This window comes from Acomys minous, assembly GCF_964271855.1.
Source record: "Acomys minous genome assembly, chromosome: 18".
NCBI lineage: Eukaryota > Metazoa > Chordata > Mammalia > Rodentia > Muridae > Acomys > Acomys minous.
This window is the reverse complement of record NC_140501.1, coordinates 63,888,638-63,959,499: the sequence shown is the minus strand read 5'-3', so window position 1 is coordinate 63,959,499 and position 70,862 is coordinate 63,888,638. Positions and strand designations below refer to the sequence as shown.

Below are 70,862 nucleotides of genomic sequence, written 5' to 3'. Positions count from 1 at the left end.
TATTAGAGAAAATGAATTTGTCCTTTGTAAGCAGTTATACTGGAGACAGCTTCTTGGTTGCGGAGGGGATCTGCTAGCTATCTACCCTCTCAGCACTGAGACCACATCTGGATTGAACCTGTGCGGGCTCTGTGCATGCGGCCACAGCTCTGCGAGTTCAGACATTCACCAATGCTTGGAGGACGCTTTTTCCCTGGAGTCACGCGTCTCCTCCGGCTCTTAGAATCCTCTGGTGTCCTCTTCCACACAGTAGCTCTCGAGGGCCGAGTGGGGGAGCGAGGGTGGGATGGGGTTGATGAGGAATTCCTATTTAAAAACGAGTGTTCCTTTGGGGAGGCCCCAGCCTACTTTACTTTGAATCCTTCTCAGTCCCCAAGCCATCTCCTCATGACTTGGCCCCTGTCAGAGGAATAAGTCCTCCAACCAAGTGTGTTACCAGAAAATACCACTCGAGCTTCAAGAGCCCAGCAACCGTCATCCCAGAAGCTTTCTTCTGTGGGAGGCGGGAACTAAGCTAGAGGACCCCCAGCTGGGCAGTGTGTGCAGATTTGGTGACTGCCAGCTGGCCAGCTGGTTTTCAGGCAGTTGCTTCTACAGCCACAGCAGTGACAGAAGCTGACAATCTAACCCCCTCACACTGTGTACAGGGCCCCTGAGGGGAACTCATGCGCATGTCCAAGGCCCTAATAATGCAGTTCTCCTGGACCAGCCCCGTATCTGATTCTGTAAAGCTTCAGCCATCAACCCAGCCAGGCTGTTGTCGGATGATCACCTGACAAAGTACCCCCCCCCATGATTGCCTGGAAGTGACAGATATAGTTCAATCCGCAAGACCCGACCTAACAGATAACCCTGCCATGTATGAGAAGTGGAAGAGGTACTGTCTTCTGACATTAGCAGTTTTCCTCAGGATGGAATCTGCTATGCCGGGGCTGCAATTGTCACGTTGGAAGGACAGCTGGTACCCTGAGAGGCAAGCACATAGGGAAAGAAGCCATGACTAAGTAAATGATGATAACGAAGTTGGTGAGCTTACAAGATGACTGACTTCCTCACTCTCCTGACCCAAGACAAAAGCCTGGCAGTTTAAGCCGGGAGGTGGTGGCGCAGGTCTTTAATCCCAGCACTCGGGAGGCAGAGGCAGGTGGATCTCTGTGAGTTTGAGGCCGGCCTGGTCTCCAATGTGAGTCCAGGACAGCCAGGGCTACACAGAGAAACCCTTTCTCAAATGAAGGCCTTTCAGGGAAACCTTTTCTCCAGCTAGTTAGGCTTCCTGATGATGGACCAGCTCACTGGATCACCAAGTTCAAGGCCTGTAGGACATATTCACACAACAGCTGTGTACCAATTAGCCATCCTGTCTGCTTTTAAATGGAGCAATCATAGAGTAGGGAAGATCCTTAAAGGACATCACCACCACTGTCCCCCACCCCGCCCTGGACCCCAACCTCTGCCAAGAACGGAGTCTTAGGCTTCAGCTTTTCTCCTTCTGCTTTGCAGAGGCTCCCTTCACCCCACTCAGTGTTTCTTTACTCATTACTCTCCTTGTTGTTTTTATTATTGTTGTTGTTGTTATTGTTTTTCTTTTTTGTTGTTGTTATTATTATTGTTGTTATTTTAATTAAAGCCTTCCTTTATTGGCTGATTCTGTCTGCTGTGCTTGAGATCTGGCCACTTCCCCACCACTATCTGTGGCCATAAAGATGTTTTTTACTTTTTAAATTCTTTACCTGGCAGAGAAAATGAACCAGATCCAGGCCCCTGGAGAGCAACCCTCTCACCAGAGGTCTCTCTCCTGTGGCCTCTGCCACAGGCCTGTTTCAAGGACTTGTTCGGTCTTCAGTGTTTCCTATTAAATTAAACATACTGTTTTGTTTTGCTTTTTTTGTTTGCTAAAAGATGTGTCTTAAGCTGGGCATGGTGGTGCATGCTTTTCATCCCAGAACTCGGGAGGCAGAGGCAGGCGCATTGCTGTGAGTTCGAGGCCACCCTGGTCTATGAAGTGAGTCCAGGACAGCCAACGCTACACAGAAAAACCCTGTCTCGAGAACAAAACAAAACAAAACAAAAGGATATGTCTTAGTGAGAAACAAATGCACTCTGCTGATTATAAAATGGTCAAGTATTCATAAAATATTCTTGCTGGTTTCAAGACAGTTCTAAATTGCCATGAGGAAAAGATGAGAAAAAAAAAGAGTGGAAAATCAGGCATGGTGGTATACCTCTCAGCTTTACCACTTGGGAGGCTGATATGGGAAACTCTTGAGTTCAAAACCAACCAATGAATAAAACAATTTAAAATATGCTTTTTTGGGGATTAAGAAAAACTCTTTCAGAATCTAGCTCTCCCAGTTCTGTTTGTCCATGTATGAAGGCATGAAACAATGGCAATGGGTTTCACCAGCTCAGGTTACAACTTCAGGTGTGGTCTCTGCGTGAGCAGGCTGGTACATATTTAATCTGGTACCTTTCTTGTTGTCTCCTTCCCCGCCCCCCCCATCCATTTCAGACATCCTCATCAGCCCTTAGAATGCTTGTTATGCTGGAGACACACATTGTCTTGGAACCTGTCCCTTGTTTGTTCACAACAGGTGCCAGCAACCGAGCGACACCATAGACCTCTCTCATTTTACCATGGTAAAATTAATGGGGAATTTCTTTCTGAGCAGTGCCCGTTCTCCTGAGGTCTACAGCATCACCCTACCAGAGCGTTCATATATATGTAGCCAGAAAACCAACTCCATGTGTTTTTTTTGTTTTTGTTTTTGTTTTGTCATTTGAGACAGGGTTTCTCTGTGTAGCCTTGGCTCTCCTGGACTCGCTTTGTAGGCCAGGCTGGCCTCGAACTCACAGCATTCTGCCTGCCTGTGCTGGGATTAAAGGCGTGTGCCACCACCGCCCAGCCTCTCTCTGGGTTCTTTGAAACAGGATCTTATTATTTATTCCGAAATGTCCCAGGACTCAGCCCAGACTGGCATGGACCTCGTAGCATGAGCTCCTGGCTCTGCCTCTGGAATTCTCAGTTAAGCCTGCAGGCTGTCATGCACAGCTCACTTTAAGTTTTGTAAGTGCTGTCTTCAAGAACTATGTGCACAGCTCAGCAGGTGAGTAGCACAGACTTTGCAAATATATACAGCTAATTACATTTGATTTTTCTCTCTTCCAACCTTCCCAGAGTCTTGCTAGCAATACAAGAATAAGGCAGTATGTATAGCTTAAACTTTTCTTTAAAATACAATAAAAGTCACTAAAATGATCCATATACATAAATGCATATATGCTTTTAAAATTCTAAGATACCAGGTGCTTTCTCCCACTGCAATATTCAGTACAAACATTGTTTATGATGTAGAGCACCAGAGGGAGCCAGTGCATCAGCCCTTTACCTGGAATTAGAAAACACTTGGCTTCTACAGTACCCATGTATCATGATTTCTTAATAAATTTGAATATTTTGGTACTAATCATACTGAAATGCACCAGAAAGAACAATCATTAAATTATAATTCTCTGGGTGATGGAATATGGTTAATTTTTATATATTAATTATTTTTATTCTTTAAAGTTAAAATTATAATTTAAATGACGAAAAATAACATCACGTGCATATAAAACAGTTGAATTCAAGTTCAGTGTTACAGCTGGGCATGGTGGCCCATGCTTTTAATTCCAGCACTCAGGAGGCAGAAGCAGGCGGATCTCTGTGAGTTCAAGGCCAGCCTGGTCTACCAAGTGAGTCCAGGACAGCCAAGGCTACTTAGGGAAATCCAAAAAACCAAATTCAATGTTACAATACATATGCCTTAATATTTGAAGAGGAAAAAAATGTGGACACAGAGGCACAGTGCTGCTATTTTAAGTTATTATTCCAAGCTTACTATTGCAATCAAAATTTCATCACACTGAAGATTAAACATTTTTCTTCTATCTTTCTTCTTAATTTTTAAAGACTGTAACTTAGGCTCTTTGGATTTGTGTGTTTGTTTGTTTTTGTTTTTGTTCTTTCGAGACATGCTTTCTCTGTGTAGCCTTGGCTATGCTGGAAAGAAATGGGCCCATTCTAAAGCCGGATGACCAACTGACCAATATGGTCCCAGTGTGTGGGCAGCACTACATAGGCAGTGTCAGATGCTCAGCACACACTGGGTTCCTTCAAGGATCCACTTCGAGGTGCTGGACCCATCCACTCCTGGGCAGCCCTTGCTGATAACCTGTGCACTGTGTGGCATCTGTGAGCGTGTCCACACAGATTTTGGTTCTCACAGGTTTTCTTGCCCAAAGCTCCAAGTTGATATTTTTGTGGTCCTGACACATTATGCCTGTCAGCTTTCAACATATTGCCCTATGATACTTGGTCTGCGTTTCCTAAGAGTGTGATTCACAGAGGGCATCCTGCTGCCAGGCCACTGCAGTATTGAAATGGTGTCTCGTTTCTGCTCTGTCACTTGTCACAACCCACCAGAGTGCTTTTCTCAGCTTCTATTTCTGTCAACATTGTTGGGCCCACACCTCACTGCAGTGATTTAGAGGGTTTGTGGAGTTTCTGATCACTGGTTCCCCACAAGTTAGCTGGAGACTCTGTCAGACAGCACCTGAGTGTTGATTGTCATCTTTGAACTCTCTGGACTTTAAATTTGTTGATACAAGTCCTTGCTCTGTAGCCCAGGCTTCAGGTGCTGGCCTTCCTTCTTACTCTGCCACGGCCCTGTGACCTTAGCGCTCACAGTGAATTTTAACTCTACTGTCTTTGCCTCCAGGGCACTGATATCATAGGAATGCACCACTTATCCAGTCAAAAGGGCTTCCCCCCAGGGGGTGGCGGCGGGGCACAAGGAATATGTCTTCCTTTTGTGCTTAGGGGGATATTCAAGCCTGATACAAAACTTCTATGGTCTTTGTGCTACTGTTTGAAGTAACTAAACAAGTCCCTGCTCCCTTGGAGAGAATAAGGTCAGTGTGTGACAGACTGTGCCCCGAGAGTGTTCTACAACTCCTACGTTATTTTCCTTAGCCCCATCAACTTCATTATTTGATCCTACTTGTGTTGCGCCCTCAGGGGTATCTCTGGTTCTACCAGTAAGGCACAGAACTTCACATCTTTCTATCACCTTGATTTTTTTTTATACATTAAATATAGAACGATGTCAAAGAGGTGCTGATGTCAACAGGCGATTGCTAAATGCATGCAGGACAATAGTTTGAAGGTTTTTTTTTTCTTTCATTCAAAATCTTTTTTTCCCCAGAAGTTCAGAGGTTTATTTTAATTTTAAATATAAAAAATAGACTGGTTAGAGCAAATTTGTTTTCATTGTTCTTAGCTTTTTACTTTAACACACACACTCTCTCTCTCTCCCTCCCTCTCTCTCTTTTTAATAGCTGGTCTCAGTGTCGCACCCTGACTGGCCTGAAATGCAGAGCTCTGCCTGCCCCTGCTAACCACGTACTGGAATTAAAGGTGTGTGCCACCATGCCTAACAAAGGCTGGTTTTTTAAAGTTGTTGTTTATTTTGTTGACAGGATCTCATTTTGTAGCCCTTAACTCACCTTTTTATTTTTTAGTTTATTAATTTAGTAGATCACTGTCCACTGTAAAAAGAAGCTTGCCCAAGCCTGCATTGGTGGCACATGCCTTTAATGCCAGCCATCAGGAGGCAGAGAGCAGTGGATCTCTGTGAGTTCGAGGCCAGCCTGGTCTACAAAGTGAGTCTAGGACAGCAAGGCTACACAGAGAAACCCTGTCTCAAAAACAACAACAACAAAAACCCCAAACCAAACCAAAACAAAAGCTTCCCTGATGAAGGCTGAGGTCAGTACTCACCTATGGTATACACATAATAATTCAGGGGCAGTTTGATGCCAAGACTATTTAGCAAAGCAGCAGTAAATTCTCCCCTAGAGCCATGACTTCCCCAAGTACGTGCTTTCAACCAAGTTCACAGTACCAGACCTGAGTTCCCTTGTATGTTGCTGGCCTCAACTCCAATGAGAAAGTGGTTGATTTCTCCCCAAATAATCACGCCACTCCATCACCAATGGACAGAGCTTGCCATGCAGGCTGCGATTGTAGATTGTGGGGTCCACAGCAGTAGAGCATCTGATGGCTTTTCATTCCCCGAAGCTCACATAGTACCTTCTAGAATTTTGGAAGTTGGCCAGCGCGGAGGGAACAGTCATTGGTTTCACAGTCTTCAGCATTTAAAAAATGTGGTGTCTTTGTCAATAAGGTCTTATGATCTGGGTCTGATGAGCAGTGCCCTATGATGTGTTGGCTGTTTTGGGACCTCAGTGGTCAGCAGCTCACAGAGAAGCTCCTCACATCTGCTACAGAGCTTCTCATTTAATGATCTCAGGCTTCTCAGAGGAGCGTGATCAACCCGTGCAGGAAACTCTCATCCAGGCTTTCTCATTCATTATTTTTATAATTTTAAATGTTATCTTATGTGTGTGGATGTTTTGCCTGCATGCATGGCTATGACCAGATGCATGCCTGGTGCCCATGGAAACCAGAAGAGGCTACTGGATCCCTTGGAACTGGAGTTACAAATGGCTGTGAGCTATGATGTGGGTGCTGGAAATTGAACTTGGGTCCCCTGGAAGAACAGTCAGTTAGTTCTCTTCATCACGGAGCTATTTTGCCAGTCCCCAAACTTTTTACAATTATGTTAGTGTGTGTGTATGTGTGTGTGTGTGTGTGTGTGAGTGTGTGTGTGTGTGTGTGTGTGTGTATGTGTATGTGTGTCCTGGCTGTCCTGGAACTCTCTCTGTAGACCTGGCTCCCTTCCAACTCATGAGCCACCTGCCTCTGCCTCCAGAGTGCTGGGATCAAATTGTGCACCACCACTGCCTGGCTTAAATTTATGTTTTCTTTTCTTTTTTGTTTGTTTGGTTTTTCAAGACAGAGTTTTTTGGTGTAGCCTTGGCTGTCCTTGAACTCACTCTGTAGAACAGGATGGCCTTAAACTCACAGAGATGATCCTGCCTCTGCCTCCCCAAGTGCTGGGGTTACACACGTGCCACCACGCCCAGAAAAATTGTCTTTTACATCGACTTAATATGTAGTAATTTTCCATGGGATTTCCCCTACGTCTTTAGTTTCGCTAGCTTCTCCTCCTGCCCTTCCACTGTCCTCATACATTGTCACAGCAGCTTTCTCAGCCCTGGTGACCCACTCCACCTCACAGCTCCTGAGTTCTGTCATGACCGTTCTCCGAGGGACTCTCCCTTTCCTTCTAAAGGTTCTTTCCAGCTTTTATGGCCTTTATGGTCACTCCAACTTAAACATACTGATCTGGAAATTCAAAGTTGGGATGTACATATGAGAGGGAGCATGCAGCACTGGTCTGTGTAGGCTTGGGGTCCTTCACCCAGTTTTTGCTCCTATGGATCTGGAGTATAAATTAAAGCCTGGTACCATGGTGCCCCCAGCGTTGCTTCCTGCTCAGGATTGACTTGAGGAGTCAGGGTTGTTCTTTTACTTCCACATGAGCTTTCAGATTCCTTTTCCTAGTTCTGTGAAGAACAGTGGGATTTGGGACAGGATCGCACTGAACCTATACATTGTTTTCAGCAATATGTGCATTTTCATGATGCTAATTCTGCCAATCCCTGGATGCTGTTGTAAGTGGGATTTCTCCCCCTTCTGATTTCTCTCTCAGCATACTTGTTACTAGGACATGTAAAAGCATCACATTTTGTATGATGCTTTTGTGTCCTGTTGCTTTCCTAAAAGTGTTTATTGTTTCTAAGGGTTTTCTAACACAGTCTTTAGAGTCTCTTTATCTCTGCAAATAGGATGCTTTGACTCCTTTATATATTTGAGAGACTTTTTGGCACAGCCTTTGTTGGATCCATTGTATCTATCACAGAAGCTACTTACAGAGTTATCTGTCTAAGGCTTTCACTTGCTTGTTGAATATTTGTTTGTTTTGTTTTGTTTTTCTGGTTGTTTGAGACAGGGTTTCTCTGTGTAGAGGAGGACATGTCAAGAGGATCCTGGGTGATTTTCAGTGTCTGTAAGACCTGGAAGCACAGTGTCATTGATTCTGATGCCAGCGGTGAATACTAGAAATGCACTACACCGCAGAGTGCATCCTGCCTGGGTCATGGAGAAAGGCAGCTCAGGGAACTGTAGCCATTTACAATCAACCTGATGAGAGAACAAAGAGATAGCTCATGGGCTGAGCTGGCTTGTGAGAGCTGAGGAAACACCTGGCTGAACATCTAGCTGTGTGGGCATGAAGGGGTACTGTGCTTGCTCTCCACAGTGACCTCTTAAAGGGCAGGTTAGCCTTTGAAAGGATGATATAAAACTATTGTCTACATGCACAAGTGCCAGGAGAAAAAGCCTGGTTAATCTACACATCTGACAGAATCTAAGAAGCAGCCATAGGCATAGTCAGGCCCAGGCTTTTCCAGCTACTAAAATGAACGGGAAGACACACTCAGTAGCTTAGTAACTTGGGAGTATGGCCTGACCTAGTCTCACCAAGTGACCGTAGTGTCTACACATGCCCTCTCTGTGTTCCTGTGGGCTCAGAAAGAGAAGGCTCCCTCTGGCAGAGAGGAACCAAAGGTTGTTTCCAGGTTCCCTGGCTGCGGAGCTTTTAAAAGGCCTGGGTTGTCAGCAACTGTCTGGGGACCCACAGGAGTACTTCCTCCACACTTTCACTCTCTGACTCACCTCCAGTCTAAAAAGTCAGATTTATTCCATAAATCACAGAAAGTGTCACCTGGAAGAAACCCTTGCTCAATATCCTCTGAGATCTGTCCTGGTAAAAGGGCAGCTTCAATGTCTGTCCCATGTCCCATGTCCTCGCACATGCATCTCCTCCACCAGGAACATGCAGCCTGTGCTGCTGGCTCCAAGCACCATGGCTGCCTTGGAGATTCTTCCCTACACTGCTTAGATGAAGATCTTTTTCTTCTAATAAAAAAACGATTGATTCCCCATCCGCAGTCTACACGGGGAGTATCTCAAGTCTCTATTCTACCACATGTGACTTCTCCACATTCTCATCCTCGGAGAGAGGTGAGAGATCTGTCCCAATCAGAAAATAAGTGATGCTGGGCCAACATGCTGACTCCATGGACAACAATGGAGGCACAAGAGCCCTGTGTGGATGCCTGGCAGCCTAAGACAATACGCCACCCACCTGTCCCTACACAATGCAGAGACACATCCATTTGATGTGTCCCCTCCAGCTACTGCAGCACCTGTGCTGGAAGGACAACAGCCAAGTGCAGGAGCTGGAGTGATGGCTCCTAGATTAAGAAGAGCCTTTGCTGCTCTCTCAGAGAAGCCACATGGTGCCTAGCAATCATCTGTCACGGAGGATCTGTCTCCCTCTTCTGTTGTCTGAGGGAACTGCAAGAATGTGGAGCAAAGACTCACACTAGACAAAACCTCTCTTCACATAAAATAAATACAAGCGACTCCAAAAATCAAACAGTACACTGAATGGTTTGGCAAAGACCAAGAGCTAATAGAAAACTCTACTTCCCAACATGACTTGGAAGGTGACCATCTCTGTTGTGCAGTTGTCAGTAATGCTGTATTGCACGAAAAATGACACACACAGCACAGGGTTTCCTGAGTTCTTTTACACCCCCTCAGTGAAGGTTTTGATTTCCTTAGAAGCTATAGAGCTGTTCAGGTGTATTTCTCAATGATTTGATTCATGGGGCCAATAAGGATTGTTCATTACAGAGTACTATATCTTAGGGGTAGCTAAAGATATGACATCATGGAGACCGGATGGGACCGATTCCATCATTAAATGTGTATCTATGGAACTGGCCACACTCTCAACACAGAAGACACCATGTCCTCTATAGCCATGATGCCTGGAACATACAGAGATCCATCTCTGCCTGTGATTTCTTGGGTTACAAGAGTGAAACAGCACATCTGAACAAAAAAGACGGGCTTAAGTGTGAGGAGTTGAAAATTACACTTTTAATCATCAAAAAGACATTTTTCAAAAAGGGTTTTAAAAGGGCAGTCAACAACAAGAGTAAATAGCCTTAGAAAACTTGAAAAGCAATAACAATAACATATAACATTCTAATAACAAAATCAAAACCAAAATAGCTAAAGGCAAAAACCTCAAACCAAAACACCAACAGAAAACTATGCTCAGCAGCGTCCTCTCACTGTAGGGTTAGCAGCACAGACCCACAGGCTGTGGATGGCCTTGGACTCTTAGTGGCAAGGTGGTCACATCAGTCCTCTGAAGGGATGAGATTCAGAAGGCAAAGGGAACCAGACCCAGAAGCAGCCTGGCTGGCTGAAAGGCTCGAAAAACTTAGGGCCTATTCACCCAAAGGTAAAGCATTTGGAGAAAGACATTCCATCCCAGGCCTTCTGTGGTGGCTGGGGATGGGGCTCAGCAGGTGGCTTCTGATCCAGCTGCCTGTTGCTGCTTCTTTGCTGCCAGCTGGGCTGACTGCAGTTTTATCTCCTGTTGCAGTGTTTCAGACCTGGGAGAGAAAGACAGTTAAGGCCCAGGGCTAGTGGTGATCTGCCCTGTGGGCTGTCAGGCCGCTAACTCCCACCATCTCAATGGTACTGGACAGTTAACATGATGCTTTAACTGAAGTCATTGTAACTCCAATAAGAGTCTAAGAGCTGGACCTAGAAATTTTCTCAACCTTAAATACATGTCAGAACTTGATCTAGGTCCTGTATGATCTCTGTTCTGTTAGAAAGACTGGGGCTTTCAGCTACAGGCCACTGGCATCCCTTTCTAACTCCCATAGTCAACAGCATAGGAAGGATCTACACCTTATCCATGATGATCTACTGTTGGACCACGTCACTTTATAGACATGATAGAGCCTTGCCACCAGGGCGCCTCAACAAGGTCATGAGACCAGCTCACTCCTCCTGCTCAGGAGTCTCCTGGCACCCAACAGATATATAAGGTAGAGCCTGTCCTGCTGGAGCAGCATTTCTTGAGTTGTGTGCCTGAGAACAACAGCCCTGCACAGGCTCAGGCCCCAAACAGACACCCATGTTTTCCTCAGGGCTGGAGCTCGCAAACTATATCCTGGCTCCCTAGGGGAGTGTGTTGCAGAGCCCTCCTGTGAAGGTTCTGATCATCCCTGCAGCAGAGGCATCTGCCGGCTTCATTCTGGAAACACATTAACCTATTGTGTCCAGAGAAGCCTTTTCACAGAAATGGGTAAACACTACAGAGCAGTGTTCAAGGGAGAGACTCTGATCAATAACAGAGGATGTTCCTATAAAAATATACTTTCAGACAAGTGTGGTTGTGTACACCTTGAGATCCCACCCAATGGGAGGCAGATGCCTATAAATCTCTGTGATTTGACGGACATCCTGCTCAGAACATATTAGGGAGAACAGAGGGGAGTCACAAGGCCTCAGACACACGGGGCATCAAACATACTGTCCTGGACAGAAGTTCTTGTTGACTGGCCCAGCACAGGACTTTGAAGTGTTCTTTCCCTGCAATGGCTCTTAGCTTTGCTGGCCAACAGAATCCCATAAAAGACAGAGGTCCCAGGTACAGGGGACCCAGATGGCTTCACCCTCTCCTCCCAGCCTAAGCTCCTACATCATCTGGATTTCCCCCAACTCATTCTTCAGCTTTGAGCCTAAGTCCCTCAGCCGGATGATCCGCTCCTTCTTCTTGCGCAGGCACTGCAGCAGTTCCTCCAGGCCTTCTAGCACCTGTTGGTTACAAGACAGTGTGTAGTGCAGGGCTGCTCACAGGCGTGCGCAGACTTCCATGCAGGGGCAAGCACACAGAGAGGATCGCATGAGTGGGGAGGGAGGGCACAGGCGGGTGGATGAGCAGCCAGGCAGTCCACTGGGCAAACGGACGTGAGCCTGACCCAGCTGACTGTCCCTACCTCCTCCTGCTGGGTCTGGCGGTCACTCTGCTCCTCCTCTTGGTCCTTGCACATCTGCTTCAGCAGGGCCCATTCCCCTTTCACCTTCTTGTTCTCCTGCCTCAGTGCTTCCACTCTCTTCTTCAGCTGATTCTGCTCCATCAGGAGCCTGCTGTGGAGGTTGCTGGAAACACCCTCTGCAGAGTCAGCCCCTGCCGACCTCCTCCCTCCAATCCCTCCTTCCAGCCCCATAACCCCCACCTGACCCCAGGTTCCCATGAAGAACTAGGAAACAGCCCAGTCCAGCCCCGACAGCTGCACTCAGGAGACCAGACAGAGAGAGCAGCCGACTCAGCAGAGAATAAACAAGTTCTAAAGTCCCCAACACCTACAGGGATTCACGACATTTAAAAGGGAAGAGGAGTCTCCACCTGCCCTTTACCTTCCAAGATAATGGGGAAGTATCAAAAAGAAGGGGAGGTGGCAGGCACATAGAGGAAGGGGCCACAAGCTGTCTGGATGAGACCTGACAGGCTGTGGCCACATGGTGGGGCAGGAGGTCCCCTTCTGTCAGAACTCTAGAGGAGGGGAGTAGGGCAGAGGAGGGAGGGAGGGTGGGAACAGGAAGATACAAGGAAGGGACAACATTCAGGATGTAATCTGGATAAATTATAATAAAGTAAAATGTAAAAAGAAGGAGGGAACAGATACCCTCAAAGAGGGACAGGAGACTCAAAGGGAGAACATTCTAACTACCTGTCCCATAACAATCAGCTCTGTCAACCCTGCCTGAGGCCCTGAGGCCCAGGGCTGCCTGACACCCCTCTCAGGCTGTGAGTTCTTTTCTATTTAGAGGCTCCTGAAGCTGGAAGCACAAGGCTGGGAGGAGCTAACAGCCTCTTTCACACTTAGCCAAACTGAGTCCAAGAGGCACAGGCAGGCTGACGGCCTAGAGGCAGAAGGGATAGATCCCAAGCTGGGGACTCTCCTGTCCATAACCCAAGCAAGGCTGTGATGGCCATTGCAGAAAGGTTGGGGTCCCTGACAGGCACTTACCGAAAAAAGCCAGTCTCCTGTTTCAGCTCCCTGAGCTGCTGTGAGGTTTCCATTTTCTCTGTCTCCATGTCCTGGAGGGCCATCATGGCCTGTTTGTGCTCCTTCTTCAGTTCCTCCACGAAAGGATTCGGCCTGTTGTAGGGCCTGGCCCCAGGAGCAAAGAACCACATGACTACAGGCCTCAAGGAGCTGGTGAAATCGGGCTGTGCCCTGGACTACCCAAGCCCAGAAGCTTCCCCATTCTGGGCCTCAGGTGCTGGGAGGTCTGGCTACTCAGGAAACTTGCTTATGAAACACCAGCAGATGCTTGATGCGCAGCTGAAGGGTGCCCTGGCTGACGAGTTCAGGAAGCAGCGTCAGGAGGCTGGAGGGGCTCTCTAGCCTGTTATGTTCTCAGGAACCAAAAGCCTGGGATTTCATTTCTTCTGCTTTCAGAGCAGTGATTCTAGATCCTGGGGTGACTCCTACTGTAGAGTCAGACTGTGCACACAATTCTGGGGATGAGACCCAGCATCAGGACACCTACATAAACTGCTCAAGGCATTCCGATGTCCTCCAGTCTGACCACATAAGCCAAGAGCAGCCCTGCTTTAGTGCGGCTCCTAGAACTCAGCATTGATACTGTGCGAGAGGCAAATCTTCAGGCCCTAGCACAGAACCCTGGCTCCCAGAGTCTTGTGAGACACATAGACATGAAAGTGTGTACGTACACACACATACACACACAAACACACACACACACACACACACACACACACACACACGCACACACACACACACACACAAGAGGAGGAGATAAAGAGAGACAAAGAAGAGGAAACACAGAGAGAAAGGGATGCTGAGGAAATGCACGGAGCAATGTTGTCTCAGAGTATAAGGCAGAAAGTCAGAGACAACAGTGTTGATCTCCACGCATGAAGTGAGGTAGAGCAAGTGGGACGAGCCTACTCCAGCTACACCAGGAGCTTCTAGCACTCAGTCACCTGCTAGGCAAGTGAAACAAATCTCATCCCAAACTCACAGCAGCTAGTATGTCACATCGCACAGGCCACCACCTGTCAAGGTATTTCCAAATGCTTGCTGGGAACTCACTCTCCACTGCCTCAATCCCTGTGTTGTGTGACACAGACCACAGGCTCTGAGGAAGCAGAAGGGTCCGTTTCCCATCTCACTCTGACCAAACTTCAGGTCCTGCCTCTCCTCTGAGAAGCATCAAGGGACACGTGGTGGGGCACAGAAACACCCTGGAGGTACAGCCTCGTAGATCCCATAGCCTTAAAAGGAAAAGATGAAGGTGACATTGCAGACCCAAAACTGACACCAAAGGGTTTGACACAATGCAGACCTCTTGTCAAGGGATCCTTCTGTTATGAGGATGACACGATCCCTCAGGTCATTTCGCTCCTGGGTTATCACCTGCAGCTGCGCAGTCAGCCTCTCCATTTCCTTCCTCACCTGCTTCTTGGAGAGGAGGTTTGCAGGGGATGAAGGCTCCCCACTGGCCCCTGTAGGGAGAACTCAAGTGAACTTGCATTGTGACCAGGCAGAGAGGTTGGACAGACAACCCAGATTTCTATATAGGCAGAGAGCAGGCCTGGCTCCCAGTGACACACTAAAGATATTGTCCCAGGCCTGAGATGCCTGCTCTGTGGATCTCAGCTCTCCCACCACTCTTTAGGGAAGTGGCTATCTATGTAGCCAGGTGTTTTCTCTGGCTTACTGCACATGCTTCAGCTGACCACAGAGAGGATCTCTTCAGGATTATTCACAACTGCACAGGATGCAACTTGGCTTCAGAGCCCCTGAGCCTGGGATTACAGAAGCCAGGAGAATAATGGCACAGTGACAAGCACTCAGGGGCTGTGAACAGGCCCGCCCTCCTGCCTTGACACTCTAGGACTGTGACGGTGTATTAATAACCCTTTGGGTAGCAGACCAGGATCAGAAGACTGATCAGTTCTCCCCACTGACAGACCAACACACCCAGAGCTGGCAATAAGGATCCAGCCTCTGTCTTGGTCCACTCCCTGCGACAGTTTGCCTGCACTAGAGTTATGCCATCCACCCACAACTATTGATTCAGAAACCTATAGATGTCACAGTCAGGGTCAGGTGGACTTAGGATTCCTGAGGACATAAGGTCATGGCCAGGAGCATGTTTCTCTCTCTGTTCCTACTGTCCCATACCCATGACTCTTAAAAAACCAGTGGGAGTGAAGTGCAGTGATGCCCTACCTCATCTTAGGAAACATTATCCCTTCTTGACTCCTGATGATCTCCATTGTCCCCATGTTACACCCCAAATGACCAGTAAAAGTAAAACCTAGGAGCTCCCAAGACAACAGCTTTGGCCTTACCAGCTCCTGACTTTGGGGATGGACAAACTACTCTTGTGGAATCCTGCACTTTCAGGAATATTGACACCCAAGGAAGTCTATTTGCTTCCCAGAGGCTCATGTTCCTGTACTCCATTACTGAAAAGCCCAGCCCAAGCCCACCTCCTCCAGGAAGCTCTGCATCCCCTGCCCAAGACTCACTGCGCCTTCCCCAGGGCCACTTCTTTCTTGGTAGTTTGAACTCAGATGGAAGCCCAGCTTCCTTCTGTCTCGCCGGGGATTCTCCACGGTCCCCATTCTCCCTACGAAGTAGACTCCTCAGTCTGGCCAACATCTTGATGTGACCTCTTGGTACTGAGTGAATGCCCTAAGGGCACTTGCTTGCTATTGCTACAACAGTGGTGACATCACAAAGGATGACAGGACAATGTTCAGAGAGGGGATCGCTGATGTCATGGGGAGCAGCCTTTGCCTCCCTGCTCCTGGTCTCCTTGTGGTTACCAGATGCTGAGGTGCCCTTTCCAGCATTCTCTGCTGGGGCAGCCATTGACCACCACATCCTCTCCAGCCAGAGATCTGTCTAGGCTGGATTGGAAACAGCTTAGCTCTTCCCATGTGGGGAACTGAGTGTTTACTCTCCAAACAATGCTCAGGAGTGTCTCACCCCTTCCTCAAAACCCACTATTCATCAATATGAGAAATTAAATAGTAGGGAGAGATCACACCAGCAGGGGTGTAGAGGAAAAGTCACCTGTCTCATGTGTACAGGGGCTTGAAAACACATCCAGGAAGAGCTGCAGGGCTAATTGCAACGGGGCGTGCTTGTTAGGAGGTACAGTCATGGAAGGCATGTGCTTACTTTTTGAAAGTTGTCCCACTTGAGGTTTAATAAGAAAGACGCAGAGACCTGTGCTTTTTCTATAAAACTTCAGATAACATCCTGATGCTCACAAGCTCTGTGCAGTGTTCCTGGATCATGTGACCACCAGCTGACAGCATGTGTGTAGAAGGTGCCATTCCTAAATTATCCAGAAGCAGACTAGCACCCTACATCCAGCTCAAAGAGGTCGACTCACACCCCATAGATTATGATGATATCCAGCTGAGTGTAAATATTGATAAATGGGAGGCTCCTGTAGATCAGGTGACAGCACCACAACTAACAGCCACAGCAACCACCAGCTGCAGTGAGCATGGCCGGAGCCTGCTGCGGGTGGTGTGCCTGCAGCTGATGAGGTTCAGGCATGACCCTCAGATGACCTGATTCTATCAGGACAATTGCCACTTGCTGAACTGGGAGGGAAAATCAGACCATAAAGCACTCCAGATTATTAACTTGATTCCAGTGGAGAGAATCATAATATATGAGGTTTATCATCACCCCAAAGGCGACTGCAGATGGTGTAATTTCGGGGTGGTGAGGTGTTTTAAAGAAGCATGTCTGAAGAAGGTGGGAGACTGATGTCACCTTGGCAGGTGTGTGCTCCTAAAGCATGGAGAATGAGTTACTGGGCTGAACTGTTGATGCCACATACATTCCATCAATGCATGGCTTGCTGTCCATGTTGGTGGCAGCAGGACTCACCTAGGACCTGAGGTGTGCCTTCCATGTTAAGTTAAACCCAAAGCCACGGTGAGGATTCAGGATTCCTACTTCTCTCTTGAGAAAGCCCTCTGTTTACAGAAGGGTAGTGACACTGCGAATAAAGGAGCCATGACCTTGAAAGCAGTAACAATGACTCCCACTACAAACAGCATTCCCGAGTCTTCTGCTGCCTGAGCATGGACTCTCCCTGACTGCAGTTTTCACATCTCAAGGCTGTAGGATGGACCTGGTGATTTTCTTTGCATGACTGTGTAGGAACAGTGAAAGTTCTACAATTCTTCAAGCTGAGAACCTAAGAGCCTTCACTATCAACAGCTTAAGCTAAAAGCAGAGAGTTGTGTGTAGACATAAGGTCACTGTGTACTTTAAATTATGATTTCTTGTCTAAATGTTGGGTCATCTCTGTTCCCAAATTGTCCTCCTCTTATGGCAATAAAGCAGTTTACAGCCAATCATTGAGCAGGGGAGAGAATAGGGCTAGACTTCCTGCCAGCCAGGGGAGGAGGAGAGAGGATTGGACCAGAGGATTCAGCCATGGGTAGAGGTACAAGGAAGATGAAGAGGAAGGAGCTGGAGCCCAGGAAAGCTACAAAGTGCAAGTAGCACTGGGATGTTAGCTGAGGGTAAGACAAAATAGCATAGAGGGTTAAGAACAGACTTAAGCTGCTCAGAATTGTGTGGTGGAGCCTTGAATTACACAAGTGTGGCAGTTATTTGTGGGATAGCTGGGTAAAAAAAAATAAGCGAAGCAAAACACACACAGTTTTATAAAAATAAATTAAAAAGTTGTAGATGGACAAATTGTTAAGTGCATACGGCCCAGAAGCCAGTTCAACGCTGAGGAAGTCACACTGTATCCAGACCTGCATGGCTGTCTGCAGGATGCGTAGAGAAATGAACAAAGCTGTGGAGTTCAGGGAAGGCATCGGGGGACTAGGTCTCCTAGAAATTATATCATAGAAAAACTATAATGCACATCAAGGACTTCAAGTCTCTTACATCCTTAGGAGTGGAAAGGTTTGAGAGCAGGAAATGCCGTGGCCCATAGTGACCACAGAGGTGCATTTCCACCCAGAGACTGGGATTCCCTTCTTGCCGGGGATGCATCAGGGACAGTCAGAGAAGGCTGAGACACGTCCAGAACTGCTGGCCTCCAGAATAGCTCTGAGAGTGATAGTTAGAGTGTGTTCCGATGGGACATCAAGGACGCTTTATCAGGTATGACTAAAGTGAATTCCAGAGTTTGAGCCAAAACTTGCAACATGTTTTCTCCTTAGCCATAGTGAGAGCATGGCATGTAAAGGCCCAGAGATGCATGGCTATGCTCCTTTGTAAGAGACTTTTACATTTAATGTCTGCCTTGCTACTTGTGTGTCCAAAGAAAGATTAATGTACCTGTGCTGTGAGACCGTGTTGATTGGCATAATTTTTTGTTTGTGTTTTAGTTTGAACTTTGCCTCTGGTTATTTTGGTTTTTTGTTTGTGCATTATTTTTTTCTATTTATTGTTTTTCATCCTTTGCTAAGGCTACTCACTGTATATTGACTGGCCATTTGAAGATTTTTTTTCTTTTTTTCAATTTAATTAATTTATCAAATTACATCCAAATTTTTATCCCATCACTTGTATCCTCCCGTTCCTCCCTCCTTCCCACTTTCCCCCATTCCCCTTCCCTAGGTCTCTGATCGAGGAGGACCTCCTCCCCCACTATAGGGTCACAAGCTATCAAGTCTCATCTTGGTAGCCTGCTTTTTCTTTTTTTTTGAGTGCCAACAGGCCACAGGGAAGTGGTCAAACATGGGGCACCAGAGTTCGGGTCTGAGTCAGTCCCTGCTCTCCACTCAACTCTGGAGAATGTCCTGTCCATTGGCTAGATCTGAGAAGAGGTTTATTGCAAGTATTGTCCTTGGTTGGTGCAGGAGTTTGAGCCCCTGGGCCCAGATCGGCCCATCATGATGTTCTTCATGTAGGTTTCAAGGACCCTCTGGATCCTTCTGTGTCCCCATTCTCCCATACTTGTCTCACCTAGAGTCCCACTAGGATGTCCTCACAACTATCCCAATCTCCTGGTAAGTAAAGGTTTAACAATGTGACATGCCTCTTGGGCTAGTGCCCAATTATAAGTGAATATATACCATGTGAGTTTTTCTGCTTCTGGGTTAACTCACTCAGTATGATCACTTCTAGTTCCTTCTATTTGTCCACAAATTTCTGGACGTCCTTTTATTTTTTAATAGCTGAGTAGTATTTCATAGTGTAAATGTACCACAGTTTCTTTATCCATTCTTCTACTGAGGGACACTTAGGCTGTTTCCATGATCTGGCTATTATGAATAAGGCTGCTATGAACATGGTTGAGCATATGTCCTGGTTGTGAGTTGGAGAAACTTCTGGGTATATTCCAAGGAGCGGAACTGCTGGGTCTTGAGGAAGTCCTGTTCTCAGTTCTCTGAGATGGCACCAGATAGATTTCCAAAGTGGTTATACTAGTTTGCATTCCCATAAGCAATGAAGGAGTGTTCTTCTTTCTCCACATCCTTGCCAGCATGTGCTGTCACTTGGATTTTTGATCTTAGCCATTCTGGTGGGTACAATATGGAATCTTAGAAGTGTTTTGATTTGCCTTTCTCTGATGTTAAGTGTTTCTCAGCCATTCAATATTCCTCTGATGAGAATTCTGTGTTTAGTTCTGAGCCCCATTTCTTAATTGGGTTATTTGGTTTGGTGGTGTTTAATTTCTTGAGTTCTTTATATATTTTGAAAAATAGACTTTTGTCAAATGTAGGATTGGTAGAGACCTTTTCCAGTCTGTGGGCTGTCGTTTTGTTCTTTTGACAGTGTCTTCTGCCTTAAGGAACCTTCTCAACCTCATAAGATCCCATTTATTGATTGTTGATGTTAAGGCCTGGGCTGTTGGTGCTGAAGATCTTCTTTTTCTTTCTTTTTATTTGTTTGTTTGTTTGTTTGTTTTGGTTATCTGGAGACTAGGTTTCTCTGTGTCCCTTTCTTGGCTGTCCTCAAACTCACATTGATTTGCCCCCTGAGTGTAGGGATTAAAGGCCTGTGTCACCAAGCCCTGCTTTGAAGCTCGTTTTTGAGAAAATGTATTTTTCATGATTTCCAGCTTTTCACACTTAAGAAGAGCTTCTTCAGTCAGGTGTGGTGTCACAGTCCTGCAGCCCCAGGACTCACAGGCAGTGATGAATCTCTGCAAGTTTCAGGAAAGCTGGGTTACCTAGTGAGTTCCCAGCCAGGGAAGGCTACCCAGTACAATGGGCTCTTGGGTGTGGATGGCTTGGCTTACTGCATGGATTCACACTTTATGTTGAAGGACCATACTGCATCCATGCTGTCATGTATTTAGTGACTCCTAAACTATAGTACTGTATATACAAACTTTCAGGAAGTGGTCATGCTGCACAAATTAGTGAGGCATATTCCTGCATTGCTGTACAACTTCTCAGGAAGAAAAACATTAATTGGAGAGTGTAAAGAAATCAGGAAACCCAGAGATATCTGCATCTGTTATGGTTTGCTTGCTCGTCTGTTTGTTTTTGTCACACAGGATAACCATACAACAATGATGACCTGGTGGTTTAAAGAATGAAAAATGCCAAACATTTGATTCTTACCAGTGAAGAGTCAGGAACCAGATGCTGAGGTGAAAACCTACTAGTTCAGAGAGGCAGAGAATGCATCCAGCTGACCTTTTTACTCAGCTCACATCCTGAAGGAAAAAGGCAAAAGCCCAAGGCCAAAAGCTTGCTAGTTCAGCTGAGAGCCCAGGAGGAAAAAGGCAAGAGCTAAAGGGTGCCTTCTTCTCCTCCACACTGTGTTAAATGCCCTTCTCTCAAAGTCCTTCCTGTCTACCTAATCCCTGTCAGCTGGGTTCTTGCTCTGCCTCTTGACCCAGTGTTAACTTTATTAAATCCTGTGTACAGAAAGCTCTTGGATTATAGTGTGTGCTAGGGCTGAGCCGCATCATAATCACCTGTTTACAGTAAACAGAAAGTTCCTAAATTAAAGGTGTGTGCTAGAGACAACCAAACCAACAGGAAACAGGCTTTTACAGTCCAGTCTCAGGGTTCACAATGGGATAAAATATCCTGCAACAATGACCTTCAAAGCCAAGCTGCGAAATAGCTTTGTATATATGCTGTTTGTCATTGCATTAGGTGTGATGTTTGCTTTCAGAGTTATTTATATCTATTTATGTGAATGGTGTTCTGACTACTGTGTGTCTTTGCCCATATTCATGCAGTTCCTTCAAAAGACCGAAGAGGAAACGCATCCCCTGTTACAGGCAGTGGCTTGGCACCATGTAGGTCCTCTGAGAGGGCAGCAAATGCTATTAACCACTGAGCCATCGCACCAGCTCCTGCACCTGGCCTTTGTCCTCCTAGTTTTAGGTGCTGTATTAGTTGTACTGGATCCCCACAACCAAATGGATCAGTCTCTAGGAACAGGTCCATGTGGTAGGCGCCCTGACTGTCTGAGGCTGCCAGGCATCTGTGCAGGGCTCTGGTGTCTCCACAGCTCTCCATGGGTTCAGCAGATTGATTTCCAAACTGGTTTTGCAAGTTTGCACACACAGCAGAGATGGAGGAGTGTTCCCCTTGCGCCATGTCCTCACTAGCATGAGCTGTCCTTTGTGATTTTCATCTAAGCTGTTCTGATGGAATCTTAGAATCCTTTGGGTTTGCGTTTCCCTGATGACTAAGGACATTGAGCATTTTGGCCAGTGTTTCTCAGCCATCAGTGATTCCTCTGTTAAGAATTCTCTGCTTAGCTCTGTACCCTTAATTGCGTATATGAGGTTTTTTTTTTTTTGGTGCTTAATTTCTTGCTTTATTTCTGTAGTTTTGATATTGGGTCTCCGTCAGATGTAAGGTTGGTGTAGATAATTTCCCATCCTGTAGGCTACCATTTTGTCCTCCTGACAGTGTCCGTTGTTTTACATATGCCTTTCAGTTTCATGAGGTCCCATATATTGATTGTTGAGCTAAAGACGTGAGCTGTTGGTGTTCTGTCCTGTGCCAACAAATTCAACAAATTCAAGGCTCTTCCCCATTTTCTCTTCTATTAGATTTAATGTATTTTGTTTTATGCTGAGGTCATTGATCCACTTGGATTTGAGTTTTGTGAAGAGTTTTAAATATGGATCAATTCTCACTCTTCTACATGCAGACATCCGGTTAGACCAGCACTATTTGTTGTAGATGCTTTATCTTTTCCATTGTATGGTTTTGGCTTCTTTGTCCATAGCTGTGTGGGTTTATTTCTTGATCTTCAATGCAATTTCAGTGATCAACCCGTCCATTTCTATGTCAGTTCCATGTGGTATTTTTAAAACCATTGCTCTGTAGTACAGCTTGAAATCAGGGATGGTGATGCCTCCAGAAACCCTTTTCTAGTACAGCATTGTCTTAGGTATTTGGTTTTTTCCCCATGTGAAGTTGAGACTTGTTCTTTCAAGGTCTGTAAAGAATTGTGTTGGTATTTGGATGGGAATTGCATTGAATCTGTAGGTTGTTTTTGGTAAGATGCCCATTCTGACTATGTTAATCCTACGTATTCACGAACATGGGAGATCTTTCCATCTTCTGATAACCTCTTCACTTTCTTCAGAGATTGGCCTTGAACTCACAGCCATCCACCTGCCTCTGCCTCCTGAGTGCTGGGATTAAAGGCATGCGCCACCATGCCCGGCTTTCTCCAAGCTTTTAACATGAAGGGGTTTTGTATTTTGTCAAAGGCATTATGGGAATTCAACAAGGTTATTGTGTGTTTTTTCTTTCTGTTTGTTTATATAAAGGATTATATTGATGGATTTTTGCATATTGAACCACCCATGCATCTCTGGGATGAAGCCTACTTGACTGTGGTGGATAATGTTTTTAGATTCAGTTTGGAGGTGTTTTTTTTGTTTTTTTTCTTTTGTTTTTTTTGAGACAGGGTCTCTCTGTGTTAGCCTTGGCTATCCTGGACTTGCTTTGTAGACCAGGCTGCCCTTGAACTCACAGTGATCCACCTGCCTCTGCCTCCCGAGTGCTGGGATTGAAGGTGTGTGCCACCACACCTAGCTCAGTTTGAAGTATTTTATTGAGTATTTTTGCATCGATGTTTATAAGAGAATTGGTCTGAAACTCTTGGTTGTTGTTGTGTGTTTGTGTACTTTAGGTATCAGGGTGACTGGGGCGTCATAGAATGAGTTAGGCAATGCTCTGGAGGCACTTTGCACTCAAGCAACATGCAAGGTAGAGCCTGTCATGTTGTAGCAGCATCTATTGAGCTGTGTGCCTGGGAACAACAGCCCTGCACAGGCCCAGACCCCAAACTGAAACCCGTGATTTCCTTAGGGCTGGAGCTGGCAGACTGCGTCCTGGCTCTCTATGGGAGTATGGAGTGTGTTACAGAGCTCTCCTGTGAAGGTTCTGATCATCCCGGAGCAGAGGCATCTGCCTGCTTCATCCTGGAAACACCTTAACAGATTCTATCCAGAGAACTCTCTTCACAGAGTTGGACAAACACTGAAGGTCAATGTTTAGGTGTGGGAATCTGATTACCATAGGGGATGTTCCTAACTAGAAATGTAATTTCAGCCTGGTGTGGTTGTGCACACCTTGAGATCCAATCCCTTGGTAAGTAGAAGATGGAAGATCCCAGTACTGAGAAGACTGTAGGCCTCCTCAACAGTTATTTTCACCATGGTCTTCAGAGTCATTTTTAAAAGCTATGGAGGGTCCATGGATACACACGCACACACATACACATAAATATCAGAGGACATTTGTGGAAGATTTTCTCTCTCTAGCATTTGGGTTCCAAGGAAGGAACTCAGGTTTCTAGGCCTGGCAGCAAGTATCTTTGCAGGCAGAGCCATCTCATCAGCTCATCCCCTGAATCAAGAAAATATATATATATATATATATATATATATATATATATATATATATATATGTATTCTATTTGTTGATAATGTGCAGATTTTTTCCACTGCAAAATTGAATGTTTACCTAAGTAAAAATACACGTCAACTAGTGGAGACAAAGGAGGGAGCTGTGGAGACTTGATGTTGGAGGACTTAACAGCCTCTATGGAGATCCTCCTTTTGCTGTAGGCTACACCTCAGATGTAACTGGACTCTTAATTTTCCTTCCCCTGTATCTCCTAGGGCTAGGACTGAACACAGGGCATTGTGAATTCCAGGCAATTACTCTACTGAGTTACATCGCAGGTCTGGAACTCTATGCATCTTACACAACTATTAAAGGGCAGGCTGCATGAAGAGACTCAGCTGGCCATTTGCCACCCTGAGACTGGTCCTTGAGAATGGCTGACACAATGCTTTCAGATGAGAATATTTACTTGCTAGGAAAGAAAAGGAGGGGCCTTAGCTCACAGTGTGCACCAGGGACAGTTTAGCTTGGGAAAAGCTGACGTGAAACTATTGTCTACCTGCACAAGTACCAGTAGAAAGGCTTAGTGAATCTAACATTCTGGTAGCATTTACCAAACCAGCCAAACAGTATGCTGAGCACACGCAGGTCAGTAAGGCATAGCTGGCCCCAGGCCCTATCCAGCTCTAAGAGGGACGAGGAGACCAACTTAATACAATAGTAACTTGATAGTCTGGCCTAAAACAAGTCTACCCTAGTTTCCAATATGTCCACAGATGGCCCTTTCTGTCTGTGTGTGAACTTAGAAAGAGAAGGGGACTTATGGCCAAGAGCAAACCAAGCCTTTCCCCTACTTTCTGTGACTGCTGAGCCTTTAAAAGTCTGGTTGTGACCAACTGACTGGGGACCACACGGTTACTCCCTCCACACTTTCACTCTCTGATTCCCCTCCGTCTCAGAAGTCAGATCCATTCCACAGATCCTAAAGCAGTCACTGGACAATAACCACTTCCTCAGCATCCTCTGGTTTCCGCAGTGACAAGTGCGCAGCTTCAATTCCTCCCCCTCCCCTTCTCCTTCTCCTCCTTCATTTTGAGAGACAGAGTCTGTGTGACCCAGGCTGGCCTGGAACTTGCAGCCCTCCTGTCCTAAAGGAGTTTGTCTTCCAATAGCAGGGTTACAGCTATCAGCCACCACACTCTGCTCCTTTTCCCTCTTTGGGTGTCTAGTAGCTTGAACATGTGGCAGTGAAGGGCATGAAACAGAGTGACAGATCAGTAAGATGCTACTTTGGTTCAATTTTTGCTACTATCGAGATACTTGCAGCTGGGAAATAATAAAGAAAAAAGTTTAATTGACCTAAAAAAATTGAAGGTTGATGGTCTATGATCAGGTGGCCACAACTAACTGGGTCTTGTTAGGCCACACAAAGGAGACTACAGAGCTTCTCAGTGCTTAGGATGCTCTCCTCCCAGAGGACCAAAGTTCAGTTCCCAGTTCTTGTATTGGGCAGCTCATGGCCACCTGTGTGTAGCTTCCTCTAAGGGATCTGATGCTGCTCTTCCTAAAGAGTGACTGAACTTTACCTCATGGCCTTTAATGAGTCTGCATGTAAGATAGTGAAAGCTCCCTCAGAACATGTCCCCTCGCTTTACCTCAGGGCTCTTTGGCTGCTGCTTCTGTGTCCTTCCTGTGCTCCTGCCTCATCTGATGCTTTTGATGGATTTCTTTGGCGATATAATTTCAACACTGTTTTGATGTTCTTCAGCTTCATAAAGTTTAGTGTCTGCATCATTTTTCTTTTATTAATTTTACTCAAAGCATGAATCCACAAGTATGTGAAAATTTTAATGTGTAATGGAGGTATTTGGGTTAAAATTTTTTGACAACATCTAATCTTAGGCATGGATCTGTGTATGCAGTCCAGAGTAGATTGAACTCAGGATCATCTTGGTTTTTTTGGTGCTAGATTAGAAATGTGAACCATCACATCAGACATTATCATCATCACCAACATCATTGTTATTTATTATTTATCTTTTTGATTTTCAAGAAGGGTTTTTCTGTGTGGCCTTGGCTGGCCTAGGCTCACTTTGTAAACCAGGCTGATCTTGAACTCAGGGAGATCTGTGTGCCCCTGCTTCCCAGAATGCTGGGCTTATAAGCATGCACCAGGGTGACTGGACAGCAGCAGCAGCAGCAGCAGCAGCATTGTTTTTTCTAAGACAGGTTCTTACTATATATCTCTGTCTATACTGGAATTCATTGTGTAGACCAAGCTGCCCTATAGCCTCCATAAACCAATGTTCATGTGCCTCAGGAGTGCTGGGATTAATGGTATGCTGCTGCTGCTTCTTCTTCTTCTTCTTCTTCTTCTTCTTCTTCTTCTTCTTCTTCTTCTTCTTCTTCTTCTATAGTTTAATGTATCTTAATAGCAAACTTACAGGAACAGCACAGAAGACAGACAACATTAAAAACATGTCCTTGGGTGTAGGGCACCTCAGTTAGAAAAGTATAGCGAATGGATGGAATCTGCTGTGTGATAATAATGCTACAAACACCATTTAGTTGCCGTCAATAAGACATTTACTTACTTAAAAAAAAATCCAGGGCTGGAGAGATGGCTCAGTGGTTAAGAGCACTGGCTGCTCTTCCAGAGGTCCTGAGTTCAATTCCCAGCTACCACATGTTGGCTCACAATAATAAGATCTGGTGTCCTCTTCTGGTGTGCAAGCATACATGCAGGCTGAAGACTGTATATGTAATATGTAATAAATAAATCTTTTAAAAAGTCCAAATGCTGGCACTGTCCAGAAATTTTTAACAGGTTTATTTATAATTGTTATAAAGGTGAACTGTTGAAATGTGTTCACTGAAACATTTTGCTTGTATTAATGCTTTATGTCCCGTCCAGCAGGACCAGTAATTACGGGGTCGCAAGGGGAGCCATACCTGAAAAGATGGGACGAGAAAGAAAGAGGCAAGACCAAGTAGAACTCCTATCATGGTCTGCTTATTGAATGGAAAGCAAAAGCTTATATAGGGTGGAAGCAGGAGCCAAGCAGTAGGGGAGGGGTCTGAGAATGCCTCCAGGTGATCTCAGCAGGGGAACATCCTGTGGTTCATCTTGAAACAATTCCTATCTTATTTTAGCTAACTATCTCTTGGAAAGTCCCGAGCCAACCCTGCTAAACAACATCCGCAGAGGTCCAAAGGAGGAGGTTATGCAGAGGCTGAAATGAGGAAGTTTAGCTTTGGAATGGGGCATCAGAATTTTGCCTCAGCCAGTAGATTCTTTTAGCCTTGAATGACCCTGGGCTGGCTCCGGACACTTTACATCTTGCTTTTATATTAAAAATTCATACAAAAATGAAAATGGAAAAACTGCCAATACCTGATTTCTGTCTCCTATTTTTCCACTTGCAATCATATACTTAGGTACCTTTTGACCCCATGGAAAAAATATCTAACATTCAGAATACTGATAACAGGAAGAGGAAAAAAACATTTTTTTTTAAATGAAATGTTTTCCCTCATAGTGAACTCTTAAGCACATTCTCTGTGTATGAGGCGTGCTAGCTGGATATCTTTTGGCATAATTGTTACACGTTTGGCATGGATAGCACACAGGTTGGTGTCTTCATAAAGGCCAACCAGATAGGCCTCACTTGCCTCCTGCAAAGCACCAATAGCTGCACTCTGGAAACGCAGGTCTGTTTTAAAGTCCTGAGCAATTTCTCGCACCAGACGCTGGAAACGGAGCTTGCAAATGAGAAGTTCAGTGAACTTCTGATAGCGTCTGATTTCACGGAGTGTTACAGTGCGAGGCCTGTAGCGATGAGGTTTCTTCACCCCTCCAGTAGAGGGCGCACTCTTGAGAATGGCTTTTGTAGCCACTTGTTTACAGGGTGCTTTGCCACCAGTGGATTTGCGGGCAGTCGGCTTTGTAGGAGCCATGGTAAGGGCATCTCCTTACTTAGCCCACTTCTCCCTCGGCTGGAGCTCGGCAAGCGAGAGGCAACGCTGCCGTTAGAGAGCGCCGGTGGCACGGCGACGGCTGCGAACACAATTCAATGGCATGCTTCTTTACAGCTCACATTTGACTTTAAATTTTATGATGTCTTTACCTTTTATAAATGATTTAATGTCGTGCATTGGTGTTTTACCTACATGTATATGTGTGTAACACACATGTGTCTGATGCTCATGTAGGTCAGTTACCCGGAAAAGGAATCCCAAATGTTCCTGAGCCACTGTGTGGGTGCTGAGAACCAAATGTATGTATGTCCTATAGCCCACTGCAAGAGCAGCAGAGCCGTCTCTCCAGCCCTCAGGGCTACTTTTTATATTGAGTGGAATCACTGTTGCCTTATACACATGAGTGTGGGTCTAAGCCCTGTAGCATCCTTAATCTACCAAGAGCCATACTTCTAAAGCTCTCCTAGGAGCTATGAGCAGCAACTTGTTCCTCAGGGTAGACGTTAATGAGTCTCTCCTCTGTCTGTCTGTCTCTCTCTCTCACTGCATTCAAAAGAGTTTCGTTATAATTTTCTTTTTTATGATTAGTTTATTATTTATACCTTATTCTGTCTGCGGGCTAGAACAGGAAACCAGATCTCATTCTAGATTGTTATGAGCCAGGATATGGTTGCTGAGAACTGAACTCAGGACCTTAATGCTCTTAACCTCTGAGCCATCTCCCCAACCTCTCATTAGAGTTTCTTAAAGGAACACATGTGAGAGGCTGCTATAACCTTGGGCACCTTAATCAGTGGCTACACTGCTTAAGGAAATGTCTTTCCCTCTCTCAGAATCACTAACTGCCTATTATTCCTCAGGGCATGTTGTGGCCTCCCACATCCTTCCCCTCAGCAACTATCAGATGCCTGTGAATCTTCAGGAAGAAGTGTGGAATTCTCTCTCCATGATAGAACATTGATAAGCTCAACCTTGTGAATGTCCTCATAGTCACTATGAGTTTAACAGTGCCACATCCTGCCTGGAAGACAATATTGTACAATATTCAACCTGTCCTCTGGTTTATTTCTTTTTTTCTTTCTTTAATTTAAAGATTTGTTTACTTTATGTATATGAGTGCTCTATCTGCATGTACACCTGCAAGCCAGAAGAGGGCATCAGTTCCTTTATTGATGGTTGGGAACCACCATGTGGTTGCTGGGCATGGAACATAGGACCTCTGGGAGAGGAGCCTGTGCTCTTCCCACGGAGCCATCTCTCCATCCTCTCTCATCTACTTCTTAAAAGTGTTTTCAGCTGTCACCAGTAATGGTTTCTTCACGTTGAAATTCCTCCAGAGTTAATTTTGGGATACACCATCTTTGTAGTGATAATTCATTCATAATCTTAATCTGAAATATTTCCCAATATTTTCCTCTCAAGTATACAAAATTCTGCATGTCTCATAGTAAATATATCAACAGTTGGAAACAAAACACTGTAGCAAAGTATAAGATTAGGAGCCAGGCAATGGTTGCACATGCCTTTAATCCTAGCACTTCAGAGGCAGAGGCTGTGGATCTTGTGAGTTCGAGACCAGCCTGGTATACAGAGTGAGTTCCAGGACAGCCAAGAGTACACAGAGAATCCCTGTTTCAAAAAGCCAAAAATAAATAAATAAGATTTTTCGGTGCATTAAAATTCCAACTTTAACCTTAACCCTTGCTAGCTGGTTGACTGACTTCTGTAGATGTAGTTTAATCACGCAAAAGATGGGGAAATATAAAAGGGCATATTTTAGATGAAAAGTGATGGATCTTTTGCTGTTTTGGTTATCCTTCTTAGACTGAAATAACTTGGTATTATTTTTGTTATTTTAAGGAAATGTAACTCAAAATGATAAAAAACATAATCATAGGCTTCTTAAGTTACTTGATGTAACCTAGAGAAATTGCTAAATTATAAAAACAATAAGAAGTTACAGCATGTAAATTTCATCACAATAGCATTTATTTCAGTTACTCAAATGATACAGGGCTTTCGTTTGAACTTTATAATGTTTTATTTACAAGGAGGAATTAAACTTGTCATTTGTAATATGGATGCAATATCTATAAGAAAATGAAGTCAGTAAAGCAGGTATTACTCACTAGCAATAAATTGGAAGGTGTTCCAGAATTAGCTGTGGAGTGGATGGAGCAATTGTCAATAAAGCACTGTTTGGCCAATCAGCTGGGCAGAAGGACAGGAAGTGGAAGGCGGAGCTTCTGAGAGGGGGTTGGGAGAGCTGGTAGCTGGACAGTTAACAGTTGGGACAGAAGCCACCCCAGGAGTCATCATATTGGCAAGGTATTGGTTTATAGGATTTGAAGCCCCAGGCTTAGAGTAGTTTAGATTTTGCCCAGCATAGTGGTTGCAGCTTTCAAATACACTATAATCTCACTGTGTCTGTTCTTTGTGCCCTAGGCCATACTGGTGAGTTATTTGCAACAATTACCTTATGAAAAAGGATTGATTGATTCATGGTTGTCATCTAAACCAAAGAAAAACACTGAACAACATCGTTCAAGGAGAAGAAGGAAACAGTTGTCCTACCCTCTGCACCCACTGGGGAACTCACTGAATGATGTGCTTTGCCCATGGCCTCTAGGAATACAGTGGAATAAACAGCAAAAGTGAAATGACTGGAGGACGCCAGGATCCTGAAGACGGTGAGACATCAGCTGGTTCCCATGCTGGGCTGCTTCCCACAGTGGTACCAGGTCTGGTGATTTTCTAGCAGGGTATAGAGGGCTCAGCACACAGTTACACCTGGGTCAGATTTATTACAGAGGAATGGATGGTGCATCCATCTGAGGAAAGGAGAACCAAGCCTACACAGGCTTCTTCTGAGTCTCATGGGACATGCATAATTTAACATATGTGCCCAGTGTTCATTGGAAATCTGTGACATGGGTGTCCTGTGCCTAGTGGATTCTGGACTCACAGAGAAGCCAGTGTTCTGCATAAGCACATGGTTTTTGTACACAGCTTGAGGTGTGAACCACTTTTATCAGTGAGTGGTTGGAACCTTTCTGAAAACCAATTTCTCAGGTGCCAGGTTAAGGCCAACTTTGTAACATCAAGACTTTGGGGAAAAGTGTGCTTAATGCTTTGTGTATTCCTGAGCAGAATGGGTAGAGCCCTAGGGTATCCCTTCATTACTAGGAGGTAGGGTCAAGGCCACTGCCTTTGGCATCCTCCTCCTGGTCAATGATAGACAAGGGGTAGAAGTTTGTTTACAGTAGTGTCTGCAATAAGTCTGACTGCTAACAAATCATGGCAGATGGAATTAAGTTTAGATATTGTAAATATGATTTCAAACTATGGATTTGTTTCATTTGCATTGCCATTTTCCATAGGTTTCTGTGGTGGAAGCAACAATAGATTAACAGTGAAAGTGGAAACAAAACATACCTAAGTATTTTAAGCTTAATACATAGGAAATAGAATTGAGAGGCTTCTGACAGACTTTTTGAGTCTGTGTATATATTGAGAATGAATTTCTAATCAAGAAAATATTCACTTAGGAAACTGTAATGTTCTCACTTGTCTACAGACTGTCACCTCTTTTCTTTAATTTGAATTTTTATTAATTTATTCATATTATATCTCAATGGTTATCCCATCCTTTGTATCCTCCCATTCCCACCTCCCTCCTATTTTCCCCTTACTCCCCTCTCCTATGACTATGACTGAGGGGGACTTCCTCCCCGTTGCTATGCTCATAGGGTATCAAGTCTCTTCTTGGTAGCCTGCTATCCTTCCTCTGAGTGCCACCAATTCTCCCTATCCACGGGTTGTGGTCAAATATGAGGCACCTGAGTATGTGTGAAAGTCATACCCCACTCTCCACCGAACTATGAAGAATGTCCTGCCCATTGGCTAGATCTGGGTAGAGGTTTGAAGTTTCCGGCCTGTATTGTACTTGGCTGGTGTCATAGTTTGAGCGGGACCCCTGGCCCAAATCTGCCTAACATAATGTTCTTCTTGTACGTTTCTAGGACCCTCTGGATCCTTCTACTTTGCCATTCTCCCATGCTTCTCTCATCTAGAGTCCCAATAGGTGTCCTCCCCTCTGTCTCAGTTTCCTGGTAAGTGAAGGCTTTCATGGGACATGCCCGTTGGGCTAATATGCAGATATAAGTGAGTATATACCATTTGAGTCTTTCTGCTTCTGGGTTAACTCACTCATTATGATCATTCCTAGTTCAATCCATTTGTCCACAAATTTCAGGAAATCCTTGTTTTTAATAGCTGAGTAGTATTCCACAGTGTATATGTACTACAGTTTCTTTATCCATTCTTCTACTGAGGGACACTTAGGCTGTTTCCATGTTCTGGCTATTATGAATAAGGCTGCTATGAACATGGTTGAGCAAATGTTCTTGTTGTATGCTGGAGCATCTTCTGGGTATATTCCAAGGAGTGGAATAGCTGGGTCTTGAGGAAGTCCTATTCCCACTTTTCTGAGATAGCACCAGATAGATTTCCAAAGTGTCTGTACTAGTTTGCATTCTCACCAGCAATGAAGGAGTGTTCCTCTCTCTCCACATCCTTGCCAGCATGTGGTGTCGCTTGAATTTTTGATCTTAGCCATTCTGGTGGGTGTAATCTCAGAGTTGTTTTGATTTGCATTTCCCTGATGATTAAGGAGGTTGAGCATTTCTTTAAGTGTTTCTCAGCCATTTGATATTCCTCTGTTGAGAATTCTCTGTTTAGTTCCATGCCCCATTTCTCAATTGGGTTATTTGGTTTGGTGGTGTTTAATTTCTTGAGTTCTTTATATATTTTGGAGATTAGACCTTTGTCAGATGTAGGGTTGGTGAAGATCTTTTCCCAGTCTGTAGGCTGTCGCTTTGTTCTGTTGACAGTGTCTCCTGCCTTACAGAAGCTTCTCAACCTCATGAGGTCCCATTTATTAATTGTTGACATTAATGCCTGGGCTGTTGGTGTTCTGTTCAGGAAGTTGTCTCCTGTGCCAATGTGTTCCAGGCTCTTCCCACTTTTTCTTGTAACTGATTTAGTGTCTCTGGTTTTATGTTGAGGTCTTTAATCCACTTGGGCTTGAGTTTTGTACATGGTGTACAATTGCATTTTTCTACATGTAGACATCCAGTTAGACCAGCACCATTTGTTGAATATTCTATCCTTTTTCCATTGAATAGATTTGGCTTCTTTGTCAAAAATCAAGTGACAATATGTGTGTGGATTCATTTCTGGGTCTTTGATTTAATTCCACTGATCAACAAAGGGCACAGTCACAGGAAAGGTATTGGAGGTGCGGCTGTTTGCAGGGCAAAGAGCAATGGTCAACCTGCAGTGTTCTTCAGGAGCTTGTGACCTCCTTATTGTCCACCTTGTCCTCTGTGGCCTAATCTCTCACTGGCACCTGGATGCCACCAGCTTAGCTAGACTGACCAGCCAGTGAGCTCCAGAAAGACAGTCTGGTCTCCCCTCCCAGGGCCTGGACAGTCAGCACAAAGTAAAAACTTAGAGTTCTGCATAGGTGCTGGGATCAGACACAGGTCTTCATTCTCACAACCAAGACATTTCAGCAACTGAGATAGCTGCTCAGGTCAGACGTAACTCAATGTGAAAAGCTATTAAGATTGTGTGTTTCTGGAGGTGGAATTGCATGCTCCTAAAAATATGGCTCAAATCCTAACTCCAGAAACTCTTAATGCAGCTTTGTTTGGAATTATGGCTGTAATAGTTATTTTGCATAGCTGTGACAAATTCCTGATCAAAGCCACATAAGAGATGATGTAATTATTTTGACTTCCTATATCAGTGTTTGTATTTGTTTGGTGCTGTGAGCTTGAGCACAATGTTGTGGTGGAAGCAGAGTGTAGTAGACAACAGCCATTCACTCCCATCACAGTGGTCCAAGAAGCAGAGAGTCCATAAGATATTTTCAAGGGTCATAACCAATAACAGCCACTCTCCCTCCTCCTTCTTCTCCCCTTCCTCCTCCTCCTCCTCCTCCTCTTCCTCCTCATAGAACTGGGACTCCTGTTAGGCTTCGCAAATGCAAGCTTGCATCCCAGGCATCTGCTCAACTGTGTACCAGACAGAGCACTAGGATGCTGACCCTGAGCACCCCTTGGCCCCATTAGGCTCCCCTCTCCTCAGCCCTTCTCCCACACCCTACTCCCCTGGGCAGTGGGAGGCTCAGCTCTAAGAACCCTTAGTTGGGATGCCAGCACCAGGAGCCTGATGCAGAGCTTTTGCTAAAGAGTCTCTGGATTCCGAAGGCCACAGGGGACTGGCCACTCCTTCTAGTGGATTCTCCCCAGGTAAAGAGAAGGGCACCCTCGGGGCTGCACTTGGAGGGATGCTGTGAGGAGGCAGTCATGGCAAAGAGTCAGGCAGAGTTGGACCTGCAGACTAGCTGGTCAGGAAAAGAAGGATGTAGGTTGAAAGCTAGGCTCATGGGACTTAGAGTGTCATAAAAACAAGTCAGCCAAGGCCTTTCAGGTGGAGAGTTCCACAGAGTGGAAGACAGCCAGACCAGTAAAAAGCACATATCATTCTCTGACCTGCAGTCCATGTGGCTTGAAAAAACACTTTTTATAAAACAGACGTTCCCCCCTTCAAATCTCCAGAACCATGAAATATATGGAGTCACGACATGCCAACAACCTTCACACAGTTGGGCTTGGACACATGGCCACAGAGACTGCATCTGCTTTTTGGTTCTGCAGTGATATTTGCCCACATTCCTCTTCCATGGTGCAATTAAATAAGAGCTATCAGAACTGTATTCTTGAAAACAGCACTTCATTCTTTTTGCTTTCTTTTGGTTTGGTTTTTTAAAATTTTGTTATTTTGTTTTGTTTTGTTTTGAGACAAGGTTTCTCTGTATAGCCTTGGCAGTCCTGGCCTCTCTTTGCAGAACTTTATTCTTAAAGTAAAAATTGTCCAGGGCTGGTGGCACACACCTTCAGTTTCAGCACACAGGTGGCAGAGGCACATGGATCTTTCTGAGTTGAAGGCCAGACTGAACTACCTAACAAGTTCCAGGACAGCCAAGGCTAAAAGATACAGAGGCTGGAATGTTCCTTGACTTGAGTTTCTGGGGTTCCCTGATGCTTAGACTAGAATTAGGGGCTTTGAAAACGAAGGGAAATAAATGTCTTTGCCATCACATCATATCCGGTAGTATCTAACAGTAATGGGATTTCTTGCGGACAACATTTTGTGTTTCTAACTACGCCAAAATGGTCCCAAGTAGGGGAGGCTGCTGATGTGCACTGCTGCATCTGGTTACTTGACCTTATTGGTGATGTTCATCTTGACTGCTGGGATTCTCATGGTTCAGGTGTTGATTACCAGGCTTTTCCTCTACTGTAGAGTGTCAATTTCCCTCTCCATATTCTATTCTTTGGAAGCAAGTTACAAATTCAATTCAACCCAAACTCTGGGAGAGGACTAAATTCCATCTTCTGGAGGCAGAATAATTTACATATATTATTTAGTATTTGTATAGAAGACCTATCTCTTATTCCCCATTCATGTATTCTTTAACCCTTCATTTATGTCTGCATGGACTCCTGTGTATTTGTTTTACACTCTTATTATTTCATAGTTCAAAGTGTTCCAGCTTTAGCTGCTAGGGCCTCATTCAAAACACTCCCTTGGGATTCCTTTCTTTTTTCACTTTAGGATGGCATTTCCTCAAAAGTTGGCATTGTTCACTTTTCTAGGCTCCTCATATTTCCCTTGTCTTGCTATTAGCATCAGGCCATATCTTTTTAAAAGCCTTGGTTTCTCTCACTGGAGAAACATATTCATAAACCAAGAACAGGGGCTGAAGAGGTATCTCATCACTGGGTGCTGTTCCAGAAGACCTGGGTTCAATTCCCAGCACCTACACGGCAGCTCACAACTTGCTGTAACTTCAGTTCCAAGAGATCTGGCACCCTCATATAGATATACATGCAGGCAAAACACCAATGCGCATAAAAATAAATAAATCTTTAGAATCCAAGATCTGAGTGAGAGTGTGTTTATTGAGATTGCCATCGTCTGCCTGCCTGCCTAACTATACACTGACTACATATACTTCATGTTAAGTAAGCTCTCGCATATCTGAGCTTACAATGTTTTTAGTTTATTTTTAGATTTAATTAATCTTTAATTTTAATTGTTATTTGTTCATATTACATGCCCTAGTGTCTCTCTTTGTGTGCTGTGCCCCCAAATGCCCACAGCAGTGGCACAGCTCTGCACTCTCCCTTGAGAGGAGCTGACCAAGCGCTCATTTCCAAGAAGAATCTGAGCAGAGCCAGCAGCTGCTCCTCCAGGCCACGCTTAGTGCATAGCTGAGTCAACTCTTCCTGATCCAGGAACCTGCTCCCTGTGCTGCCGTGGCTGCTGTAGATACCCCTGAGCTGTAGGGCACAGCAGTTCTGTTCTTTGTTGTCCATCCCATAGCAGGCTAGTCACGAAGAGAAAAAGAACATTGTCAGGTTAGGTTTCCTGGCCCCATTACTATTGTATCTACAGGTTTGACAAAAATGGGTCACAGAGCTGGCCTGTGAAAAGAGGGATCAGGAGCCCCTTTGGGGTAAAAGGCAGCTGGAACTATCAGCTTCTCTTAACGAGGAGAGGCTAGTGTCTGTGACAAGGTTTGTAACTGTCCATCAGCCAGGAGTCATAAGAAAAAGAAATCCTAACTTGTGTTTTTTAGAAAAAAATCTTTGGAATAACTGTAAAACAGATGAATGCTGGTGTTATATGGAATATTTCTACATGCCAGCCTCATATGAGGCAGAAGAAGAGGACTGCTTGAGCCCAGAGTCTGAGATCATCAGACTGGACAACATATAACAATATCCCATCCTCAAACACGGAAATACATAGGGAAAAGGAGCGAAGGAGAGAGGAAAGGAGGAAAGTAAGGATGGGAAGAGAAGGAAGGAGCTCAAACAACTCACAAATCTACTATGTAAAAAACAGAATAAAACCTTAGCAATATTTTGACGATAAATTCCAGTTTTCAATATATCCCCCTCCCTCAACATACTCTCTCATATCAGGTTTTAAACACAAGGTCTCCTTCATAGATAAAAATGCCTATTTAAAGACTAAATTAGACCCGGGCATGGTGGCACACACCTGTAATCCCAGCACTTGGAAGGCAGAGGCAGCCTGTTATCTGTGAGTTCGAGGCCAGCCTGGTCAACAAAGGAAGTTCAAGACAGCCAGGAGTACAAGAGAAACCTTATCTTAAAACAAAACAAAACAAAAAACCTAAATTAGTAGGGCAGAAGAGACACCCAGGGTAGCCTCAACCATGTGGCGAGGGTGCTGCAGATGCACAAATAAGTGATGGAGAAGTGGAAAAGGTAAGAAAAGAAAAGAAAAATCCTGGAGCCATGTGTGCCCTATGCAGATAGGCAGACCTGGAGGCCTGGAGGCAGTGACAGGTGAGAGAAAGGGTGAGGTCAACAGGCTCTTTCCCTAGTAAGGTCAGCAGGCAGTGTGCAGCAGCCTGGAGCTTATGCTGCCCAGACATGGGATGCCCTGGTTATGGGCAGGAAGGAGGTCCAAGATAAGGAAAGGTTCACTTTTTAGATTGAACTCCTGTAAATGACCACCACAATCCATGATGCTAGCAGAGGCCTTGTTTGTGTCTGCAGTCCATGTTCCTGCCCCAGACCACTATGACACCTGCGACCCATGTGCATGTAAGTGGTCTATGCCGCTGACTGATGACTCGGTGATATCCTCAGGCTTTGTAGCTTTGTGGAACCATGTTGATGTGAGTGGCATGTGTAGCCACATGAGACCAATATAAGGACCAAGGTCGGTGCAGCTCACTGCGGGCCATGAATGGGCTGTGTTGATGTCTGTGCCCTCAAAGGCGATGAGGATGTCCATAGTGTTGGGTCTGAGAGGAGTCTTCGCATGGGTCCAGTATTGAATTTGTTCAGGAAGTGAGAGACTTTGAGCCACACCAACAACTCATTGCAGTGAACATTTGTAAATAAAGCTGTTTGGGCAGAAGTGTGTACTGCAGGACACACTGCCACTTGCAATGCTGCTGTGAAAAATGAGTACCGCGATGGAGTGGTGGGAAAGACAGCATCAGAGTGGTACGGAGCATCGCAGAACTGGGGATGCGGCAGGTGTGGCCGGTGTGCAAGGAGGCTGCAGCTGACAGAGGAGCAGGTTGCAGTGCTGGTCTGTTGGCAAGATGGGCTTCTTGTTGTTGGTTTCCTTTTCAGTTTTTCCTTTGTGGGGGGAAGTTACAAGGGTTGGGAGTCCATATGTAAGACTGGGAAATGAGTGGACATTGGATGTATGATGTGAAATTCACTAGTAATAAATAAAAAATGTGTTAGAAAAAAACCAATAGTAACTTCTACCCTAAATTTCACTAAATACAAGGGATATAAAATTATTAACTCTAATAAAAATAGGCATTAGTCCAAGATACAAAGAAGGCTAAATAGGGAGGGTAAAAGCTTTAAAGTCGGCTCTTTCTCACCGTACCTTATGAGCTGTTGGCTGTGTTAAGATGTAAGTGAGTGTCTCCTTCCCTGGCACCAGCTGTTTGAAACCCTGCAGTGGATGAACTGGAACTTCTACGTTCTGTGAGAAACATACGCCACAGAGGAGCTGCTGGTGCTCTGGGTGAAGGGTGATGGATGGTGGGAATGAAAACTGATGTGGCTGCTATGCAAGCCACCACAGAGATGCTGTGGTTGCTATGCAAGCCACCACAGAGAGATGTCACAGAGAAAGGAAAGTAGTTATCCTGCTGCTATGCAAGCCACCACAGAGATGCTGTGGTTGCTATGCAAGCCACCACAGAGATGCTGTGGTTGCTATGCAAGCCACCACAGAGAGATGTCACAGAGAAAGGAAACAAGTTATCCTGTAACTAGCAATGCCTCTTCTGGATATATGCTCCAAAGTGTGGTCTTTTGTTTGTGTGTTTCATTAATTTTTGTTTTTTGAGGCAGTTTCTCTGTGTGGCCCTTCTGTCCTGGATTCACTTTGTAGACTAGGCTGGCCTTAACTCAGAGGTATACCTGCCTTTGCCACCCTGAGTGCTGGGATGAAAGAAGTGTACCACCCCTCTGTAAGGGGCACCTTTTTATTTTATTTTGAGACAAGGTCTCAGGTAGACAAGGCTGAACTTACACTTGCATTTTTCTCTTTTTTTAAATATATATTTTATTAATTTATTCATATTACATCTCAATTGTTATCCCATCCCTTGTATCCTCTCTTTCCTCCCTCCCTCCCATTTTCCCCTTACTCCCCTCCCCTATGACAGTGACTGAGGGGGACCTCCTGCCCCTGTACATGCTCATAGGGTATCAAGTCTTTTTTAAGATTTGTTTATTTATTTCATGTACTTGAAAGCTCGACCTACATTTTCATCTTCATGCCAGAAGAGGGCACCAGATCCCATTACAGATGGTTGTGAGCTGCCAACAACAGCTGCAAGTTGAACTCAAGAGCTCTGAAAGAGCAGCCAGTGCTCTTAACTGCTGAGCCATCTCTCCAGTGCTATAAGATGCACGGAAGGCGTGGGGAGTCTTAAAGAGATATTTAAACTCCACCATTCATAACATTAACCACAAAATGGCCGAGAAGTAGGAGGGACCCAAGTCTCCATCAATCATAATGATGATAAAGAAAACATCGAGTGGTCATGTGACTTAGGGTTTCCATTGCCATGATAAAGACCATGACCAAAAGAAGCCTGGGGAGGAAAGTGCTTATTTGGCTTACACGTCCACATCACAGTCCATAATTAAAGAAAGCAAGAGCAGGAACTCAAGCATAAACTGGAGGCAGGGACCATCCAGGAGTGCTGCTTACTGCTGCCTCAGCTTGCTCTCTAATACCATCCAGAGTGTCACTGCCCCTGTGGGCTGAGCCTTCCCACAGCTATCGTTAGTCAAGGAAATGCCCCAGAGATGTGCCCACTGGACAGTCCAATGGAGGAATCTTCTCAGTTGAATTTCCTCTTTCCAGATAATTCTTGTTTGTGTCTAGGAGAAAAAACAAAGACACAGGCACGAACCAAACAAAAACCAAGCACACTATGTAATTAAATTATTGAACAATCCTCCTCCCCCCAAAAAACGGTTTTTGAAAGAGGGTCTTACTGTATAATCTTGGCTGGCCTAGAATTCTCTGTATGGACAAGTCTGACCGCTCCAAGCCAAAGCAGCAGATTCTTCCCTGGTATTTCTGGATCCCGCATCGCCTCTCCACACAGCTTCAAGACCTCATCAACCACTTACTGACACTGGACCCAACAAACAGGCCCTCGATAGAGGAAGTCCTGGCACACGCATGGCTGCCCTATGAGAAAGACACATTGAGGCCCTCTGAAGAACTCCCTCGAGAGCCAGAGTCCAACCTTGCATTTCTACTTAATGCTGAAAGACAAGTTTACCTTGTGCCACCACTTTCACAATGATGGAGGGCCGAGTTGTACAATGGACGCTACAAAACCTCCCAGCTGAGAGAGATCCCAAAGCCTTCACAGATCACCTCAGCTCTAGTCTCTGGCTGTGCACACTGCTGTCAAACATCAGTCATTTCATCAGTGCTCTCTACATCTGCTTGGAAACACACACACACACACACACACACACACACACACACACACACACCTGAGGTACATGTTCATTTGGACCCATACACACACATAAACACCATGCACACACACATCTTCACAGAACAATTTTTAAAAATATTTTTAAAAGACTGTATGTGCTCTAAATCTCCGTACACTCAGTTTGGGTTTTTCGTGTGCTGTGAGAAAATGAACCAGTGTTAGGTGATGAGAAGCACAGGGCCGTTTTCTCCATGTTGGACTACGTGAGCTCTGGCGCCCCCTATCTGACCACCTTCCCTTGGTGGAGAGGTCTGGTGGCTCTCAGAGGAAGGGGAAGCAGGCTATCCAGATGAGACCTGATAGGCTGTGTTCCTATGGTGGGGGAGGAGCTCCCCTCCTGGCACAGGTCTCGGGGAGAGAAATAGGGTGATAGAGGGTAGGGAGAATGGGAAAATACAAGTGAGGGGATAACAATCGGGATGTAATCTGAATAAATTACTTAAAAAATAAAAAAATTAAAAACAAAAAAAGATTTATTTATTATGTATATAGTGTTCTGCCTCTATGTATACTAGCACACCAGAAAAGGACACCAGAATTCATTATAGATGGTTGGGAGCCACCATGTGGTTGTGGGAATTGAACTCAGGACCTTTGGAAGAGCAGCCAGTGCTCTTAACCACTGAGTTCTCTCTTCAGCCCCTGCATGTTGGATTTTATACTTATACACTCTCTGGGATCTTCATTTTCTTCACTTGTGAAGTGGAGATGTGAAAATACCCTTTGCTAAGATGTGAGCAAATTGATCCAGTCAAGTCAGCACCACATTAGCCACCAAGGAGAAACAGGGCATGTTACTCCATCCCCTTAAAGGTAGCAAATAGCCAAGATAGGAAACTGATTTTGTTAAAAAAGGTTTCTTTGGGCTTGCAGTTTTAGAGGTCTAAGCCCATGATTTATTTTTGTTGTTTCTGAGCTTGTGGTAAGCCACCACATCAAAGCTGGAGTGCAGGGAAAGGGGGAGGGGAGACAGAGTCCCTTCAGGGGCACCTGCTCAATGACAACAGGACCTGGTACTAGATCCCAATCCACACATCCCACAGCATCACAGCCTGGTGCGTCTTCTCTCTGCAAATTCCTCGTTTGTCGGAATTTTAAAGGTTCTGTACCTTCAGTCAGTGCGCTCTTGTCCAGTAAGTGCCTTATCAGCTACATTGTCTCCCAGGCCCCAGAAGTTACTCTCTCTTTAAAAATAATCACTGTCCATCTCCTTTTAAAAGAACAAATGGTACAGCACAGGACCCCGACCCATCCCTGAAGGAATGGCATCTGCACCCTGTTCTGAGACTACCTGATTTCCCACATGAAGAAAGTCACTTTTACAGACAGATCTATATTCTCAATGTCCCTGCAAATCACTTTGACTGGCAGATTACCCTTCCCTCCCCAACAAGAAAACTACATTGTCATAGCATACAATATGATCCCCTTAATATGTGGACATGATCTATCATTTTGAAGTCAAGGATCTGGGAAACAAGGCTTCTGCCTAAAGTCTATGGGTTTAGCAGCCGTGTTGATGCCTTCTCTATTCCCAGCAGCTCAGCAAAGGCTGAGCAACCTGGTGGCTCACCACCCTAGTCTGGCTGACTCACACTGATTATAAAATGATCAACAGTCTGTGCAGTGGTCACAGATCTCCTTTCATCTTATACAATGTTTTGGCAGTTATTCAGCAAACCCTTGAGCTAATATTGCTTTTTTCCTTTTGTGTGTGTGTTTTGGTGCTGAGCATGAAGACTTCAGTTTGCTCAGCATGTGTTCTCTCTGTCCTGATAGGTGGACAGACTGGAGTCAGTGGGAGGGCGGCTTGGTTTACTGGCATGAAGGGCTCTCCACTGAATTACTTATGCGTGATGTTCCTGGAGGATGGAAGCACAGGGCTAGGATCTCCATGAGGAGGTTGCATGAAGCTTATTGAATCTGTCTTTCACTATCTTACATGCAGACTCATTAAAGGCCATGAGGTAAAGTTCAGCCACTCTTTAGGAAGAACAGCATCAGATCCCTTAGAGGTGAGCTACACACAGGTGGCCATGAGCTGCCCAATACAAGAGCTGGGAACTGAACTTTGGTCCTCTGGGAGGAGAGCATCCTAAGCACTGAGAAGCTCTGTAGTCTCCTTTGTGTGGCCTAACAAGACACTGTTAGTTGTGGCCACCTGATCATAGACCATCAACCTTCAATTTTTTTAGGTCAATTAAACTTTTTTCTTTATTATTTCCCAGCTGCAAGTATCACGATAGTAACAAAAATTGAACCAAAGTAGCATCTTACTGATCTGTCACTCTGTTTCATGCCCTTCACTGCCACATGTTCAAGCTACTAGACACCCAAAGAGGGAAAAGGAGCAGAGTGTGGTGGCAGATAGCTGTAACCCTGCTATTGGAAGACAAACTCCTTTAGGACAGGAGGGCTGCAAGTTCCAGGCCAGCCTGGGTCACACAGACTCTGTCTCTCAAAATGAAGGAGGAGAAGGAGAAGGGGAGGGGGAGGAATTGAAGCTGCGCACTTGTCACTGCGGAAACCAGAGGATGCTGAGGAAGTGGTTATTGTCCAGTGACTGCTTTAGGATCTGTGGAATGGATCTGACTTCTGAGACGGAGGGGAATCAGAGAGTGAAAGTGTGGAGGGAGTAACCGTGTGGTCCCCAGTCAGTTCGTCACAACCAGACTTTTAAAGGCTCAGCAGTCACAGAAAGTAGAGGAAAGGCTTGGTTTGCTCTTGGCCATAAGTCCCTTCTCTTTCTAAGTTCACACACAGACAGAAAGGGCCATCTGTGGACATATTGGAAACTAGGGTAGACTTGTTTTAGGCCAGACTATCAAGTTACTATTGTATTAAGTTGGTCTCCTTGTCCATCTTAGAGCTGGATAGAGCCTGGGGCCAGCTATGCCTTACTGACCTGCGTGTGCTCAGCATACTGTTTGGCTGGTTTGGTAAATGCTACCAGAATGTTAGATTCACTAAGCTCTTCTACTGGTACTTGTGCAGGTAGACAGTAGTTTCACGTCAGCTTTTCCCAAGCTAAACTGTCCCCGGTGCACACTGTGAGCTAAGGCCCCTCCTTTTCTCTCCTAGCAAGTTCTCATCTGAAATTCTCATCTGAAAACATTGTGCCAGCCATTCTCAAGGACCAGTCTTGGGGTGGCAAATGGCCAGCTGAGTCTCTTCATGCAGCCTGCCCTTTAATAGTTGTGTAAGATGCATAGAGTTCCAGACCTGCGATGTAATTCAGTAGAGTAATTGCCTGGGATTCACAATGCCCTGTGTTCAGTCCTAGCCCTAGGGGATACAGGGGAAGGAAAATTAAGATCCCAGTTACATCTTAGGTGTAGCCTACAGCAAAAGGAGGATCTCCATAGAGGCTGTTAGGTCCTCCAACATCAAGTCTCCACAGCTCCCTCCTTTGTCTCCACTAGTTGACGTGTATTTTTACTTAGGTAAACATTCAATTTTGCAGTGGAAAAAATATGCACATTATCAACAAATAGAATATATATATATATATATATATATATATATATATATATATGTTATAAATACAGGAAAAGGGCATATAAAATGAGCTGATGAGATGGCTCTGCCTGCAAAGATACTTGCTGCCAGGCCTAGAAACCTGAGTTCCTTCCTTGGAACCCAAATGCTAGAGAGAGAAAATCTTCCACAAATGTCCTTTGATATTTATGTGTGTGTGTGTGCGTGTGTATCCATGGACCCTCCATAGCTTTTAAAAATGACTCTGAAGACCATGGTGAAAATAACTGTTGAGGAGGCCTACAGTCTTCTCAGTACTGGGATCTTCCATCTTCTACTTACCAAGGGATTGGATCTCAAGGTGTGCACAACCACACCAGGCTGAAATTACATTTCTAGTTAGGAACATCCCTTATGGTAATCAGATTCCCACATCTAAACATTGATCTTCAGTGTTTGTCCATCTCTGTGAAGAGTTCTCTGGATAGAATCTGTTAAGGTGTTTCCAGGATGAAGCAGGCAGATGCCTCTGCTCCGGGATGATCAGAACCTTCACAGGAGGGCTCTGGAACACACTCCATACTCCCATAGAGAGCCAGGACGCAGTCTGCCAGCTCCAGCCCTAAGGAAATCACGGGTTTCAGTTTGAGGTCTGGGCCTGTGCAGGGCTGTTGTTCCCAGGCACACAGCTCAATAGATGCTGCTACAACATGACAGGCTCTACCTTGCATGTTGCTTGAGTGCAAAGTGCCTCCAGAGCATTGCCTAACTCATTCTATGACGCCCCAGTCACCCTGATACCTAAAGTACACAAACACACAACAACAACCAAGAGTTTCAGACCAATTCTCTTATAAACATCGATGCAAAAATACTCAATAAAATACTTCAAACTGAGCTAGGTGTGGTGGCACACACCTTTAATCCCAGCACTCAGGAGGCAGAGGCAGGTGGATCACTGTGAGTTCAAGGCCAACCTGGTCTACAAAGCAAGTCCAGGATAGCCAAGGCTAACACAGAGAGACCCTGTCTCAAAAAAACAAAGGAAGAAAACAAAAAAAAAAACACCTCCAAACTGAATCTAAAAACATTATCCACCACAGTCAAGTAGGCTTCATCCCAGAGATGCATGGGTGGTTCAATATACAAAAATCCATCAATATAATCCTTTATATAAAAAAACAGAAAGAAAAAAAAACACACAATAACCTTGTTGAATTCCCATATGCCTTTGACAAAATCCAAAATCCCTTCATGTTAAAAGCTTGGAGAAAGCCGGGCATGGTGGCGCACGCCTTTAATCCCAGCCCTCAGGAGGCAGAGGCAGGTGGATCGCTGTGAGTTCAAGGCCAGTCTCTGAAGAAAGTGAAGAAGTTATCAGAAGATGGAAAGATCTCCCATGTTCGTGAATACGTAGGATTAACATAGTCAGAATGGGCATCTTACCAAAAACAACCTACAGATTCAATGCAATTCCCATCCAAATACCAACACAATTCTTTACAGACCTTGAAAGAACAAGTCTCAACTTCACATGGGGAAAAAACCAAATACCTAAGACAATGCTGTACTAGAAAAGGGTTTCTGGAGGCATCACCATCCCTGATTTCAAGCTGTACTACAGAGCAATGGTTTTAAAAATACCACATGGAACTGGCATAGAAATGGATGGGTTGATCACTGAAATTGCATTGAAGATCAAGAAATAAACCCACACAGCTATGGACAAAGAAGCCAAAACCATACAATGGAAAAGATAAAGCATCTATAACAAATAGTGCTGGTCTAACCGGATGTCTGCATGTAGAAGAGTGAGAATTGATCCATATTTAAAACTCTTCACAAAACTCAAATCCAAGTGGATCAACGACCTCAGCATAAAACAAAATACATTAAATCTAATAGAAGAGAAAATGGGGAAGAGCCTTGAATTTGTTGAATTTGTTGGCACAGGACAGAACACCAACAGCTCACGTCTTTAGATCAACATTCAATATATGGGACCTCATGAAACTGAAAACAAAGGATATTGTCAGGAGGACAAAATGGTAGACTACAGGATGGGAAATGATCTTCACCAACCTTACATCTAACCGAGGCCCAATATCAAAACTACAGAAATAAAGCAAGAAATTAAGCACCAAAAAAAAAAAACAAAACAAAAAAAAAAAAAACCAAAAAAAACAAAACCCTCATATACGCAATTAAGGGTACAGAGCTAAGCAGAGAATTCTTAACAGAGGAATCACTGATGGCTACAAAACACTGGCCAAAATGCTCAATGTCCTTAGTCATCAGGGAAACGCAAACCCAAAGGATTCTAAGATTCCATCAGAACGGCTTAGATGAAAATCCCAAAGGACAGCACATGCTAGTGAGGACATGGCGCAAGGGGAACACTCCTCCATCTCTGCTGTGTGTGCAAACTTGCACAACCAGTTTGGAAATCAATCTGCTGAACCCATGGAGAGCTGTGGAGACACCAGAGCCGTGCACAGATGCCTGGCAGCCTCAGACAGTCAGGGCACCTACCTCATGGACCTGTTTCTAGAGACTGATCCATTTGGTTGTGGGGATCCAGTACAAATAATACAGCACCTATACTATAAGGACAAAGGCCAGGTGCAGGAGCTGGAGCGATGGCTCATTGGTTAATAGCATTTGCTGCCCTCTCAGAGGACCTACATGGTGCCAAGCCATTGACTGTAACAGGGGATGCGTTTCCTCTTCGGTCTTTTGAAGGAACTGCATGAATATGGGCAAAGACACACAGTAGTCAGAACACCATTCACATAAATGGATATAAATAACTCTGAAAGCAAACATCACATCTAATGCAATGACCAACAGTATATATACAGAGCTATTTCGCAGCTTGGCTTGGAAGGTCATTGTTGCAGGATATTTTATCCCATTGTGAACCCTGAGACTGGACTGTAAAAGCCTGTTTCCTGTTGGTTTGGTTCGTCTCTAGCACACACCTTTAATTTAGGAACTTTCTGTTTACTGTAAACAGGTGATTGTGATGGGGCTCAGCCCTAGCACACCCTATAATCCAAGAGCTTTCTGTACACAGGATTTAATAAAGTTAAGCCTAGGTCAAGAGGCAGAGCAAGAACCCAGCTGACAGGGATTAGGTAGACAGGAAGGACTTTGAAAGAAGGGCATTTAACACAGTGTGGAGGAGAAGAAGGCGCCCTTTAGCTCTTGCCTTTTTCCTCCTGGGCTCTCAGCTGAACTAGCAAGCTTTTGGCCTTGGGCTTTTGCCTTTTTCCTTCAGGATGTGAGCTGAGTAAAAAGGTCAGCTGGATGCTTTCTCTGCCTCTCTGAACTAGTAGGTTTTCACCTCAGCATCTGGTTCCTGAGTCTTCACTGGTAAGAATCAAATGTTTGGCATTTTTCATTCCTTAAACCACCAGGTCATCATTGTTGTATGGTTATCCTGTGTGACAAAAACAAACAGACGAGCAAGCAAACCATAACAGATGCAGATATCTCTGGGTTTCCTGATTTCTTTACACTCTCCAATTAATGGTTTTTTTTCCTGAGAAGTTGTACAGCAATGCAGGAATATGCCTCACTAATTTGTGCAGCATGATGACTTCCTGAAAGTGTGTATATAGGGTACTATAGTTTAGGGGTCAGTAAATACACGGCATCATGGATACAGTGTGGTCCTTCACCATAAAGTGTGAATCCATGCAGTAAGCCAAGCCATCCACACCCAAGAGCCCATTGTACTGCGTGGCCCTCGCTGGCTGGGAACTCACTAGGTAGCCCAGCTTTCATGAAACTTGCAGAGATTCATCACTGCCTGTGAGTCCTGGGGCTGCAGGACTGTGACACCACACCTGACTGAAGAAGCTCTTCTTAAGTGTGAAAAGCTGGAAATCATGAAAAATACATTTTCTCAAAAACGAGCTTCAAAGCAGGGCTTGGTGGCACAGGCCTTTAATCCCTACACTCAGGGGGCAAATCAATATGAGTTTGAGGACAGCCAAGAAAGTGACACAGAGAAACCTAGTCTAGAGATAACCAAAACAAACAAACAAATAAATAAAAAGAAAAAGAAGATCTTCAGCACCAACAGCCCAGGCCTTAACATCAACAATCAATAAATGGGATCTTATGAGGTTGAGAAGCTTCTGTAAGGCAGAAGACACTGTCAAAAGAACAAAACGACAGCCCACAGACTGGGAAACGGTCTCCACCAACCCTACATTTGACAAAAGTCTATTTTTCAAAATATATAAAGAACTCAAGAAATTAAACACCACCAAACCAAATAACCCAATTAAGAAATGGGGCTCAGAACTAAACAGAGAATTCTCAACAGAGGAATATTGAATGGCTGAGAAACACTTAACATCAGAGAAAGGCAAATCAAAACTCTTCTAAGATTCCATATTGTACCCACCAGAATGGCTAAGATCAAAAATCCAAGTGACAGCACATGCTGGCAAGGATGTGGAGAAAGAGGAACACTCCTTCATTGCTTATGGGAATGCAAACTAGTATAACCACTTTGGAAATCTATCTTGTGCTATCTCAGAGAACTGAGAATAGGACTTCCTCAAGACCCAGCTGTTCCACTCCTTGGAATATACCCAGAAGATTCTCCAACTCACAACAAGGACATATGCTCAACCATGTTCATAGCAGCCTTATTCATAATAGCCAGATCATGGAAACAGCCTAAGTGTCCCTCAATAGAAAAATGGATAAAGAAACTGTGGTACATTTACACTATGAAATACTACTCAGCTGTTAAAAAAAAAAACAAGGAAATCCAGAAATTTGTGGACAAATGGAAGGAACTGAAAGTGATCATACTGACTGAGTTAACCCAGAAGCAGAAAAACTCACATGGTATATACTCACTTATAATTGGGCACTAGCCCAAGAGGCATGTCACATTGTTAAACCTTTACTTACCAGGAGATTGGGATAGTTGTGAGGACATCCTAGTGGGACTCTAGGTGAGACAAGTATGGGAGAATGGGGACACAGAAGGATCCAGAGGGTCCTTGAAACCTACATGTAGAACATCATGATGGGCCGATCTGGGCCCAGGGGTTCTGCTCAAACTCCTGCACCAACCAAGGACAATACTTGTAATAAACATGAAACCCGTTCTCAGATCTAGCCAATGGACAGGACATTCTCCGGAGTTGAGTGGAGAGCAGGGACTGACTCAGACCCGAACTCTGGTGCCCCATATTTGACCACTTCCCTGTGGCCTGTTGGCACTCAAAAAATGAAAAAGCAGGCTACTAAAATGAGACTTGATAGCCTGTGACCCTATAGTGGGGGAGGAGGTCCTCCTCGATCAGAGACCTAGGGAAGGGGAATGGGGGAAAGTGAGAAGGAGGGAGGAACGGGAGGATACAAGTGATGGGACAAAAATTTGGATGTAATTTGATAAATTAATTAAATTTAAAAGAAGAAAAAAATCTTCAAATGGCCAGTCAATATACCGTGAGTAGTCTTAGCAAAGGATGAAAAACAATAAATAGAAAAAAATAATGCACAAACAAAAACCCAAAATAACCAGAGGCAAAGTTCAAACTAAAACACAAACAAAAAATTATGCCAATCAACACGGTCTCACAGCAGAGGTACATTCATCTTTGGCAGACATTAAATGTAAAAGTCTCTTACAAAGGAGCACAGCCATGCATCTCTGGGCCTTTACATGCCATGCTCTCACCATGGCTAAGGAGGAAACAAGTTGCAAGTTTTGGCTCAAACTCTGGAATTCACTTTAGTCATACCTGATAAAGCATCCTTGATGTCCCATCAGAACACACTCTAACTATCACTCTCGGAGCTATTCTGGAGGCCAGCAGTTCTGGACGTGTCTCAGCCATCTCTGACTGTCCCTGATGCATCCCTGGCAAGAAGGGAATCCCAGTCTCTGAGTGGAAATGCACCTCTGTGGTCACTATGGGCCACGGCATTTCCTGCTCTCAAACCTTTCCACTCCTAAGGATGTAAGAGACTTGAAGTCCTTGATGTGCATTATAGTTTTTCTATGATATAATTTCTAGGAGACCTAGTCCCCCGATGCCTTCCCTGAACTCCACAGCTTTGTTCATTTCTCTACGCATCCTGCAGACAGCCATGCAGGTCTGGATACAGTGTGACTTCCTCAGCGCTAAACTGGCTTCTGGGCCGTATGCACTTAACAATTTGTCCATCTACAACTTTTTAATTTATTTTTATAAAACTGTGTGTGTTTTGCTTTGCTTAATTTTTTTTACCCAGCTATCCCACAAATAACTGCCACACGTGTGTAATTCAAGGCTCCACCACACAATTCTGAGCAGCTTAAGTCTGTTCTTAACCCTCTATGCTATTTTGTCTTACCCTCAGCTAACATCCCAGTGCTACTTGCACTTTGTAGCTTTCCTGGGCTCCAGCTCCTTCCTCTTCATCTTCCTTGTACCTCTACCCATGGCTGAATCCTCTGGCCCAATCCTCTCTCCTCCTCCCCTGGCTGGCAGGAAGTCTAGCCCTATTCTCTCCCCTGCTCAATGATTGGCTGTAAACTGCTTTATTGCCATAAGAGGAGGACAATTTGGGAACAGAGATGACCCAACATTTAGGCAAGAAATCATAATTTAAAGTACACAGTGACCTTATGTCTACACACAACTCTCTGCTTTTAGCTTAAGCTGTTGATAGTGAAGGCTCTTAGGTTCTCAGCTTGAAGAATTGTAGAACTTTCACTGTCCCTACACAGTCATGCAAAGAAAATCACCAGGTCCATCCTACAGCCTTGAGATGTGAAAACTGCAGTCAGGGAGAGTCCATGCTCAGGCAGCAGAAGACTCGGGAATGCTGTTTGTAGTGGGAGTCATTGTTACTGCTTTCAAGGTCATGGCTCCTTCATTCGCAGGGTCACCACCCTTCTGTAAACAGAGGGCTTTCTCAAGAGAGAAGTAGGAATCCTGAATCCTCACCGTGGTTTTGGGTTTAACTTAACATGGAAGGCACTCCTCAGGTCCTGGGTGAGTCCTGCTGCCACCAACATGGACAGCAAGCCATGCATTGATGGAATGTATGTGGCATCAACAGTTCAGCCCAGTAACTCATTCTCCATGCTTTAGGAGCACACACCTGCCAAGGTGACATCAGTCTCCCACCTTCTTCAGACATGCTTCTTTAGAACACCTCACCACCCCCAAATTACACCATCTGCAGTCGCCTTTGGGGTTATGATAAACCTCATATATTATGATTCTCTCCACTGGAATCAAGTTAATAATCTGGAGTGCTTTATGGTCTGATTTTCCCTCCCAGTTCAGCAAGTGGCAATTGTCCTGACAGAGTCAGGTCATCTGAGGGTCATGCCTGAACCTCATCAGCTGCAGGCGCACCACCGGCAGCAGGCTCCGGCCATGCTCACTGCAGCTGGTGGTTGCTGTGGCTGTTAGTTGTGGTGCTGTCACCTGATCTACAGGCGCCTCCCATTTATCAATATTTACACTCAGCTGGATCTCATCATAATCTATGGGGCGTGAGTCGACCTCTTTGAGCTGGATGTAGGGTGCTAGTCTGCTTCTGGATAATTTAGGAACGGCACCTTCTACACACATGCTGTCAGCTGGTGGTCACATGATCCAGAACACTGCACAGAGCTTGTGAGCATCAGGATGTTATCTGAAGTTTTATAGAAAAAGCACAGGTCTCTGCGTCTTTCTTATTAAACCTCAAGTGAGACAACTTTCAAAAGGTAAGCACATGCCTTCCATGGCTGTACCTCCTAACAAGCATGCCCCGTCGCAATTAGCCCTGCAGCTCTTCCTGGATGTGTTTTCAAGCCCCAGTACACATGTGACAGGTGACTTTTCCTCTACATCCCTGCTGGTGTGATCTCTCCCTACTATTTAATTTCTCATATTGATGAATAGTGGGTTTTGAGGAAGGGGTGAGACACTCCTGAGCATTGTTTGGAGAGTAAACACTCAGTTCCCCACATGGGAAGAGCTAAGCTGTTTCCAATCCAGCCTAGACAGATCTCTGGCTGGGGAGGAGGTGGTGGTCAATGGCTGCCCCAGCAGAGAATGCTGGAAAGGGCACCTCAGCATCTGGTAAGCACAAGGAGACCAGGAGCAGGGAGGCAAAGGCTGCTCCCCATGACATCAGCAGTCCCCTCTCTGAACATTGTCCTGTCATCCTTTGTGATGTCACCACTGTTGTAGCAATAGCAAGCAAGTGCCCTTAGGGCATTCACTCAGTACCAAGAGGTCACATCAAGATGTTGGCCAGACTGAGGAGTCTACTTCGTAGGGAGAATGGGGACCGTGGAGAATCCCCGGCGAGACAGAAGGAAGCTGGGCTTCCATCTGAGTTCAAACCACCAAGAAAGAAGTGGCCCTGGGGAAGGCGCAGTGAGTCTTGGGCAGGGGATGCAGAGCTTCCTGGAGGAGGTGGGCTTGAGCTGGGCTTTTCAGTAATGGAGTACAGGAACATGAGCCTCTGGGAAGCAAATAGACTTCCTTGGGTGTCAATATTCCTGAAAGTGCAGGATTCCACAAGAGTAGTTTGTCCATCCCCAAAGCCAGGAGCTGGTAAGGCCAAGCTGTTGTCCTGGGAGCTCCTAGGTTTTACTTTTACTGGTCATTTGGGGTGTAACATGGGGACAATGGAGATCATCAGGAGTCAAGAAGGGATAATGTTTCCTAAGATGAGGTAGGGCATCACTGCACTTCACCCCCACTGGTTTTTTAAGAGTCATGGGTATGGGACAGTAGGAACAGAGAGAGAAACATGCTCCTGGCCATGACCTTATGTCCTCAGGAATCCTAAGTCCACCTGACCCTGACTGTGACATCTATAGGTTTCTGAATCAATAGTTGTGGGTGGATGGCATAACTCTAGTGCAGGCAAACTGTCGCAGGGAGTGGACCAAGACAGAGGCTGGATCCTTATTGCCAGCTCTGGGTGTGTTGGTCTGTCAGTGGGGAGAACTGATCAGTCTTCTGATCCTGGTCTGCTACCCAAAGGGTTATTAATACACCGTCACAGTCCTAGAGTGTCAAGGCAGGAGGGCGGGCCTGTTCACAGCCCCTGAGTGCTTGTCACTGTGCCATTATTCTCCTGGCTTCTGTAATCACAGGCTCAGGGGCTCTGAAGCCAAGTTGCATCCTGTGCAGTTGTGAATAATCCTGAAGAGATCCTCTCTGTGGCCACCTGAAGCATGTGTAGTAAGCCAGAGAAAACACCTGGCTACATAGATAGCCACTTCCCTAAAGAGTGGTGGGAGAGCTGAGATCCACAGAGCAGGCATCTCAGGCCTGGGACAATATCTTTAGTGTGTTACTGCGAGCCAGGCCTGCTCTCTGCCTATATAGAAATCAGGGTTGTCTGTCCAACCTCTCTGCCTGGTCACAATGCAAGTTCACTTGAGTTCTCCCTACAGGGGCCAGTGGGGAGCCTTCATCCCCTGCAAACCTCCTCTCCAAGAAGCAGGTGAGGAAGGAAATGGAGAGGCTGACTGCGCAGCTGCAGGTGATAACCCAGGAGCGAAATGACCTGAGGGATCGTGTCATCCTCATAACAGAAGGATCCCTTGACAAGAGGTCTGCATTGTGTCAAACCCTTTGGTGTCAGTTTTGGGTCTGCAATGTCACCTTCATCTTTTCCTTTTAAGGCTATGGGATCTACGAGGCTGTACCTCCAGGGTGTTTCTGTGCCCCACCACGTGTCCCTTGATGCTTCTCAGAGGAGAGGCAGGACCTGAAGTTTGGTCAGAGTGAGATGGGAAACGGACCCTTCTGCTTCCTCAGAGCCTGTGGTCTGTGTCACACAACACAGGGATTGAGGCAGTGGAGAGTGAGTTCCCAGCAAGCATTTGGAAATACCTTGACAGGTGGTGGCCTGTGCGATGTGACATACTAGCTGCTGTGAGTTTGGGATGAGATTTGTTTCACTTGCCTAGCAGGTGACTGAGTGCTAGAAGCTCCTGGTGTGGCTGGAGTAGGCTGGTCCCACTTGCTCTACCTCACTTCATGCGTGGAGATCAACACTGTTGTCTCTGACTTTCTGCCTTATACTCTGAGACAACACTGCTCCGTGCATTTCCTCAGCATCCCTTTCTCTCTGTGTTTCCTCTTCTTTGTCTCTCTTTATCTCCTCCTCTCGTGTGTGTGTGTGTGTGTGTGTGTGTGTGTGTGTGTGTGTGTGTGTGTATGTGTGTGTACGTACACACTTTCATGTCTATGTGTCTCACAAGACTCTGGGAGCCAGGGTTCTGTGCTAGGGCCTGAGGATTTGTCTGTCTCACAGTATCAATGCTGAGTTCTGGGAGCCGCACAAGAGCAGGGCTGCTCTTGGCTTATGTGGTCAGACTGGAGGACATCGGAATGCCTTGAGCAGTTTATGTAGGTGTCCTGATGCTGGGTCTCATCCCCAGAATTGTGTGCACAGTCTGACTCTACAGTAGGAGTCACCCCAGGATCTAGAATCACTGCTCTGAAAGCAGAAGAAATGAAATCCCAGGCTTTTGGTTCCTGAGAACATAACAGGCTAGAGAGCCCCTCCAGCTTCCTGACGCTGCTTCCTGAACTCGTCAGCCAGGGCACCCTTCAGCTGCGCATCAAGCGTCTGCTGGTGTTTCATAAGCAAGTTTCCTGAGTAGCCAGACCTCCCAGCACCTGAGGCCCAGAATGGGGAAGCTTCTGGGCTTGGGTAGTCCAGGGCACAGCCCGATTTCACCAGCTCCTTGAGGCCTGTAGTCATGTGGTTCTTTGCTCCTGGGGCCAGGCCCTACAACAGGCCGAATCCTTTCGTGGAGGAACTCAAGAAGGAGCACAAACTGGCCATGATGGCCCTCCAGGACATGGAGACAGAGAAAATGGAAACCTCAAAGCAGCTCAGGGAGCTGAAACAGGAGACTGGCTTTTTTCGGTAAGTGCCTGTCAGGGACCCCCAACCCTTCTGCAATGGCCATCACAGCCTTGCTTGGGTTTTGGACAGGAGCGTCCCCAGCTTGGGATCTATCCCTTCTGCCTCTAGGCCGTCAGCCTGCCTGTGCCTCTTGGACTCAGTTTGGCTAAGTGTGAAAGAGGCTGTTAGCTCCTCCCAGCCTTGTGCTTCCAGCTTCAGGAGCCTCTAGATAGAAAAGGACTCACAGCCTGAGAGGGGTGTCAGGCAGCCCTGGGCCTCAGGGCCTCAGGCAGGGTTGACAGAGCTGATTGTTATGGGACAGGTAGTTAGAATGTTCTCCCTTTGGGTCTCCTGTCCCTCTTTGAGGGTATCTGTTCCATCCTTCTTTTTACATTTTACTTTATTATAATTTATCCAGATTACATCCTGAATGTTGTCCCTTCCTTGTATCTTCCTGTTCCCACCCTCCCTCCCTCCTCTGCCCTACTCCCCTCCCCTAGAGTTCTGACAGAAGGAGACCTCCTGCCCCACCATGTGGCCACAGCCTGTCAGGTCTCATCCAGACAGCTTGTGGCCCCTTCCTCTATGTGCCTGCCACCTCCCCTTCTTTTTGATGCTTCCCCATTATCTTGGAAGGTAAAGGGCAGGTGGAGACTCCTCTTCCCTTTTAAATGTCATGAATCCCTGTAGGTGTTGGGGACTTTAGAACTTGTTTATTCTCTGCTGAGTCGGCTGCTCTCTCTGTCTGGTCTCCTGAGTGCAGCTGTCGGGGCTGGACTGGGCTGTTTCCTAGTTCTTCATGGGAACCTGGGGTCAGGTGGGGGTTATGGGGCTGGAAGGAGGGATTGGAGGGAGGAGGTCGGCAGGGGCTGACTCTGCAGAGGGTGTTTCCAGCAACCTCCGCAGCAGGCTCCTGATGGAGCAGAATCAGCTGAAGAAGAGAGTGGAAGCACTGAGGCAGGAGAACAAGAAGGTGCAAGAGGAATGTGCCCTGCTGAAGCAGATGTGCAAGGACCAAGAGGAGGAGCAGAGTGACCGCCAGACCCAGCAGGAGGAGGTAGGGTCAGTCAGCTGGGTCAGGCTCACATCTGGCAGCGTTTGCCCAGTGGACTGCCTGGCTGCTCATCCACCCGCCTGTGCCCTCCCTCCCCACTCATGCGATCCTCTCTGTGTGCTTGCCCCTGCATGGAAGTCTGCGCACGCCTGTGAGCAGCCCTGCACTACACACTGTCTTGTAACCAACAGGTGCTAGAAGGCCTGGAGGAACTGCTGCAGTGCCTGCGCAAGAAGAAGGAGCGGATCATCCGGCTGAGGGACTCAGGCTCAAAGCTGAAGAATGAGTTGGGGGAAATCCAGATGATGTAGGAGCTTAGGCTGGGAGGAGAGGGTGACGCCATCTGGGTCCCCTGTACCTGGGACCTCTGTCTTTTATGGGATTCTGTTGGCCAGCAAAGCTAAGAGCCATTGCAGGGAAAGAACACTTCAAAGTCCTGTGCTGGGCCGGTCAACAAGAACTTCTGTCCAGGACAGTATGTTTGATGCCCAGTGTGTCTGAGGCCTTGTGACTCCCCTCTGTTCTCCCTAATATGTTCTGAGCAGGATGTCCGTCAAATCACAGAGATTTATAGGCAGCTGCCTCGCATTGGGTGGGATCTCAAGGTGTACACAACCACACTTGTCTGAAAGTATATTTTTATAGGAACATCCCCTGTTATTGATCAGAGTCTCTCCCTTGAACACTGCTCTGTAGTGTTTACCCATTTCTGTGAAAAGGCTTCTCTGGACACAATAGGTTAATGTGTTTCCAGAATGAAGCCGGCAGATGTCTCTGCTGCAGGGATGATCAGAACCTTCACAGGAGGGCTCTGCAACACACTCCCATAGGGAGCCAGGATATAGTTTGCGAGCTCCAGCCCTGAGGAAAACATGGGTGTCTGTTTGGAGCCTGATCCTGTGCAGGGCTGTTGTTCTCAGGCACAGAATTCAGGAAATGCTGCTCCAGCAGGACAGGCTCTACCTTATATATCTGTTGGGTTCCAGGAGACTCCTGAGCAGGGGGAGTGAGCTGGTCTCATGACCTTGTTGAGGCGCCCTGGTGGCAAGGCTCTATCATGTCTATAAAGTGACGTGGTCCAACAGTAGATCATCATGGATAAGGTGTAGATCCTTCCTATGCTGTTGACTATGGGAGTTAGAAAGGGATGCCGGTGGCCTGTAGCAGAAAGCCCCAGCCTTTCTAACAGAACAGAGATCATACAGGACCTAGATCAAGTTCTGACATGTATTTAAGGTTGAGGAAATTTCTAGGTCCAGCTCTTAGACTCTTATTCGTTGGAGGTACAATGACTTCAGTTAAAGCATCATGTTAACTGTCCAGTACCATTGAGGTGGTGGGAGTTAGCGGCCTGACAGCCCACAGGGCAGATCACCACTAGCCCTGGGCATTAACTGTCTTTCTCTCCCAGGTCTGAAACACTGCAACAGGAGATAAAACTGAAGTCAGCCCAGCTGGCAGCAAAGAAGCAGCAACAGGCAGCTGGATCAGAAGCCACCTGCTGAGCCCCATCCCCAGCCACCACAGAAGGCCTGGGATGGAATGTCTTTCTCCAAATGCTTTACCTTTGGGTGAATAGGCCCTAAGTTTTTCGAGCCTTTCAGCCAGCCAGGCTGCTTCTGGGTCTGGTTCCCTTTGCCTTCTGAATCTCATCCCTTCAGAGGACTGATGTGACCACCTTGCCACTAAGAGTCCAAGGCCTTCCACAGCCTGTGGGTCTGTGCTGCTAACCCTACAGTGAGAGGACGCTGCTGAGCATAGTTTTCTGTTGGTGTTTTGGTTTGAGGTTTTTGCTTTTAGCTATTTTGGTTTTGATTTTGTTATTAGAATGTTAAATGTTATTGTTATTGTTTTTCAAGTTTTCTAAGGCTATTTACTCTTGTTGTTGACTGCCCTTTTAAAGCCCTTTTTGAAAAATGTCTTTTTGATGATTAAAAGTGTAATTTTCAACTCCTCACACTTAAGCCCGTCTTTTTTGTTCAGATGTGCTGTTTCACTCTTGTATTCCAAGAAATCAGAGGCAGAGATGGATCTCTGTATGTTCCAGGCATCATGGCTATAGAGGACATGGTGTCTTCTGTGTTGAGAGTGTGGCCAGTTCCATAGATACACATTTAATGATGGAATCGGTCCCATCCGGTCTCCATGATGTCATATCTTTAGCTACCCCTAAGATATAGTACTCTGTAACGAACAATCCTTATTGTCCCCATGAATCAAATCATTGAGAAATACACCTGAACAGCTCTATAGCTTCTGAGGAAATCAAAACCTTCACTGAGGGGGTGTAAAAGAACTCAGGAAACCCTGCGCTGTGTGCGTCATTTTTCGTGCAATACAGCATTACTGACAACTGCACAACAGAGATGATGACCTTCCAAGTCAGGTTAGGAAGTAGAGTTTTCTATTAGCGCTTGGCCTTTGCCAAGCCATTCAGTGTACTGTTTGATTTTTGGAGTCGCTTGTATTTATTTTATGTGAAGAGGGGTTTTGTCTAGTGTGAGTCTTTGCTCCACATTCTTGCAGTTCCCTCAGACAACAGAAGAGGGAGACAGATCCTCCGTGACAGATGATTGTTAGGCACCATGTGGCTTCTCTGAGAGAGCAGCCAAGGCTGTTTACCTAGGAGCCATCACTCCAGCTCCTGCACTTGGCTGTTGTCTTCCAGCACATGTGCTGCAGTAGCTGGAGGGGACCACGCCCAGTCGAATGGATGTGTCTCTGCGCTGTGAGGGACAGGTACATGGCAAATCGTGTTAGGCTGCCAGGCATCCACACAGGGCTCTTGTGCCTCCATTGTTGTCCATGGAGTCAGCATGTTGGCCCAGCATCACTCATATTCTGATTGGGACAGATCTCTCACCTCTCTCCGAGGATGAGAATGTGGAGAAGTCACATGTGGTAAAATAGAGACTTGAGATACTCCTCGTGTAGACGGCGGATGGGGAATCAATCGTTTTTTATTAGAAGAAAAAGATCTTCATCTAAGCAGTGTTGGGAAGAATCTCCAAGGCAGCCATGGTGCTTGGAGCCAGCAGCAGAGGCTGCATGTTCCTGGTGGAGAAGATGCATGTGCGAGGACATGGGACATGGGACAGACATTGAAGCTGCCCTTTTACCAGGACAGATCTCAGAGTATATTGAGCAAGGGTTTCTTCCAGGTGACACTTTCTGTGATTTATGGAATAAATCTGACTTTTTAGACTGGAAGTGAGTCAGAGAATGAAAGTGGGGAGGAAGTACTCCTGTGGGTCCCCAGACAGTGGCTGACAACCTAGGCCTTTTAAAAGCTCCGCAGCCAGAGAACCTGTAAACAACCTTTGGTTCCTCTCTGCCAGAGGGAGCCTTCTCTTTCTGAGCCCACAGGAACACAGAGAGGGCATGTGTAGACACTAAGGACACTAGGTGAGACTAGGTCAGGCCATACTCCCAAGTTACTCTGCTACTGAGTGTGTCTTCCCGTTCATTTTAGTAGCTGGAAAAGCCTGGGCCTGACTATGCCTGTGGCTTCTTCTTAGATTCTGTCCGATGTGTAAATTAACCAGGCTTTTTCTCCTGGCACTTGTGCATGTAGACAATAGTTTTATATCATCCTTTCAAAGGCTAACCTGCCCTTTAAGGGGTCACTGTGGAGAGCAAGCACAGTACCCCTTCATGGCCACACAGCTAGATGTTCAGCCAGGTGTTTCCTCAGCTCTCACAAGCCAGCTCAGCCCATGAGCTATCTCTTTGTTCTCTCATCAGATTGATTGTAAATGGCTACAGTTCCCTGAGCTGCCTTTCTCCATGACCCAGGCAGGATGCATGCTGTGGTGTAGTGCATTTCTAGTATTCACCGCTGGCATCAGAATCAATGACACTGTGCTTCCAGGTCTTACAGACACTGAAAATCACCCAGGAGCCTCTTGACATGTCCTCCTCTACACAGAGAAACCCTGTCTCAAACAACCAGAAAAACAAAACAAAACAAACAAATATTCAACAAGCAAGTGAAAGCCTTAGACAGATAACTCTGTAAGTAGCTTCTGTGATAGATACAATGGATCCAACAAAGGCTGTGCCAAAAAGTCTCTCAAATATGTAAAGGAGTCAAAGCATCCTATTTGCAGAGATAAAGAGACTCTAAAGACTGTATTAGAAAACCCTTAGAAACAATAAACACTTTTAGGAAAGCAACAGGACACAAAAGCATCATACAAAATGTGATGCTTTTATATGTCCTAGTAACAAGAATGCTGAGAGAGAAATCAGAAGGGGAAAAATCCCACTTACAACAACATCCAGGGATTGGCAGAATTAGCATCATGAAAATGCATATTGCTGAAAACAATGTATAGGTTCAGTGCGATTCTGTCCCAAATCCCACTGTTCTTCACAGAACTAGGAAAAGGAATCTGAAAGCTCATGTGGAAGTAAAAGAACAACCCTGACTCCTCAAGTCAATCCTGAGCAGGAAGCAGCGCTGGGGGCACCATGGTACCAGGCTTTAATTTATACTCCAGATCCATAGGAGCAAAAACTGGGTGAAGGACCCCAAGCCTACACAGACCAGTGCTGCATGCTCCCTCTCATATGTACATCCCAACTTTGAATTTCCAGATCACTATGCTTAAGTTGGAGCGACCATAAAGGCCATAAAAGCTGGAAAGAACCTTTAGAAGGAAAGGGAGAGTCCCTCGGAGAACGGTCCTGACAGAACTCAGGAGCTGTGAGGTGGAGTGGGTCCCCAGGGCTGAGAAAGCTGCTGTGACAATGTATGAGGACAGTGGAAGGGCGGGAGGAGAAGCTAGCGAAACTAAAGATGTAGGGGAAATCCCATGGAAAATTACTACATATTAAGTTGATTTAAAAGACAATTTTTCTGGTCGTGGTGGCACATGTCAGTAACCCCAGCACTTGGGGAGGCAGAGGCAGGATCATCTCTGTGAGTTTAAGGCCAACCTGGTCTACAGAGTGAGTTCAAGGACAGCTAAGGCTACACCAAAAAACCCTGTCTTGAAAAACCAAACAAACAAAAAAGAAAACATAAATTTAAGCCAGGCAGTGGTGGTGCACAATTTGACCCCAGCACTCTGGAGGCAGAGGCAGGTGGATCATGAGTTGGAAGGGAGCCAGGTCTACAGAGAGAGTTCCAGGACAGCCAGGACACACACACACACACACACACACACACACACACACACACACACACACACACACTAACATAATTGTAAAGAGTTTGGGGACTGGCAAAATAGCTCCGTGATGAAGAGAACTAACTGACTGTTCTTCCAGGGGACCCAAGTTCAATTTCCTGCACCCACATCATAGCTCTCAGCCATTTGTAACTCCAGTTCCAAGGGATCCAGTAGCCTCTTCTGGTTTCCATGGGCACCAGGCATGCATGTGGTGCATAGCCATGCATGCAGGCAAAACATCCACACACATAAGATAACATTTAAAATTATAAAAATAATGAATGAGAAAGCCTGGATGAGAGTTTCCTGCACGGGTTGATCACGCTCCTCTGAGAAGCCTGAGATCGTTAAATGAGAGTCTCTGTAGCAGATGTGAGGAGCTTCTCTGTGAGCTGCTGACCACTGAGGCCCCAAAACAGCCAACACATCATAGGGTACCCACATCATAAGACCTTATTGACAAAGACACCACATTTTTTAAATGCTGAAGACTGTGATATCAATGGCTGTTCCCTCCGCGCTGGCCAACTTCCAAAATTCTAGAAGGTACTATGTGAGCTTCGGGGAATGAAAAGCCATCAAATGCCCTACTGCTGTGGACCCCACAATCTACAATCACTGCCTGCCTGGCAAGCTCTGTCCATTGGCGATGGAGTGGTGTGACTATTTGGGGAGAAATCAACCACTTTCTCATTGGAGTTGAGGCCAGCAACATACAAGGGAACTCAGGTCTGGTACTGTGAACTTGGTCGAAAGCACGTACTTGGGGAAGTCATGGCTCTAGGGGAGAATTTACTGCTGCTTTGCTAAATAGTCTTGGCATCAAACTGCCCCTGAATTATTATGTGTATACCATAGGTGAGTACTGACCTCAGCCTTCATCAGGGAAGCTTTTGTTTTGGTTTGTTTTGGGTTTTTGTAGTTGTTGTTTTTGAGACAGGGTTTCTCTGTGTAGCCTTGGCTGTCCTAGACTCACTTTGTAGACCAGGCTGGCCTCGAACTCACAGAGATCCACCAGCCTCTGCTTCCTGAGGGCTGGCATTAAAGGCGTGTGCCACCACTATAGGCTTGGGCAAGCTTCTTTTTACAGTGGACAGTGATCTACAAAATTAATAAGCTGAAAAATAAAAACTTGAGTTAAGGGCTACAAAATGAGATCCTGTCAACAAAATAAACAACAACTTTAAAAAAACCTGCCTTTGTTAGGCATGGTGGCACATACCTTTAATTCCAGTACTTGGGAAGCAGGGGCAGGCAGAGCTCTGCATTTCAGGCCAGTCAGGGTGCCACACTGAGACCAGCTATCAAAAAGAGAGAGAGAGAGAGTGTGTGTGTGTGTGTGTGTTAAAGTAATACAGCTAAGAACAATGAAAACAAATTTGCTCTAACCAATCATTTTCCATATTTAAAATTAAAATAAACCTCTGAACTTCTGGGAAAAAAGATTTTGAATGAAAGAAAAAAAAAACCTTCAAACTATTGTCCTGCATGCATTTAGCAATCGCCTGTTGACATCAGCACCTCTTTGACATTGTTCTATATTTAATGTATAAAAAATCTTGGTGATAGAAAGATGTGAAGTCCTGTGCCTTACTGGTAGAACCAGAGATACCCCTGAGGGCGCAACACAAGTAGGATCAAATAATGAAGTTGATGGGGCTAAGGAAAATAACGTAGGAGTTGTAGAACACTCTCGGGGCACGGTCTGTCACACACTGACCTTATTCTCTCCAAGGGAGCAGGGACTTGTTTAGATACTTCAAACAGTAGCACAAAGACCATAGAAGTTTTGTATCAGGCTTGAATATCCCCCTAAGCATAAAAGGAAGACATATTCCTTGTGCCCCGCCCCCACCCCCTGGGTGGAAGCCCTTTTGACTGGATAAGTGGTGCATTCCTATGATATCAGTGCCCTGGAGGTAAAGACAGTAGAGTTAAAATTCACTGTGAGCACTAAGGTCACAGGGCCATGGCAGAGCATGAAGGAAGGCCAGCACCTGAAGCCTGGGCTACACAGCAAGGATTTTTATCAACAAATTTAAAGTCAAGAGAGTTCAAAGATGACAATCAACACTCAGGTGCTGTCTGACAGAGTCTCCAGCTAACTTGTGGGGAGCCAGTGATCAGAAACTCCACAAACCCTCTAAATCACTGCAGTGAGGTGTGGGCCCAACAATGTTGACAGAAATAGAAGCTGAGAAAAGCACTCTGGTGGATCTTGACAAGTGACAGAGCAGAAACGAGACACCATTTCAATACTTCAGTGGCCTGGCAGCAGGATGTCCTCTGTGAATCACACTCTTAGGAAACGCAGACCAAGTATCATAGGGCAATATGTTGAAAGCTGACAGGCATAATGTGACAAGGCCACAAAAATATCAACTTGGAGCTTTGGGCAAGAAAACCTGTGAGAACCAAAATCTGTGTGGACACTCTCACAGATGCCACACAGTGCACAGGTTATCAGCAAGGGCTGCCCAGGAGTGGATGGGTCCAGCACCTCGAAGTGGATCCTTGAAGGAACCCAGTGTGTGCTGAGCATCTGACACTGCCTATGTAATGCTGCCCACACACTGGGACCATATTGGTCAGTTGGTCATCCGGCTTTAGAATGGGCCCATTTCTTTCCAGCATAGCCAAGGCTACACAGAGAAAGCATGTCTCAAAAGAACAAAAACAAAAACAAACAAACACACAAATCCAAAGAGCCTAAGTTACAGTCTTTAAAAATTAAGAAGAAAGATAGAAGAAAAATGTTTAATCTTCAGTGTGATGAAATTTTGATTGCAATAGTAAGCTTGGAATAATAACTTAAAATAGCAGCAGAGAAACAAACACTGTGCCTCTGTGTCCACATTTTTTTCCTCTTCAAATATTAAGGCATATGTATTGTAACATTGAATTTGGTTTTTGGGGTTTCCCTAAGTAGCCTTGGCTGTCCTGGACTCACTTTGTAGACCAGGCTGGCCTTGAACTCACAGATCCGCCTGCTTCTGCCTCCTGAGTGCTGGAATTAAAAGCATGGGCCACCATGCCCAGCTTTAACACTGAACTTGAATTCAACTGTTTTATATGCATGTGATGTTATTTTCCTCATTTAAATTATAATTTTAACTTCAAAGAATAAAAATAATTAATATATAAAAATTAACTATATTCCATCACCCAGAGAATTATAATTTAATGATTGTTCTTTCTGGTGCATTTCAGTATGATTAGTACCAAAATATTCAAATTTATTAAGAAATCATGATACATGGGTACTGTAGAAGCCAAGTGTTTTCTAATTCCAGTTAAAGGGCTGATGCACTGGCTCCCTCTGGTGCTCTACATCATAAACAATGTTTGTACTGAATATTGCAGTGGGAAGAAGCACCTGGTATCTTAGAATTTTAAAAGTATGTATGCATTTATGTATATGGATCATTTTAGTGACTTTTATTGCATTTTAAAGAAAAGTTTAAGCTGTACATACTGCCTTATTCTTGTAATGGTAGCAAGACTCTGGGAAGGTTGGAAAAGAGAAAAATCAAATGTAATTAGCTGTATATATTTGCAAAGTCTGTGCTACTCACCTGCTGAGCTGTGCACATAGTTGTTGAAGACAGCACTTACAAAACTTAAAGTGAGCTGTGCATGACAGCCTGCAGGCTTAACTGAGAATTCCAGAGGCAGAGCCAGGAGCTCATGCTACGAGGTCCATGCCAGTCTGGGCTGAGTCCTGGGACATTTGGGAATAAATAATAAGATCCTGTTTCAAAGAACCCAGAGAGAGGCCTGGCGGTGGTGGCACACGCCTTTAATCCCAGCAGAGGCAGGCAGAATGCTGTGAGTTCGAGGCCAGCCTGGTCTACAAAGCGAGTCCAGGAGAGCCAAGGCTACACAGAGAAACCCTGTCTCAAATGACAAAACAAAAACAAAACAAAACAAAAAAACCCAAAACCCCATGGAGTTGGTTTTCTGGCTACATATATATGAACGCTCTGGAAGGGTGATGCTGCAGACCTCAGGAGAATGGGCACTGCTCAGAAAGAAATTCCCCATTAATTTTATCATGGTAAAATGAGAGAGGTCTACGGTGTCGCTCAGTTGCTGGCACCTGTTGTGAACAAACAAGGGACAGGTTCCAAGACAATGTGTGTCTCCAGCATAACAAGCATTCTAAGGGCTGATGAGGATGTCAGAAATGGATGGGGGGGGGGCGGGGAAGGAGCCAACAAGAAAGGTACCAGATTAAATATGTGCCAGCCTGCTCACGCAGAGACCACACCTGAAGTTGTAACCTGAGCTGGTGAAACCCATTGCCATTGTTTCATGCCTTCATAGATGGACAAACAGAACTGGGAGAGCTAGATTCTGAAAGAGTTTTTCTTAATCCCCCAAAAAGCACATTTTAAATGGTTTTTATTCATTGGTTGGCTTTGAACTCAAGAGTTTCCCATATCAGCCTCCCAAGTGGTAAAGCTGTGAGGTATACCACCATGCCTGATTTTCCACTTATTTTTTTCCTCATCTTTTCCTCATGGCAATTTAGAACTGTCTTGAAACCAGCAAGAATATTTTATGAATACTTGACCATTTTATAATCAGCAGAGTGCATTTGTTTCTCACTAAGACATATCCTTTTGTTCTGTTTTGTTTTGTTTTGTTTTCAAGGCAGGGTTTTTCTGTGTAGCCTTGGCTGTGCTGGACTCACTTCATAGACCAGGCTGGCCTCGAACTCACAGCAATGTGCCTGCCTCTGCCTCCCGAGTTCTGGGATGAAAAGCATGCACCACCATGCCCAGCTTAAGACACATCTTTTAGCAAACAAAACAAAGCAAAACAAAACAGTATGTTTAATTTAATAGGAAACACTGAAGACAGGACAACTCCTTGGAACAGGCCTGTGGCAGAGGCCACAGGAGAGAGACCTCTGGTGAGAGGGTTGCTCTCCAGGGGCCTGGATCTGGTTCATTTTCTCTGCCAGGTAAAGAATTTAAAAAGTAAAAAACATCTTTATGGCCACAGATAGTGGTGGGGAAGTGGCCAGATCTCAAGCACAGCAGACAGAATCAGCCAATAAAGGAAGGCTTTAATTAAAATAACAACAATAATAATAACAACAACAAAAAAGAAAAACAATAACAACAACAACAATAATAAAAACAACAAGGAGAGTAATGAGTAAAGAAACACTGAGTGGGGTGAAGGGAGCCTCTGCAAAGCAGAAGGAGAAAAGCTGAAGCCTAAGACTCCATTCTTGGCAGAGGTTGGGGTCCAGGGCGGGGTGGGGGACAGTGGTGGTGATGTCCTTTAAAGATCTTCCCTACTCTATGATTGCTCCATTTAAAAGCAGACAGGATGGCTAATTGGTACACAGCTGTTGTGTGAATATGTCCAACAGGCCTTAAACTTGGTGAGCCAGTGAGCTGGTCCATCATCAGGAAGCCTAACTAGCTGGAGAAAAAGTTTCCTCGAAAGGTCTTCATTTGAGAAAGGGTTTCTCTGTGTAGCCCTGAGCATCCTGGACTCACTTTGGAGACCAGGCTGGCCTCAAACTCACAGAGATCCACCTGTCTCTGCCTCCCAAGTGCTGGGATTAAAGACCTGCGCCACCACCTCCCGGCTTAAACTGCCAGGCTTTTGTCTTGGGTCAGGAGAGTGAGGAAGTCAGTCATCTTGTAAGCTCACCAACTTCGTTATCATCATTTACTTAGTCATGGCTTCTTTCCCTATGTACTTGCCTCTCAGGGTACCAGCTATTCTTCCAACGAGACAATTGCAGCCCTGGCATAGCAGATTCCATCCTGAGGAAAACTGCTAATGTCAGAAGACAGTACCTCTTCCACTTCTCATACATGGCAGGGTTATCTGTTAGGTCGGGTCTTGCGGATTGAACTATATCTGTCACTTCCAGGCAATCATGGGGGGGTTACTTTGTCAGGTGATCATCTGACAACAGCCTGGCTGGGTTGATGGCTGAAGCTTTACAGAATCAGATACGGGGCTGGTCCAGGAGAACTGCATTATTTGGGCCTTGGACATGCGCATGAGTTCCCCTCAGGGGCCCTGTACACAGTGTGAGGGGGTTAGGTTGTCAGCTTCTGTCACTGCTGTGGCTGTAGAAGCAACTGCCTGAAAACCAGCTGGCCAGCTGGCAGTCACCAAATCTGCACACGCTGCCCAGCTGGGGGTCCTCTAGCTTAGTTCCCGCCTCCCACAGAAGAAAGCTTCTGGGATGACGGTTGCTGGGCTCTTGAAGCTCGAGTGGTATTTTCTGGTAACACACTTGGTTGGAGGACTTATTCCTCTGACAGGGGCCAAGTCATGAGGAGATGGCTTGGGGACTGAGAAGGATTCAAAGTAAAGTAGGCTGGGGCCTCCCCAGAGGAACACTCGTTTTTAAATAGGAATTCCTCATCAACCCCATCCCACCCTCGCTCCCCCACTCGGCCCTCGAGAGCTACTGTGTGGAAGAGGACACCAGAGGATTCTAAGAGCCGGAGGAGACGCGTGACTCCAGGGAAAAAGCGTCCTCCAAGCACTGGTGAATGTCTGAACTCGCAGAGCTGTGGCCGCATGCACAGAGCCCGCACAGGTTCAATCCAGATGTGGTCTCAGTGCTGAGAGGGTAGATAGCTAGGAGATCCCCTCCGCAACCAAGAAGCTGTCTCCAATATAACTGCTTACAAAGGACAAATTCATTTTCTCCAATGGAGTCTCATTGGGTATGCAAGCCACACTTAAAGGGCTGTTCCCAAGCCCAGCAGTGGATGACCTCACAAAAGGAAATTGATGGTATTCGGGAGTTTTGGTTGTTTTTTTTTTTGTTTTTGTTTTGGTCTCATATTGATTTATTGATTGATGGATAGATTGATTGATTCATTCATTCATTGATTTGGACTTTTTTTTTTTACATTACCTGCTTTTGTTTGTACGTGTGGTTTTTATGGTTTTCGTGTGTGTTTCTGTGTATGTGTGCTTCTCCTACTCCTTGTTTTTTCATTTGCTAGTTTGTTTTTGTTTTATTCTTGACTATATGTCTTCTTTATTTGCCTGTCTTTTTTCTTAAGAGAGAAGAAAGCCTAGAGTTGGAAGGGTGGGAGGGTGAGGGGATCTGAGAGTAAACAAGCAAGGGGAAACTATGATCAGAATATACTGCATGAAAACACTTTTCAAGAAAATATATTGTATTACATTATCAAAGAATAAATACCAGGGTATTTTTAAAGGATTGTGTTTTAATGTATAGTGTGTGTGTGTGTGTGTGTGTTTGCATGCTAGAGGAGAGAAAGAGACAGAGGAGTGGGGGAGAATGAGTCTGTAGGGTTTTTGTGTGTGTGTTTTGTTTTGTTTTGTTTTTCTTGAAACTTTTTCTCTGCTGTTTACTCTGCCTGGAGTTCTACATGTAACCCAGAGCTACCCTTGAATTCAAAGCCTTCGTGACTCTGTGCTGAGATTATCAGCATGTACCACTATCTTGGCTTGCAAATGCTTTTTGATTGATACAAAACACCTACAATACAGAGGTCCAAGCCCTCAAACTTTACTTAGAGCTGCATCTCAGCCCTCTGAGCACAGGCAAGCATCAGGGTTGCTCCAGACAGCAGAGGGAAGTCCAGTGAGCCTCCAGCAGCCACTGATAGATAAGTCAGGAGGATTTGGCTATCAGAAGCTGGGACTGTGATTTTGGTGCAGATTTTTCCTGAAGTGTTCGTGTGGTAGAGGCTTGCTCTTTGGGATAGCAGTGCTGAAGAGCCATTAAGAGGAGAGAGGAAGTCCAGTGAGAGGTCGTTAGGTCACTGGAGGTACTGATCCTGAAAGGGTCAACGCTGGTGTTACAAAGAAGTTTGTTCTCACGAGACTAGGTGGTTATAAAAAGAGCAAAGCTTTCTCCTTCACAGTCTCTAGCTGCCTGTCTTTGTGTGCGTCCCTCTCTTTTGTACCCTGGTGTTCCCTATCGTGTTGTGACCCAACGGAAGGAGCCCTCAGCGGGGCTGAACTAATGGGGTTTCCCAGGGCATTAGCTACTTTTCTGTTGCTGTGATAAAACACATGACCAGAAGAAACTTATATAATGGAGAGTTTATTGGGGTTTACAGTTCCAGAGGGGAAACAGTCCACCATAGTGAGGAGGCACAGCAGTAAACAGCAGGTATAGATGGAGGAGCAGGAAGCAGAAAGCTCACATCCTCAACCATGGCCAGGAAACAGAGAGAGCAACCTGGAAGTGGCATGAATCTCAGTGCCTGCTCCCAATGATGTGCTTTCTCCAGCAAGGCTGCACCCCCTAACCCTCCCCGAGACAGCGCCACCAAGTGACGTGTTCAAATGCCCAGGACTGTGCAGGCTCCTCACTCAGAAACCACACCCAACTGATATGCCACACCCAGATCAAATACCACACCCAACCTTGGCCTTTCAGTCTCCCCAACTGTGAATAAAATAAACTATTGTCTAGTGCTATGTATTTTGTTATAGCAACAGAGAAGTCACCAACACACTTAAATGTAATTTAAAAAGAACCCAAATGACCCTAGAACAGCTTGTAGGGAGTTGCCTGATGCACAGTGGTAGTATTCTTCCTGTTGTCTTGGAAAGGAACGAATCCATCTGAAGCCCTTTGAAATATTGCTTATATAGTGTCTGGCAGGAATGAGAGCCTCTCGCTTCTCTGAAGTGACTTTATGTTTCACTGTAATTTTTGTAACTTCTGAGGAGGTGCTGGATGGATAATCACTAAATTGGCCATCAGGGACCTCTACATGTTCTGATGAAGAGTATGGGGATTTATTAGAGATGCTTCCACAGAGATGCTTACGGCCTGACTAGCATCATATATAAACCAATTCTTCAGCGGCTAATTATATTATACTACATATTGCATATATGCCATCAGTCCCTTACCTGAAACTTTTGAGACCTGTGCTTTTTGGAGTTGGAAAGAGCAGAATTGTGGGAACTGGAGCAATTTCTCAGTACTTGAGCACTTGCTGCTTTTCCAGGGGACCCAAAGCGAATGCTTCCTTTTTAAAGTTACTTCTCAGGTATTTTGTGACAGTAAAGGAAAGCTGACTAATCTGGTTGAAGTGCAGTAGGTAGAGGCAGGATAACAGGAACGTGGGGCTGGCAAGTCCCAAATTCTCAAATGGGCTTCAGTATACAATGGAATCCTGAAGAAGTAGGTTCTAATGCCAATGAAGGAACAACTTGTCAGAAAGAGTGAAGGTAGACAGGGAGGGAGGGAGGGAGAGAGAGAGAGAGAGCGAGAGAGCGAGAGAGAGAGAGAGAGAGAGAGAGAGAGAGAGAGAGAGAGAGAGAGAGAGAGAGATTCTTTCTTCCAATGTCCTTTGCATAGGCTGCCACCAAAAGGTGTCGCCTAAATCAATAGTGGATCCTCTCACCTCAAAAGACCCACATTAAAGGTCACTCTTCCCATTTCAAAGGATTTGGTTTTGTTTTTTTCGAGACAGGGTTTCTCTGTGTAGCCTTGGCTGTCCTGTAATGACGTTTTGTATGTGTGCAGATATGTGCACAACCTGACAGGTGGACAGACTCCAGTAATGGGAGGGAAGCCAGGTGCATTAGAAAGAAGGACACTCTCCTGAATCGGCTATGCAAAAATTTCCTGGAGGAGGGGACCACTGGGCTATGATGTCTTTGAGAAGGTTGCACAAAGGTTCATGAATCCTGGTTCTACTATCTTAAATGTAGACTCATTAAAGGCCATGGTGGAAAAGTTCAGCCACTGTTTAGGAAGAATAGCACCAGACCCTGTAGAGCTGAGCTATAGGCAGTCAGGAGTGGCCAATAGGAGAGCTGGGAACTGAACTTTGGTCCTCTGGGAGGAGAGCATTCTTAACCACTGAGAAAACTCT

The 70,862-nt window shown here is 45.4% G+C and overlaps 3 protein-coding genes across 4 annotated transcripts; 1 reads left to right on the top strand and 2 right to left on the bottom strand.

The window, feature by feature from the left end:
* Positions 1–9,933: 9,933 nt before the first annotated feature.
* LOC311589633 (disks large homolog 5-like) lies at positions 9,934–15,616 on the bottom strand. The gene is made up of 6 exons (XM_084768191.1): positions 15,450–15,616; positions 14,258–14,417; positions 12,913–13,056; positions 11,878–12,040; positions 11,580–11,695; positions 9,934–10,479 (listed from the first exon to the last, which is right to left on the bottom strand). The coding sequence occupies exons 1-6, from the start codon at positions 15,580–15,582 to the stop codon at positions 10,386–10,388; spliced, it is 810 nt and encodes a 269-aa protein (XP_084624317.1). The 5' UTR covers positions 15,583–15,616; the 3' UTR covers positions 9,934–10,385.
* An 11,643-nt stretch (positions 15,617–27,259) lies between these two features.
* LOC311589222 (histone H3.3A-like) lies at positions 27,260–27,761 on the bottom strand. The gene has a single exon (XM_084767518.1). It carries the CDS (start codon positions 27,708–27,710, stop codon positions 27,300–27,302), a length of 411 nt encoding a protein of 136 aa, XP_084623644.1. The 5' UTR covers positions 27,711–27,761; the 3' UTR covers positions 27,260–27,299.
* Positions 27,762–29,979: 2,218 nt separating this feature from the next.
* On the top strand, positions 29,980–57,784 carry LOC311589634 (disks large homolog 5-like). 2 transcript variants are annotated; one of them, XM_084768193.1, is made up of 7 exons: positions 29,980–30,059; positions 30,177–30,421; positions 53,306–53,465; positions 54,649–54,792; positions 55,666–55,828; positions 56,017–56,132; positions 57,237–57,784. In XM_084768193.1, exons 2-7 carry the CDS (start codon positions 30,391–30,393, stop codon positions 57,328–57,330), a joined length of 708 nt encoding a protein of 235 aa, XP_084624319.1. In that variant the 5' UTR covers positions 29,980–30,059; positions 30,177–30,390; the 3' UTR covers positions 57,331–57,784. The 2 variants fall into 2 exon arrangements, with proteins under 2 accessions (XP_084624319.1, XP_084624318.1); XM_084768192.1 differs by lacking the exons at positions 29,980–30,059; positions 30,177–30,421 and adding an exon at positions 52,091–52,274.
* The last annotated feature ends 13,078 nt before the right edge of the window (positions 57,785–70,862 follow it).

Bases quoted from the DNA above. Each gene is read 5' to 3' on its own strand.
- LOC311589633 (XM_084768191.1), bottom strand. From the start codon at position 15,582: ATGTTGGCCAGACTGAGGAGTCTACTTCGTAGGGAGAATGGGGACCGT. The intron at 13,057-14,257 runs GTCTGCATTGTG...TCCTGGGGCCAG, and splicing joins GAAGGATCCCTTGACAAGAG to GCCCTACAACAGGCCGAATC. The intron at 11,696-11,877 runs GTAGGGACAGTC...TGTAACCAACAG, and splicing joins GCCAGACCCAGCAGGAGGAG to GTGCTAGAAGGCCTGGAGGA.
- LOC311589222 (XM_084767518.1), bottom strand. From the start codon at position 27,710: ATGGCTCCTACAAAGCCGACTGCCCGCAAATCCACTGGTGGCAAAGCA.
- LOC311589634 (XM_084768192.1), top strand. From the start codon at position 52,142: ATGTTGGCCAGACTGAGGAGTCTACTTCGTAGGGAGAATGGGGACCGT. The intron at 52,275-53,305 runs GTGAGTCTTGGG...TTCTCCCTACAG, and splicing joins GTGGCCCTGGGGAAGGCGCA to GGGCCAGTGGGGAGCCTTCA. The intron at 55,829-56,016 runs GTAGGGTCAGTC...TGTAACCAACAG, and splicing joins GCCAGACCCAGCAGGAGGAG to GTGCTAGAAGGCCTGGAGGA.